The sequence below is a fragment of the Mytilus galloprovincialis genome, chromosome 8 (genome assembly GCF_965363235.1).
Source record: "Mytilus galloprovincialis chromosome 8, xbMytGall1.hap1.1, whole genome shotgun sequence".
NCBI lineage: Eukaryota > Metazoa > Mollusca > Bivalvia > Mytilida > Mytilidae > Mytilus > Mytilus galloprovincialis.
The window spans coordinates 70,118,035-70,190,123 of NC_134845.1; the positions used below are offsets into that span (position 1 = coordinate 70,118,035).

General features: G+C 32.4%; 2 protein-coding genes across 2 annotated transcripts; both read right to left on the minus strand.

Moving 5' to 3' along the window:
- Nucleotides 1-16,403: 16,403 nt before the first annotated feature.
- On the minus strand, nt 16,404-41,528 carry LOC143043503 (angiopoietin-1-like). The gene is made up of 7 exons (XM_076215787.1): nt 41,083-41,528; nt 38,820-38,954; nt 36,881-36,985; nt 29,766-29,887; nt 23,396-23,492; nt 22,429-22,590; nt 16,404-18,044 (listed from the first exon to the last, which is right to left on the minus strand). Exons 1-7 carry the CDS (start codon nt 41,396-41,398, stop codon nt 17,809-17,811), a joined length of 1,173 nt encoding a protein of 390 aa, XP_076071902.1. The 5' UTR covers nt 41,399-41,528; the 3' UTR covers nt 16,404-17,808.
- Nucleotides 41,529-44,586: 3,058 nt separating this feature from the next.
- Nucleotides 44,587-60,829, minus strand: LOC143042470 (microfibril-associated glycoprotein 4-like). The gene is made up of 7 exons (XM_076214772.1): nt 60,605-60,829; nt 59,757-59,824; nt 52,332-52,463; nt 50,662-50,783; nt 47,010-47,106; nt 45,703-45,864; nt 44,587-45,037 (listed from the first exon to the last, which is right to left on the minus strand). Exons 1-7 carry the CDS (start codon nt 60,805-60,807, stop codon nt 44,799-44,801), a joined length of 1,023 nt encoding a protein of 340 aa, XP_076070887.1. The 5' UTR covers nt 60,808-60,829; the 3' UTR covers nt 44,587-44,798.
- Between the last annotated feature and the right edge of the window lie 11,260 nt (nt 60,830-72,089).

Sequence of the window (72,089 nt, forward strand, 5' to 3'; positions counted from 1 at the left end):
CAATGTTTAACACCACAGAATAACTTTCTGTACATTTATAACATTATTTAGGACATTTTTTATATAAAAGCATATTGTCAGGATGGGAAAAGCTAAAAATAGCACAAACTCAAGTTTTAGGCTCTAAATTTGCAATATGTGACATTTTGCCCCCAAAAAGATTGAAATGTGGCTACTATTATCTCAAATGATCAGTTAAGACAAAAAAAAAAACAATTGTTTTCTGATTTTGATGTTTCACCGCATTTTTGCTTAAAGGTGTCATACCACCAATTTCTGCATGCCAATTTTCAACATACATTCAAAATCATATAAGAAAGCAGAGAGCTTCCGAAAGGAGGTACCACTAAAAATAACCCCTGGTTTTTCTGGAAATCTTAAATTAGTATACTATGGAGCGAATTAATCCTCAATATTTAATGCAAACTCATAGACAGGTAAATTTTGGCTCAAAATGGTCTTAATATATTTCTCTTTCAACAAATCTTTCATTTCTGCAAATTTGTTGGTTAGTTTAGGTGAACAATGACATCAAATGCACTATTTTTTGTCCGAGTAGGCCTACTTTCACATACGTTCTAAATTTGAGGGAGAAATTGGTGGTATGACACCTAAAGAGACAAAAAAGTTGATTATAAATCTTTTATTTTGCTTTATTCTTAATCCTTAGTCAATTTGCAGTTAAAAACAGCCTATCTGAGCATTATGCGACTTATATTAAAAATTTCACAGCTCAATTTAAACTGACTGTAATGTATGACTTTGATAGAAAATACTTGAAAATTTCATTTTGGGCTACAGGAACATAAACTTTCAATATCAAGATCATTGTTCGCTGATTTTTTCTTGTTTGTTCTACTTCTTTAAAGACTTTCAACAATTTTTGCAATGAATTTAGTAAAAAATCCAAGGTATTGAAGTGTCAAGGAATATTGACCCCCCTTTTTTTCATCTGGTGTCAGTAAAGTACTACAAATTGATCAAAAGTGCAGTCATGGTCATTTAACTGTGTTTATTTACATCAGTTAATAAAATTTAAGATATAAAAATTTCATTTAGAATAATAAATGGTGCTTTTGTGAGTTTCTGCAGTGCTTACATTAGGCTATGCTATCTGCCAAGTACATAGTATGACGCAATGCTATAAGGGCTAAAAATCAAATAATTTCATTAAATCTGCATGACAAAATTTTGTTGGGGGAAGTAAACAACTTATGTTTCAATGTTTAACACCACAGAATAACTTTCTGTACATTTATAACATTATTTAGGACATTTTTTATATAAAAGCATATTGTCAGGATGGGAAAAGCTAAAAATAGCACAAACTCAAGTTTTAGGCTCTAAATTTGCAATATTTGACATTTTGCCCCCAAAAAGATTGAAATGTGGCTACTATTATCTCAAATGATCAGTTAAGACAAAAAAAAAAACAATTGTTTTCTGATTTTGATGTTTCACCGCATTTTTGCTTAAAGGTGTCATACCACCAATTTCTGCATGCCAATTTTCAACATACATTCAAAATCATATAAGAAAGCAGAGAGCTTCCGAAAGGAGGTACCACTAAAAATAACCCCTGGTTTTTCTGGAAATCTTAAATTAGTATACTATGGAGCGAATTAATCCTCAATTTTTAATGCAAACTCATAGACAGGTAAATTTTGGCTCAAAATGGTCTTAATATATTTCTCTTTCAACAAATCTTTCATTTCTGCAAATTTGTTGGTTAGTTTAGGTGAACAATGACATCAAATGCACTATTTTTTGTCCGAGTAGGCCTACTTTCACATACGTTCTAAATTTGAGGGAGAAATTGGTGGTATGACACCTAAAGAGACAAAAAAGTTGATTAGAAATCTTTTATTTTGCTTTATTCTTAATCCTTAGTCAATTTGTAGTTAAAAACAGCCTATCTGAGCATTATGCGACTTATATTAAAAATTTCACAGCTCAATTTAAACTGACTGTAATGTATGACTTTGATAGAAAATACTTGAAAATTTCATTTTGGGCTACAGGAACATAAACTTTCAATATCAAGATCATTGTTCGCTGATTTTTTCTTGTTTGTTCTACTTCTTTAAAGACTTTCAACAATTTTTGCAATGAATTTAGTAAAAAATCCAAGGTATTGAAGTGTCAAGGAATATTGACCCCCCTTTTTTTCATCTGGTGTCAGTAAAGTACTACAAATTGATCAAAAGTGCAGTCATGGTCATTTAACTGTGTTTATTTACATCAGTTAATAAAATTTAAGATATAAAAATTTCATTTAGAATAATAAATGGTGCTTTTGTGAGTTTCTGCAGTGCTTACATTAGGCTATGCTATCTGCCAAGTACATAGTATGACGCAATGCTATAAGGGCTAAAAATCAAATAATTTCATTAAATCTGCATGACAAAATTTTGTTGGGGGAAGTAAACAACTTATGTTTCAATGTTTAACACCACAGAATAACTTTCTGTACATTTATAACATTATTTAGGACATTTTTTATATAAAAGCATATTGTCAGGATGGGAAAAGCTAAAAATAGCACAAACTCAAGTTTTAGGCTCTAAATTTGCAATATGTGACATTTTGCCCCCAAAAAGATTGAAATGTGGCTACTATTATCTCAAATGATCAGTTAAGACAAAAAAAAAACAATTGTTTTCTGATTTTGATGTTTCACCGCATTTTTGCTTAAAGGTGTCATACCACCAATTTCTGCATGCCAATTTTCAACATACATTCAAAATCATATAAGAAAGCAGAGAGCTTCCGAAAGGAGGTACCACTAAAAATAACCCCTGGTTTTTCTGGAAATCTTAAATTAGTATACTATGGAGCGAATTAATCCTCAATTTTTAATGCAAACTCATAGACAGGTAAATTTTGGCTCAAAATGGTCTTAATATATTTCTCTTTCAACAAATCTTTCATTTCTGCAAATTTGTTGGTTAGTTTAGGTGAACAATGACATCAAATGCACTATTTTTTGTCCGAGTAGGCCTACTTTCACATACGTTCTAAATTTGAGGGAGAAATTGGTGGTATGACACCTAAAGAGACAAAAAAGTTGATTAGAAATCTTTTATTTTGCTTTATTCTTAATCCTTAGTCAATTTGTAGTTAAAAACAGCCTATCTGAGCATTATGCGACTTATATTAAAAATTTCACAGCTCAATTTAAACTGACTGTAATGTATGACTTTGATAGAAAATACTTGAAAATTTCATTTTGGGCTACAGGAACATAAACTTTCAATATCAAGATCATTGTTCGCTGATTTTTTCTTGTTTGTTCTACTTCTTTAAAGACTTTCAACAATTTTTGCAATGAATTTAGTAAAAAATCCAAGGTATTGAAGTGTCAAGGAATATTGACCCCCTTTTTTTCATCTGGTGTCAGTAAAGTACTACAAATTGATCAAAAGTGCAGTCATGGTCATTTAACTGTGTTTATTTACATCAGTTAATAAAATTTAAGATATAAAAATTTCATTTAGAATAATAAATGGTGCTTTTGTGAGTTTCTGCAGTGCTTACATTAGGCTATGCTATCTGCCAAGTACATAGTATGACGCAATGCTATAAGGGCTAAAAATCAAATAATTTCATTAAATCTGCATGACAAAATTTTGTTGGGGGAAGTAAACAACTTATGTTTCAATGTTTAACACCACAGAATAACTTTCTGTACATTTATAACATTATTTAGGACATTTTTTATATAAAAGCATATTGTCAGGATGGGAAAAGCTAAAAATAGCACAAACTCAAGTTTTAGGCTCTAAATTTGCAATATGTGACATTTTGCCCCCAAAAAGATTGAAATGTGGCTACTATTATCTCAAATGATCAGTTAAGACAAAAAAAAAACAATTGTTTTCTGATTTTGATGTTTCACCGCATTTTTGCTTAAAGGTGTCATACCACCAATTTCTGCATGCCAATTTTCAACATACATTCAAAATCATATAAGAAAGCAGAGAGCTTCCGAAAGGAGGTACCACTAAAAATAACCCCTGGTTTTTCTGGAAATCTTAAATTAGTATACTATGGAGCGAATTAATCCTCAATATTTAATGCAAACTCATAGACAGGTAAATTTTGGCTCAAAATGGTCTTAATATATTTCTCTTTCAACAAATCTTTCATTTCTGCAAATTTGTTGGTTAGTTTAGGTGAACAATGACATCAAATGCACTATTTTTTGTCCGAGTAGGCCTACTTTCACATACGTTCTAAATTTGAGGGAGAAATTGGTGGTATGACACCTAAAGAGACAAAAAAGTTGATTAGAAATCTTTTATTTTGCTTTATTCTTAATCCTTAGTCAATTTGCAGTTAAAAACAGCCTATCTGAGCATTATGCGACTTATATTAAAAATTTCACAGCTCAATTTAAACTGACTGTAATGTATGACTTTGATAGAAAATACTTGAAAATTTCATTTTGGGCTACAGGAACATAAACTTTCAATATCAAGATCATTGTTCGCTGATTTTTTCTTGTTTGTTCTACTTCTTTAAAGACTTTCAACAATTTTTGCAATGAATTTAGTAAAAAATCCAAGGTATTGAAGTGTCAAGGAATATTGACCCCCCTTTTTTTCATCTGGTGTCAGTAAAGTACTACAAATTGATCAAAAGTGCAGTCATGGTCATTTAACTGTGTTTATTTACATCAGTTAGTAAAATTTAAGATATAAAAATTTCATTTAGAATAATAAATGGTGCTTTTGTGAGTTTCTGCAGTGCTTACATTAGGCTATGCTATCTGCCAAGTACATAGTATGACGCAATGCTATAAGGGCTAAAAATCAAATAATTTCATTAAATCTGCATGACAAAATTTTGTTGGGGGAAGTAAACAACTTATGTTTCAATGTTTAACACCACAGAATAACTTTCTGTACATTTATAACATTATTTAGGACATTTTTTATATAAAAGCATATTGTCAGGATGGGAAAAGCTAAAAATAGCACAAACTCAAGTTTTAGGCTCTAAATTTGCAATATGTGACATTTTGCCCCCAAAAAGATTGAAATGTGGCTACTATTATCTCAAATGATCAGTTAAGACAAAAAAAAAAACAATTGTTTTCTGATTTTGATGTTTCACCGCATTTTTGCTTAAAGGTGTCATACCACCAATTTCTGCATGCCAATTTTCAACATACATTCAAAATCATATAAGAAAGCAGAGAGCTTCCGAAAGGAGGTACCACTAAAAATAACCCCTGGTTTTTCTGGAAATCTTAAATTAGTATACTATGGAGCGAATTAATCCTCAATTTTTAATGCAAACTCATAGACAGGTAAATTTTGGCTCAAAATGGTCTTAATATATTTCTCTTTCAACAAATCTTTCATTTCTGCAAATTTGTTGGTTAGTTTAGGTGAACAATGACATCAAATGCACTATTTTTTGTCCGAGTAGGCCTACTTTCACATACGTTCTAAATTTGAGGGAGAAATTGGTGGTATGACACCTAAAGAGACAAAAAAGTTGATTAGAAATCTTTTATTTTGCTTTATTCTTAATCCTTAGTCAATTTGTAGTTAAAAACAGCCTATCTGAGCATTATGCGACTTATATTAAAAATTTCACAGCTCAATTTAAACTGACTGTAATGTATGACTTTGATAGAAAATACTTGAAAATTTCATTTTGGGCTACAGGAACATAAACTTTCAATATCAAGATCATTGTTCGCTGATTTTTTCTTGTTTGTTCTACTTCTTTAAAGACTTTCAACAATTTTTGCAATGAATTTAGTAAAAAATCCAAGGTATTGAAGTGTCAAGGAATATTGACCCCCCTTTTTTTCATCTGGTGTCAGTAAAGTACTACAAATTGATCAAAAGTGCAGCCATGGTCATTTAACTGTGTTTATTTACATCAGTTAATAAAATTTAAGATATAAAAATTTCATTTAGAATAATAAATGGTGCTTTTGTGAGTTTCTGCAGTGCTTACATTAGGCTATGCTATCTGCCAAGTACATAGTATGACGCAATGCTATAAGGGCTAAAAATCAAATAATTTCATTAAATCTGCATGACAAAATTTTGTTGGGGGAAGTAAACAACTTATGTTTCAATGTTTAACACCACAGAATAACTTTCTGTACATTTATAACATTATTTAGGACATTTTTTATATAAAAGCATATTGTCAGGATGGGAAAAGCTAAAAATAGCACAAACTCAAGTTTTAGGCTCTAAATTTGCAATATGTGACATTTTGCCCCCAAAAAGATTGAAATGTGGCTACTATTATCTCAAATGATCAGTTAAGACAAAAAAAAAACAATTGTTTTCTGATTTTGATGTTTCACCGCATTTTTGCTTAAAGGTGTCATACCACCAATTTCTGCATGCCAATTTTCAACATACATTCAAAATCATATAAGAAAGCAGAGAGCTTCCGAAAGGAGGTACCACTAAAAATAACCCCTGGTTTTTCTGGAAATCTTAAATTAGTATACTATGGAGCGAATTAATCCTCAATTTTTAATGCAAACTCATAGACAGGTAAATTTTGGCTCAAAATGGTCTTAATATATTTCTCTTTCAACAAATCTTTCATTTCTGCAAATTTGTTGGTTAGTTTAGGTGAACAATGACATCAAATGCACTATTTTTTGTCCGAGTAGGCCTACTTTCACATACGTTCTAAATTTGAGGGAGAAATTGGTGGTATGACACCTAAAGAGACAAAAAAGTTGATTAGAAATCTTTTATTTTGCTTTATTCTTAATCCTTAGTCAATTTGTAGTTAAAAACAGCCTATCTGAGCATTATGCGACTTATATTAAAAATTTCACAGCTCAATTTAAACTGACTGTAATGTATGACTTTGATAGAAAATACTTGAAAATTTCATTTTGGGCTACAGGAACATAAACTTTCAATATCAAGATCATTGTTCGCTGATTTTTTCTTGTTTGTTCTACTTCTTTAAAGACTTTCAACAATTTTTGCAATGAATTTAGTAAAAAATCCAAGGTATTGAAGTGTCAAGGAATATTGACCCCCCTTTTTTTCATCTGGTGTCAGTAAAGTACTACAAATTGATCAAAAGTGCAGTCATGGTCATTTAACTGTGTTTATTTACATCAGTTAATAAAATTTAAGATATAAAAATTTCATTTAGAATAATAAATGGTGCTTTTGTGAGTTTCTGCAGTGCTTACATTAGGCTATGCTATCTGCCAAGTACATAGTATGACGCAATGCTATAAGGGCTAAAAATCAAATAATTTCATTAAATCTGCATGACAAAATTTTGTTGGGGGAAGTAAACAACTTATGTTTCAATGTTTAACACCACAGAATAACTTTCTGTACATTTATAACATTATTTAGGACATTTTTTATATAAAAGCATATTGTCAGGATGGGAAAAGCTAAAAATAGCACAAACTCAAGTTTTAGGCTCTAAATTTGCAATATGTGACATTTTGCCCCCAAAAAGATTGAAATGTGGCTACTATTATCTCAAATGATCAGTTAAGACAAAAAAAAAACAATTGTTTTCTGATTTTGATGTTTCACCGCATTTTTGCTTAAAGGTGTCATACCACCAATTTCTGCATGCCAATTTTCAACATACATTCAAAATCATATAAGAAAGCAGAGAGCTTCCGAAAGGAGGTACCACTAAAAATAACCCCTGGTTTTTCTGGAAATCTTAAATTAGTATACTATGGAGCGAATTAATCCTCAATTTTTAATGCAAACTCATAGACAGGTAAATTTTGGCTCAAAATGGTCTTAATATATTTCTCTTTCAACAAATCTTTCATTTCTGCAAATTTGTTGGTTAGTTTAGGTGAACAATGACATCAAATGCACTATTTTTTGTCCGAGTAGGCCTACTTTCACATACGTTCTAAATTTGAGGGAGAAATTGGTGGTATGACACCTAAAGAGACAAAAAAGTTGATTAGAAATCTTTTATTTTGCTTTATTCTTAATCCTTAGTCAATTTGTAGTTAAAAACAGCCTATCTGAGCATTATGCGACTTATATTAAAAATTTCACAGCTCAATTTAAACTGACTGTAATGTATGACTTTGATAGAAAATACTTGAAAATTTCATTTTGGGCTACAGGAACATAAACTTTCAATATCAAGATCATTGTTCGCTGATTTTTTCTTGTTTGTTCTACTTCTTTAAAGACTTTCAACAATTTTTGCAATGAATTTAGTAAAAAATCCAAGGTATTGAAGTGTCAAGGAATATTGACCCCCCTTTTTTTCATCTGGTGTCAGTAAAGTACTACAAATTGATCAAAAGTGCAGTCATGGTCATTTAACTGTGTTTATTTACATCAGTTAATAAAATTTAAGATATAAAAATTTCATTTAGAATAATAAATGGTGCTTTTGTGAGTTTCTGCAGTGCTTACATTAGGCTATGCTATCTGCCAAGTACATAGTATGACGCAATGCTATAAGGGCTAAAAATCAAATAATTTCATTAAATCTGCATGACAAAATTTTGTTGGGGGAAGTAAACAACTTATGTTTCAATGTTTAACACCACAGAATAACTTTCTGTACATTTATAACATTATTTAGGACATTTTTTATATAAAAGCATATTGTCAGGATGGGAAAAGCTAAAAATAGCACAAACTCAAGTTTTAGGCTCTAAATTTGCAATATGTGACATTTTGCCCCCAAAAAGATTGAAATGTGGCTACTATTATCTCAAATGATCAGTTAAGACAAAAAAAAAACAATTGTTTTCTGATTTTGATGTTTCACCGCATTTTTGCTTAAAGGTGTCATACCACCAATTTCTGCATGCCAATTTTCAACATACATTCAAAATCATATAAGAAAGCAGAGAGCTTCCGAAAGGAGGTACCACTAAAAATAACCCCTGGTTTTTCTGGAAATCTTAAATTAGTATACTATGGAGCGAATTAATCCTCAATTTTTAATGCAAACTCATAGACAGGTAAATTTTGGCTCAAAATGGTCTTAATATATTTCTCTTTCAACAAATCTTTCATTTCTGCAAATTTGTTGGTTAGTTTAGGTGAACAATGACATCAAATGCACTATTTTTTGTCCGAGTAGGCCTACTTTCACATACGTTCTAAATTTGAGGGAGAAATTGGTGGTATGACACCAGTCAGGAGCCTGTAATTCCGTGGTTTTCGATTGATGCTGTGTTGCATATTAGATTTTTGTTCATTTTTTTGTACATAAATTATGCCGTTAGTTTAGCTGACAATCAATGCGGTATGGGATTTATTCATTGTTGAAGGCCGTTCGGTGACCTTTAGTTGTAAATTCTGTGTCATTTGGTCTTTGTTGAAGAGTTGTCTCACTGGCAATCACACCACATCTTCTTTCTGAAATTTATTTATATTCTCCTAGTCTAATTAAATTTCAATATCATTGGGAACGGGAACATATCAAAACTTCCTCTATTGATATCTTGAAAATTGTTGAAACATATGTATACAACGTTTTCCTAGGTTTCAGTGTAAACGTATCAAAGTAAAAACGAATTCAACAATATTTTCGGTAATGTATCTCTTGTCTATATTCAAGGAATAATGGTTGGTTTCACTTATGATTCTATGCTATCAACGTAAAATACCAAATGTAACCAAAGTTCAAAGAATATGATGTTATATCGTTTTCTAGTCCAGTCTATAATTGTCAAAGAATCATAAGAGCTTTTTATCACCATACGCTGATTTCGAGATATGATAAACCTAAATTGAGACGTTTCTTAAAATAAGATACATAAATAGACATATTGATTTTTCATTAACCTGCCTTATATATATGATAACTCTACTTGCACCTCCTGGTTTTAGTATAGAACCTCTTATTTTCGTAACAAAAGAAGTTTAATTTTTAATTATACGCCAATTACATCAATACCGAAAATCTCTTTTCTTTTAACATTAGACTGTTAACCACACAAAATCATCTCCTTCATTTTCCTTTGCCCGTTTACGTGACGTATTTGATATAACGTTGTTCGTGTGTCCGGTTGGCTGTCCATCTGTCTTTAACATGTATGACAATAATTCAAAAAATGTTTAACCAATTTGCATTTAACATTGGTGAACTGTTAATATTAATTGGCGTAAGCTACTTTTCAATTTCGATCAATATAAAATTTTAGGTTTCGGAGTTATGGAATTTCATGATTCATAAAAAGTTTTTTTTTCAGTATTCAAACCATTACAAAAAAGTGCTTTCATCAGTTTTTATGATTGGTTTATATCAATTAAATTCTGATGACACTGATGAGTTATCGAACTTCATTCTTTGAGAAAGCGACGGGCGTATCATGCATCTATGGCGCAGCTCTGTATATAAATATTGATATGCTTACTGGAAATGTGATAAGATGTTCAAACTTAATATATTCTTTTCCAGAACAACATCTGTGTATGTCTTTTTGTTGATATATTTTATCGATATATTATAGAAACATTCATATGAGCGCAAATTACCCTACACCACTTTTAACTTTTACACGTGTCACGGTACTTTTCTATCTCAAATTTGTGTATTTGGTTTTGATGTTATATTTGTTATTCTCATCGTATTTTTTTTAATGCTTAATCCGTTTCTGAGTGTGTTGCATTTTTATGTTGTGTCGTTGTTCTCCTCTTATATTTAATGCGTTTCCCTCAGTTTTAGTTTGTTACCCCGATTTTGTTTTTTGTCCATGGATTTACGAGGTTTGAACAGCGGTATACTACTGTTGTCTTTATTTACACAATACTTGGCTCTGTATTTTTATATGCTGCGAGACAAAACAACGAACTTCTATTGACCATGAGCAACTTGACGGGTGCCTTTAGTGGAGCAGGATCTGCTAACCCTTCCAGAGCACTAGAGATCATTTCCAGTTTTAGGTGAGTAATTTGTTACTTAGTCTTTAGTGTTCTATGTATTGTTTTTTTTTTTTACATGTTTGTCTTTTTGTCGTCTTTTGTATGTTTTGCCATCGTAGTTGTAGTTTTTCTTGACTTTGTGGGTTTATAATTCCTCCTTTGTGTTTTCCTCCTCTTTTAATGATTCAACTAGGTAAAAGACCGTCGTAAATCAAAGTAGATAAATAAAATGTGACTTATTGTGTGCTTTGTAAAATGATGACTTTACAAATTATATTGCAGAAATGACAGCTTAGGAATTTACTTTAAATATATCTAACAGTAATTCCACAGCCATTATTGACTATCTGTGGATTTAAGTGTTTTACTGGAAGACCCTCTACTAAAACTTACCGCAAGCTACTTTGGTTTAAAGCTGTTCCTTTTTAAAATCTTAAATCAAATGGGATATCACAGCCTAATTTTTACGATGAAGTGCAACAAATACAAATAGAATGTGTAAAATGGAAAACGATCTGTACTATCAATTTATCATTGTAGTTAGATCGTTGAAGTTTGTCTTGATCAGTTCTAACATTGCGTGTTTAAATATTTTAATGCATAACGTGACATACATTTTTTACATTTATAAGTACTGATCGTTCAACATTATGTCGATGCTTATAGTTGTATTATGAATTGCACATGGCCATGCTTTTTCGGGCTGCTTCTGCTGCATCACTAGCCCGTAATACTGAGGTTGCCCACATGGACCAGGTGTGCTCGACTCCGATTTTAGCATGATTAGAATTGTTTTTCTTGCTGATGGTCTGCGGCACTCCGGCTAAAAAAAACCTGATCGCCATGAGAGAGCCAATAGTATTCAAAGTGTTAGTAAACATTAATCAGTCTAAGACTGCTGTTGAATTTGCTTGGATCTAGTCATCTCCCTAGCAATTTTACAGTTTATTAGTGTGGTGTGTTGTTATAATAATAGTATAAGTTAGCGGGAGAGTTAAGCGCCCAGAAACATGATAAATCCCGCTACATCCTGTATGTGGCTGTACCGATTGCTTGCGAGAAATTTATAATTTAGTATAGATGTCGAAGGTTGTTATATATATGAGTGTTGTCGTAAATTTGGTATTCCTGTTTTTTTCTAAATAAAAATCATATCATCGGTAGTTTTCCCTTTTGCATCTTTTTTACATTTTGTCATACCGTGGCATCTTATGTCTTACTGTATGGCATGTGCTGTATGCATATTTAAAAGCCGAAATACGAGAGTTGTCTCATTAACAAATATACCATACCTTTTTATTTTATGTATTGAATCGTTTTTGTGTGGTAGGTTGTATGATAAATTGCAATGGAAGGTAACGCACAAACATTTCTTCCAGATAAAAAGTGGAGCAAGCTTAAGTTGGAGCTAAATGGACATCCAATGTAATATGTACAATAAGTTAACACATGCTCGTCCTAGTCTAACTTAGGACGTTGAATATAACGCCTCTTCAAGAAAAGAATCAAGCCTCGCAACAAACAAAATTGTTAACGTCTTGTGACAACAATATCATCTTTTCTCAGTGGCAGTAAATCCTGACACCTTTTAGACAGTTCTAGCTAGAAGAGTTCTAACCTAGAACTGATTTATACAGTTCTATCTAGAACTGATCCTGACAGTTCTACCCTAGAACAGTTTTAGACAGTTCTATGGCTAGAAAAGTTCTTCGATTAGAACTGATTTGGTCAGTTCTGCGACTAGAGTTGATTTAGTCATTTCTATCCATAGAAAAGTTTAAAGTACTCTTTGTCTAAAATATAACTAAGTCAAAAGAAATTAATATATATATATATATTAAAAATTTCTGATCACAGCACTGTTTATAGGTGATATATATAATTATAAAATTTGGCGTAATAAGGTTACATTTTTAGTAGAACAGGCAAAGAAAAAATATTTCCAAAATGCTATTTCAAATTGTAAAGATAGTAAAACTATTTGGAAGTATGTCAAAAGTCTAAATCCTAAAAAAGCACATAATAATATCACGCATTTAGAATATAAAAATAGTGTAATTCAAAATGATGTTGATATAGCAAATACATTTAATGTGCATTTCACAAATATTGCTGAAGGTATAGTTGATAACAAATTATGTAATAATGATGATGGTGCCAGTTTTAATGCACTCAATAAATTTGTAAAATCAAAGTAACAAACGGGTAGTGAAAAATTCATTATACCAGAAATGAGTATTTTAGATGTAAACATGTATTTAAAAAAACTTGACAAGTCTAAAGCAACTGGTTTAGATGATGTCGGACCAAATATTTTGAGTATGTGCAGCGATGTCATTGCACCAGCCTTGACATATATATTTAATCTAAGCATCAAAAGTAGTAAATTTCCAAGTATTTTTAAAACTGCAAGAGTTTGCCCAATTTTTAAAAGTGGCAATGCCTGTAATCCTGATAATTATAGACCAATAGCAGTTTTGCCTTGTCTCTCAAAAATTATAGAACGACATATAATAGCTAATAGTTTGTATATATTTTTAAATAGTAATGACCTTAATACTACACAGTCAGGTTTCAGACCTAAACATTCGTGTACTACTGCTCTTACTAAATTAGTAGATGAATGGTTAGCAAATATAGATAATGGAGAGATAAACGGAGTTATATTTTTAGATTTAAAGAAAGCTTTTGATCTGGTTAATCATATAATTTTATTGAAAAAAACTTGAATACTATAATGTTTCAAATTGTATACTAGACTGGTTTAAGTCATAATTGTTTGAACGAAGCCAACAAGTTTGAGGTCAATAACGTCATGTCTAATACTAAATGCATAAAAACTGGGGTACCACAAGGTTCTATCCTGGGCCCTCTGTTATTTATTTTATATATCAATGATTTACCACTTAATATAGAACACTCATTAATAGATTTATATGCAAATGATTCTACATTACATTGTAAAGGTAATAATTTACTTCAGTTAACTTCTAACCTTCAAAATGATATGCATGTAATTGAAAACTGGTGTTCGCAAAATTGTATGAAATTAAATGCCAAAAAGTGTAAATCAATGAGTATTGGTTCAAAACAAAGGCTTTGTTCAACTGGAAACAGTTTAGATATCAATATTTCAAATGGACAAATAGAAAATGTAGATTGTGAAAAACTTCTTGGTTTATATATTGACAAAAACCTAAATTGGAATCAGCAGATAGATAAAATGTCATGTACTATATCAAACAGAATCAATTTATTACAAAAGATAAGAAAATATTTACCTATGCATATATGGAAAGCCAACGGGGTCAAAATTCTTACTTCGATCGTAACTTGTCAATTTGTAACTTGTAACTGTGTGATTTGTCAATTTGTATATTGCTGTTTTGTAACTTGTCGATTCGTAAATTGTCAATTTGTATATTGCTGATTTGTAACTTGTCGATTCGTTAAATGTCAATTTAAATATAAATAATTTATGTTTTGTAACTTGTCGATTCGTAACTTGTCGATTCGTTAAATGTCGATTTGTATATTGTCAACTTGTATAGTGATGTTTTGTAACTTGCCGATTTGTAAATTGTCAATTTGTATATTGATGTTTTGTATTGTAACTTGTCGATTCGTTAAATGTCAATGTATGAAATGTCAATGTGTGAAATGTCATCGTTGTATTATGCTAACGATCATTATGACGACAGATTGCGCTCGGTTTCTTCTTCTGTGTATAATCAACATATTTTTAAACTTTATTTGTTTGTTCTGGGAGCGAATCTTGGTTCATTTAAAATATAGGACAACAGAGTTGGTGTATGTGGGTTCGATTCCCACCCTAAGCAATCATTTATTTCAGCTGGTGCAAAACGGGCAGTTTAGCTTAGTGGTCCCACACTGACTTTGTTGTTTCTATCAAAAAATTCAGGCGTCCAACTTTCTTTTCTTTCCTTTTTTCTTTTATTCGCTCATATTTTACTTTTTCATTTTTTATTTTGCCCCATTAAAAAAAGGCAAGCAAGCCGCGCGGCCAGGTCTTGACAATTTTTTTCTCTTGAATACCTTATACAACAAAACCATGGTATAAGTGTTAAAATTATACCATGGATAGCTATGGTATAATTTTCGGTTATTGAGATTTATACTTGGGTTGCACTCCCATAGGTTACATTGTACAGCTATAGGTTAATCCAAAAATAACCAATCCCTGGTTTTCTGGAAATTTTAAATTAGTACTAGAACACACCGGTGATATCGCGGGTTCGTGACTGAATTAAAATATATAACTATGCATAAGCCTTATTTTAGTATTGGTATTGTCATCTGATAAAGTCATGCCGATTATAAGATGTACAGTTTTCTTTGCTTTCAAAATCTGTTTGAACCCGTCGACCTGGAACTTATCAATCATTGGTAATATTAATTACTTGGAAAACAAAAGGGCCTAGAATGGAGTATTTTTTAATCAACAGCATTGTCCTATATGAGTGATGAATTAAGTTGAATTCTTTGATTCGCCGTTTTAACGTCATGCCGGCTAACAAATTGAAAACTGTACCTATACGCCTTATTTTAAGTCCAGATTTTAAGCATTCGTATTGTCGTCTTAGACAGTCATACTGATTAAAATACTACAATAGAGAACAATGTGACAATGACTGAATTTAGTAGTGTCAACCCTGTGATCATCATGACTCGTGTAAATAGCAAAATCCTAAATACACCGTTAGATGGTGCGCCTGTCAGATACGGAACGTACAGATAAGGTAACAGGTAACAGGTGAATATACTATTGATATCGGTATCGGATTTGACCCGGAACTTGTTAATTATTGGCAATATTAATTATGTGGAAAACAAAAGGGTCTGGAGTGGTGTAATTTTTAATCAACAGCATTGCCCTATATTAGCTATATATAAAGTTGAATTCTTTGAATTGTCGTTTTTACCCCACGACGGCTGACAAATTGGACCTCGTTATTTAAGTATTATAGATACCGTGGAGCGCAATAATCTTCAATGATTTTTAATTCTAACTCGTAGACAAGTACATTTTGGCTCAAAATGGTTTAAATATATTTCTTTTTCACCAAAAGTTTTATTTTTGAAAATTTGTTTTTAAGTTTAAGTAAACAAGGACATCGAAAGCACTATTTTGTGTCAGAGTAGGCCTACGTTGGAGGGAGTAATTGGTAGTGTGGCACCACAGATCAAATTAACGCAGACTTTCGTATTTTCATATCACACTCTGTGTAGTAATGATACGAGAAATTTCTATTAAGTCAAGAAATAGATAGTAAGACACAAATTAACCATGCATAAGAGAAATAAACTTTGAAAACGTGACAGGTGTATCATGCGACATGGCGCAGCTGTTCATTTAAAAAATGGAGTAAGAAACCGCAGTACTGACTAGCAAAGAAGAATCAGAAAAATGCTATGTAATAAAACACATTCTACTAATGGAGGCCTGACCCCCGACCCAACACAAAAAAAACATGAATGAAAAATAAAAAAAAAACAGACACAATTAATCCGCTCGATTTTAATTCCAATTGACAAAAACATTTGAAGATTTTATACATAATAAACAATGAAATGAATAGCTCACCAGAAATACAAATATCTGTATGTACATCTCAATCCAAATTGTTTATGCGTACATTATATTGTTGACATCACGAATATGTACTGTACATGAAAGTTATAAAATATGACAAACAGCAAAATATATACAAATGAACGAATATTTATAACATGTTGTAAGTATTAGAACACAATTATCAAACTGGCGAATGCATTGGTGCATGCCTGGAAAAGTACTTACATGTAATTTGAAACTTTGTTTATAATTTTTAATCGTGAATACACTGACAAAGAGCATTTTAAACTTTAGGCAATTTGTATAATCACTCGAAAAAAATTGGACACACTCGAAAAACCCCGGACTGCTCTCGAAAAAAACCGAACATAAATAAATGAATTTAGTCAAGAATTTTTGTAAAGTGTCTGTATTTCTAAGGATATATAGATTCCATGAATGCATTTTCTTCAAAATTATCAGTGTAATGTGTATAAAAATGGGTTTATTCTGTATTTTGGAATTAAAGCATTTTAAGACTTATTTTAACTTTTTTTTAACGAAAAATAATGTCGGGTTAGTAATATCTTTCTACATGTATATCAAATCCTATCATACATAATATTACTTTGTATATTAAACACAAGCGTCTATATTACGTCTTGTTAGAGATGAAGTCAGTTTGTTCACATTTCTATCATATTCACTCGAAAAAAGTGGTCACACTCGAAAAAGCCCGATCAAATCACTCAAAAAACCACGATCCTAGCCGGAAACTATACCTACCGTGAAATCGACTGACGACAAAGATTGTTGATATTTCAAAGCTCTCGAAAAAAAACTGTTTAAAAATGATATTTTTTTAATTTGGCAAAAAGGATCGATAGATGTAAAACATATGAAATAAACACAATTAAGTATAGGATTAGATGCCTTTTGAAAGGAATTTATTGGTGTTCAAACTCGACCAATTCACTCACAAACAAATAATAAGTCCGAAATTGCAATATTGCACTAGTGCAATAAATCTTCAAATTCATGACATCATCAACGTAAAAATCTTAGTACAAACCAATTTTTACTTCCAAATATTATATTGCTATACAATAAAAGGGTGATTGCATGAATATTGGGGAATATTGTCCCTCGCAGAACATATATTTGCACTCGCAAGCTCGTGCAATATAAAATTCTACTCGGGACAATATTCCCCAATATTCATGCAATAACCCTATAATACAGATATTACATGCATTATATCAGAGATTTATTTCTGCAATGTACATGGTGCTGAAAAAAAAATATTGATAAATTTTACAGTTATCTGTAGTAGAACATTGCATCTTTATCATTTCACTCCCTTGTTATCATTGCCGTGGATTTGTCCAATTTCAAACCCATATTTACACCCCAATCTATTTTATTACTATCCCCGTTATTTAGACTGGCATAGTAACAGGAATTGTACCACCATCCACCTTTATATCTCCTTGCACAATGGCCACTGGAATGATCATTGTCCTTGTCATAAGCTGAGAATTTTTGTCCATTTGCAATTTTTGAAGATGAATCTCCGTTCAGGGAATCGCCTGTAAGATACAGATGTTATCGCTGTGTTATTTATAAATTTTAAAGGACACATTGTTATAATTCTTGAGAAAACGATTTTATCCGTAAAAGATGTTATACTGTCAACATTCATCATAAGATGAATTCTCTTTTTTAAATTGAATTAAAATGCAAGATTCGTAGAATTATCTGAATTTTTCAACTGTATAAAAATAAGGAGATGTTGTGTAATTGCAAATGGGAAAAACTAATTCAGGAGTCTGTAGTTCATTGTTTGTTGTTTGTTTATCTCTGTCATATATGATTTTTTTTATTGTAAATTGTATTGTTATGAGATATGCTGTGGGTTTTCTTTTATTCTTTTTGTCCTGGATTTCAATAGACATCCACTTCATTTTAACGACATGTACCATTTTCTTTAATGAATGCTGTACCAAGTCAGAAATATAACAGTTGTTTTCCAGTCGTTAGAGGAGTTTTAGCTTTTAATATTGATTCAGGCATTCGATAAGGGTGTTCGGTTTTGAATTTACGTTGGAGTTAGTATTTTTGTTATTTTACGATTTTAAGTCGGTGCCTGTGTGAGTTTTTGTTCGATACCACTGCTTATGGACGTTTTATCTAAAATAGCATCATCAATTAAGTAATCATATTCCTTTTTTGATGATATGTTATATCATTGATATGCTTTGTAACTGTCCATTAAATGTTGAAAATATCAATGAACATAGGTCTTATTTCTCCAATATTTGAACCACTGTTTGGGTTTCTTTTAATCCTTTTCAAATTCCGTATTTATATATATCATATTGTTATTATTATAGCACCATTGTTGAGTGAAATAGAGACTAGATGATCGACGGGCTTGTACAAATGAAAAATGATAAACATGGTATTATAACAACTGGTTGGATGAAACTATTTGTACATGTTTCGTCCTAGAGTATAGGGCGTGACCAGCCAAGTTGTCTCGATTTTAGTGTTGATATAGTATTTATATGTTTATTTTCTGTAAATTTGCTGTTAACATTTTTGAATAAGTTAAAACACTATGGTTTTTACCCCCAAGATGAAGAAGATTATCATAGTCCTATTTGGTAAAACTTTGCTGAGTTAGAGGTTTTTATTGCTTTTCAAAATCATATTTCTATTTAGCCTTCCAACTGCTTGATTCGAACCTAGTATTATTGAGTACCAAATTGTAAGTCTTTTATCCTTGATGGGTATGTATAACAACTAGGCCGATGCCATTGCTACTAGACGTTTCCTTCTTCAAGAGTTACAAGGTCATCATTGATAAATTCATTTTCATCTAAACAATCAATTTTAATAAAATTTTAGTTTTCTGTTTATTTTATAAAATTAAACCACTGTGGTTTACTCAGTAATGTGCATACAATTCGCTTGCAATCAATTAATATATGTTCAGTCGATGTGCAGCACTTGATCACTCGACTAACCGAAAGATTGGTCGGTTAATCTATATCGGGTATCCGGCTTTATGGGCGGTTGGTCTGTTAATCGGGTTGGATATACATCTGCTAAGAGTAAAACAGACAATTCAATGTTAAAGTCTATTAAATATACCGATTTTTTGCATATTGTAAGAACCAAATCTGAATAAGAAAACTGTATGCATCATAGAACGTTTTCCACTTGTGAAAACATTTCATAGTCTTTCCAGTTTTCAGTGAAACTAAACGGCGTCGCACAAAGATGTGGTATTTATGCTTTTATGCGTAGCAAAATTTTGGATAAAAGGCGAAAATAATATGTTTAGATATCACTCAACGGACACAAAATAGTACTTTGATTCTACAAAAATAAATTGACATTAGAAAATATTTCATAATTGTAATATAACGTGAGTAATACCACATTTTAGTGGTAATTAGGGGAATAAAGTCTGTTAATGGGTTGGACATTTTAAATTGTTTCAGTTAAGAGTTACTTAGCCACGACAATAGTTTGCAACCTTTCCATTAAAAAAGTAAAAAAATGAGATATACTTGAGTAGAAATCAAAGTACTGAAGTACTGAGCATCGGATGACCGCTAGTTCATGTGGATGGTCACAAGCACTTGTCTCAGAAAAAAATCACATCTTAAAGTGAGGTAAATGTACAAATATAAAAAAAATCTGAGAAAAGTTCGTGTGTTGATGATGAATGATTGACAGGGAATTCAACATCACCGTAATACATGTAACTATTATATTGAAGTGATACGAATCAGTATACTCTATTTTGTTGTTATTTTATATTATATCAAAATCTGTATATTACAGTTACATATTTATATTAGTTTCATCCGATTGTATATCATTCTATTCTGCTATATTAATAATAGTGCAGCCTGTAAGTACATGGTGAACACTCTTCTGTAATAATTCGGTTTTTGTTAATAGATTGGATATGAGTAGGCATTCATATTTTCCCGCAAAACGTTTAAGCTCCCATGCAGAGTTATCTGTCCTTGAGACAGAGCAAGGACCGATAACTTTACATGGGAGATTGAAAACGTTCATGCAATTTTCTTCCGCATGCGTTACCAAAATTTGTCTGTACGTGTGCATATAAATTAATGATTGTTTTGCTTATATATATTTTTTGTGTCTGTTCAAAGTCTGCATAATTTATAAATCTATCATGTGTTTCAATGCAGCTGACGCGTTTTCCGATATGCATTTTTTTCTACCTTGTCATCATTTTCATTTTCTGCCTAATTATAGCCCCAGTCCCACTAGACAACGATCGCACCACGCTCACCGCGATCTAAAAAAAAATTCAAATCGTGATGAGCTTGCAGTATGAGCGGCATGGAATTTTCGTTTCAATCACGTTGCTACTGCGTCCTAATTATGCTTCTACAAAGATCCCAATACGATTATACCACGTTTTCACCACGCTTATTCTGCGACCTCATTACGAATATCACGATCTTTCTACACTCATCACGTCCTCATTACGTTCTATCCGATTGCAACACGATCTTACCATGGTTTTACTGCGATTAAAACACGCTCTTGCCACGACCATACTACTATCATACCACGTTCAAACCGCGATCTTACTACGCTCTCAGCCATTAACGTCAACATAAGTTCCATATGAAAACTGTATCATTCCTTCTATATCTCATTGACACGTAGTCTTATTAGTTTCTCGAAAACAACGCAGTCACGCATCCAAAATCTTAGAGTAAGGTTAAAGGTAGAGGCAGAGGGAGTTGATCTGATTACGACCTTACTGCGCTCTCACAACGCTTCTACTACGACCTGATTTAGCCATGAACGCACCACGGTTGTTTTGAACATGTTCAAAGTTGGTCACGATCATTACAATCATTACGATCTCACCACGACCGTACTATGTTATTGAGCCTACCCATTTCTTCCGATAACACCCTATATATAGCGATTAAATCATACTTTTATTGCAATTCATAAATCTTAACAGACCAATAAACAGACCGGGTTTGATACATACGACCCATTAACAGACCAGGTTTTTGTTATCTTACACTTACACATCACGTTCTCATGGCATAACTATTACTTACAAATCTACAAAATACTGATATTAGTAAGGTCGTGATAAGATCGCAAAAGTCGCTATACCAGCATAGCGACAGCATAGCGACAGCTCAGCGACAGCGTAGAGAAAGCGCGATTCTAGTCGAGGAGACTGCGGTACGATCTTACAGCGACTTTACTACGACCTTGCTACAACCATCTCGTTCTTACAGCGACCTAAAAACGCTTCAACTACATTGCTGAATAATTTATTGATCAGATTTTCAGAGGATTTCAAGATCAGAATGGCTGTTTAAGACTTAATTTAACTTACTACTGTTTGATATAAGTTGCCAGAAGACTGAGATTATTTGATTTATCGTCCTTCCCTATGCCTATACCACCCTGCTCTGCCGCTCCGTTTTTCTCGCATCAAAACGAGACCAGTCACAATGCGAGAGGAGACGTTATCAAACATGCTATCGTCAAGCGTAAAACTGTCTTAGGAAGAGGGAAAAGACTTAGTAATAGAACGATAAACAGATAATCGGGTTTTCTTCGTATAGATATCGTTAGATATCATCCGCTCGACACAATGTGAAACTTTTTAGCACGTTCGCTGCTCTCAAAAAAAATCACATTGAGGCTCGCGGCTGATATTTCACAATATGAATGTGTAGAAAACTCGATAATCTATACTTATTCTTCTGCAAATTATGTTAATTCAGGAATTGAAGGAAATAAAGTACACCAATGCAAAAAAAATGTCCTTGTCCTAGTTTATTAAGAACTTTGTTGAACGAACCGTGCCACGATCGGGTTCTACGATCGGGTTCTAAGTCATAACCTCTGTGCTAATATTTCATTAACTCAAACCAAATTATTACATACCAGCAGTACCGCTATATCCTGACACGTTTAGCATATAGTTACTGTGCTCATCTCCTACTCGGAAATTAGAGTAATCTGCATATTTTTTTATTCCATCTTTCTCAAGAATAAAACGTGCCCTATGCCGTCCAGATGTCGATATTGCATGTATATAATCGTTGCCTGTGAATTTAAGAGACAACAAATTTTAAAAATTATGTACGGAATGTTAAAAAAAAGGAGAGGTAATTTATAGAAATGTTAACAAATATTCAAACACTCTTAGGGATGTGAATAAAAAAAATAAGATTTAATCTCTTAAACTGTGTAGCGGAAATTAAAAAAAATCATATTGGCCATTTTGAAGATTTATTTTTACCATCAATCAATAGTGTCAGAAATGCACCAAATGTTCACAAACATAAATTAAAATAGTAGCTTAAGATTGACGCACCTTTTCAGTGATGTTCAAGGCATGGTCAAATATTTTAGTATTATATCTGATACAGACATTTATGAGCTAATAAAATAAAATACCCCCCCCCCCCCCAACAAAAATAAAGAAGATAACTCGGACAAAGATTCAGAGCTATCCATTAGGGAGATGCATTTTTTAACTTAAAATTATTTGGAATTTTATAACGCCAAGGAAAAGTGCTGGCTGCTCGGCTTGTGATTTCCCCAGGGACTTAAAGTCCTGTAGCAGAGGTATCCAATGACTTATTGTCTCAAGGCATTATGAATAAAGCTTTAATCTTACTATTGATTCCCTCCTTTGCTAATTATTTAAGGGTTATTTGCGTAATGTTTTGTGTTTCGAGTTCATAATATTTCATGTATGCAAACGAATAAAATCAGGTGAATTGTCAAACTTATGACTTTCATGTTATTCAATGACTTTTGAATTCGACTTTCTTATTGTTTAATACTAATTGAAAACCAATGTGGTATGACCAATTGTTTTTAAAAATAGGTTTTACATTTTTACCTATCCAATGTGTTCCACTACTGACCCCAAATCCTTCTCTGTACTCCGACCAATATCTATCAAAATCAAAAGAAAGGTCAGAACGTCGTTGGAATACCTGAAAAGGAAATGTAGATAAAAGCATTTCAGGACAAAATTACTGATACAAAAAAAAAACAACAGATGATATGACTGCCAATGAAACAACTATCCACAAGAGCAAAACATGTGTATTTGCAACTATATGGAAAATCTCATATCGTAATGTTAGCTTTAAAGATTCTAAAATGTAAAACTATTTCAAACAAACTTATAACGGACCGATTTATGTAAAAACAATACACGGAAAGCAAATATGAAACAACGACCAACGATAACCATTGAGTTGCATATGCCTGACATGGAATAGGCACAGGCAGAATAAGGCAGGATTCAAATGTTAAGGACCATTTCATCCTATATTATCCTGGGACAGTTGAGTGACAAATCAACTTTGAACAAAAATTAAAAGTCATATAAATTCACTCATCAGATTAACATTCTAAATTGAAAAAAATATAGAATGTTATTTTAAGAATGACTGTAATATTTTCTCTGTCTATGAAAAAAAAACATCAAAATTGTGGTGCACACTGAACGCGGGTTATCTAAAGTGTGCACCACTTTTTTTATGTTATTTCGGATAGACAGAAAAAAAATATTAGTCATTTCTTATAATTTAATTCTTTATTCCATTTCAAACCGGAGTAAATCATGAAAAAACGTTGATGACGTAACGGTCACATGACAAAATTATGCCTATGAGCTGATAAACAAAACGACGTCAGCCAATCAGAAGACGCGTAACATCTAAAATTAAACTATATAATTTTAAAAATGATTAACGTAAACAGTTTATACATATTCAGTTTACTATATGTTCTATCACAAAATAATTCAAATTTGGTGACTATATATGTCGAACGCATCTATGTATAAAACTAGAGATATAAGATACAACATATATAGTTAAGTCTACCTCATAACTCGACTTACATCTAGAAATTGACAATGAGGGTCGGTTGAAAATCAAAACCTTAAGACAAAAGAGATGATTTAATCTTCACAATTTGAACATTCCATTTCTACGAAGCAACATTCCATTTCTACGAAGCAACATTCCAGCAGCGCCTGCATACGGAATATATCTCTCCAAATTGATACAATATTCCAGGGTTTGTATATCCTATCATGATTTCTTGATAGAGGGTTGCTGCTCACATGTAGCTATCATATCAAGAGTTCCAAATATTTAATTTGAAATCAATCCTCACTACATTTTTAGCAACACGACGGTACAACATGTCGATCAGGATCTGCTTAATGTTCTGGGACCCCTGAGATCACCCCCTAGTCTTAAATAGTTTTCTTTGTTGTGTCTTTTTTTCTTATATTTGTCTGTTTGTCTTTTGCTTTTTTAGCCAAGGCGTTTTCGGTTTATTTCCAATCTAAGAGTTCGAATGTCCCTCTGGTATATTTTGAACCTCTTCTATATCAATTAGAATACACAGACATACGTTCATTTATTGATAGAATATCATTGAAGAATAAGTAAAATACACACAGCATCCCGGAATGAAAGGCACGAAAAAATCTAAAAATTAACCAAAATCAACATTTCAAAGGTCTTATATTTTCTATTTGTAGACTTTTATTCGTCAATGAATTCTTTTCGTTGCTGGGTTACTATCATATTGACGTATAATCATATCAGTTATTTGTACACTGATTTTTCAACCTTTAATGAGAGGCTCATTTGTAAAAAGTATCTTGTCCAAAAAATGAGAAATAGATAATACAGACACAAATAAATATTGAGAACCAACACGGCCGACACTCGGCTAACCGAGAGATTTGTCGGTTAATCTATATTGAGTATGCGGCTATATCGGCGGTTGGTCTGTTAATCGGGTTGGCTAAAGTCTGTTAATCAGGTGTTATCGAGAAAATCATTGAAAGTTCAGCATGTTTCATTGTATAACTTTCTAAATACATTTTCATCATAAAAAGTATTCATGTCTAACAAAACAATTCAATGTACTGAATGCAGTGGTGTAATTATTATTTGTCTAGCTTCGTTGCACGATCTATAAAATGAAAAGGCGGGTTACTCATCAATAAATTTATACACATTTTACACACATAAAATGTACACAAAATGACACATTGGTTAAATTAACTTGCATTCAATATTTTGAACATCGAAAAAAGAAAGGCATTATGTTTATTAACCATATCATTGTGTGAAAAATCTACACGAAAATCTGTATTTTGGTGACATAAATCAATCTTTATTTAAAACCTGGTCTGTTAATGGGTCGGATGTATAAAACCCGGTCTGTTATTTGGTCTGTTAAGAGTTATGAATGGCATTTTATTGCTATATGGGGTGTTATCGGATCAATTGAGTAGGCTCAAGACGAGCGGCTAAAATATACGAAAACAACACATGAGCAATGAAACATAACATATACGGAAACAAGTTCAAACAACACATGAAATTGAAAATTGATAAAAATGGTTTCAAAAAGTGTAATATTAAAGTAATATTAATTTCATCCAAGAATGATCGCAAATATCATGTTGATTCTGTTTAATTGTCATGAATGACACAAATTTGTCATCTACATTGGTAACAGTATATAAATCAGAGATAAACGTCGTAATGTAACTTAGCATCAGTAAGTAAAATATATTGGGATGACAAAACATGAAAAATAAAGAAAGAATAATAAGTAAGATAAATAAAATGTAGAAAAAAATGACATAACAATTTAAAGAATACAGAAATAAACAATACCCCCAAACCGGAGCCTCATGGTATACACGAGAATCTGGATGGAAACCGAATATAGAATAATATATAAGGACAATAGATAGTGATACATTGCTAAAACTGAAAGAAAAATAATACTTGTTTAAGAATACAACAGTCTCACATGAAACACCGATGGCTGTTGAAACAGTAACGGATTGCGATGTACTTACATTGGTGACACATTCTAGAAGTTTACATGCGGACAACTATAGTGGCGGGTTAATGACATTTTGCGTTTTAGCGCTAAAGCGTTTTCGCCTTACATATTCTATATGGCGAAAACGCGAAATTGCGAAGTCGAAAACGCGAAACTGCGAAACCGATTTCTCGTTTTCGACTTCGCGGTTTCGCCTTTTCGCGATTTCGCGTTTTCGCCCTATAGAATATGAAAGGCGAAATCGCGAAAACGCGAAATGGACTTCACCGACCACCATAGACAGCTGTAGTTCGCCTCTGCACTTATGTAGAAAGGAACTAAACGGAATAAAATGAATTGAAACTTTAAATAACCAAATGTAGCTGTATTCGCTCCTTTCCGTTTACTTCTTTAGAGTGATTTAATTCGTAAACAACATATGATTAAGTAATAGAAGAAAAGAACCAATTGGATGATGCTAACGAATTAGGGTTTAACGTCCAGTGACAAATATCATGTTCATATGTGAACGAGAACACGTTATGTGTACCCTGTGTTGTATTAGAAAGACACTTTCAGTCGGAATTGAGAACGTGCTACTTCGAACAGACACAAAAATTAAGGCTGATTGAAAACGTCAATAAAAAATTCATGTATATTCCAGAGGCCAATCTATATCACGCTATATTGAAGTGACACGCACTTCAATAAAATGCAAAGAAAGTCAAAATAAAAATGCTCTTTCTAGGATACTGTGGCACCGTATTGTGATTTTTGTTTACTCAGGAACATCTCATTCTTAAATTTTTCAAGGGGAAAATATAAAGGTAGCAAAATTATTGTCGTGGCTAAATAACTCTTAAGCTCCAGTCCCACTAGACTACGATCGCACCACGCTCACCGCGATCTAAAACAAATTTAGATCGTGGTGAGGTCGCGGTACGAGCGGCATGAAAATGTTAATTTTCGTTGCTTTCACGATGCTACTACGTCCTAATCACGCTTCTACAACGATCCCGCTACGATTAAACCACGTTCTCACCACGCTTATTCTGCGACCTCACTACGCTTATAAAGATCTTTCTACGCTCTTCACGTTCTCACTACGACCATACCACGAGTTATCCGATTGCAACACGATCTTACTGCGATTATAGCACGTTCTTACCACGATTATACTACGTTCATACCGCGAACTTACTACGTTCTCAGCAATACCGTCAATATCGTGTTTCATATCAATATAGTTCCATGCCTTCTATTTCTGATTAAAACGGAGATTGCTCGGAAACAATACAGTCATGCCAACAAAATTTACTAGAACACGTGGGCGTGGTGGTAGGGGTTGATGTAGGGGCAGAGGGAGCAAAGTATGAACGCCATACTAAACTCCAAATAGTACACAAGAAACTAAAATTAAAAATAGTACAAGACTAACAAAGGCCAGAGGCTCCTGACTTGGGACAGGCGCAAAAATAGTGGGGTAAAACATGTTTGTGAGATCTCAACCCTCCCCTATACTTCTAGCCAATGAAGAAAAGTAATCGCAGAACAATACGCACATTAAAATTCAGTTCAAGAGAAGTCCGAGTCTGATGTCAGAAGATGTGACTAAAGAAAATAAACAAAATGACAATAATACATAAATAACAACAGACTACTAGCAGTTAACTGACATGCCAGCTCCAGACCAATCAAACCTAAATTACAACCTATTGCTGGTCCATAAAGCTCAAATGACGATATGTTAGTGAACGATAGCAGAGATGACACAGATGTGTCAATGTATATATAGGAAGATGTGGTATGAGTGCCAATGAGACAACTCTCCATCAACGTAAAAATCTATAAAAGTAAACCATTATAGGCCAATGTACGGCCTTCAATACGGAGCCTTGGCTCACACCGAACAGCACGCTATAAAGGGCCCAAAAAATACTAATGTTAAACCATTTAAACGGGAAAAACCAACGGTCTATTCTATATAAAAACGAGAAGCATGGTTGGGTCGTTAGAGCAAATGGATAAATACATTCAAACAAACAAAATCTAGGGAGTTTTTTTTATATATTTTATGTGAAAATGACAATAAAAATGATGGTCGTAGTGTGAACGTAGTAAGGTCGTGGGAAGAACGTGATGAGGACTGCAAGGGCGTGCTAGAATCGTACTATGGTCGTGAACAGCGTGGTAAAGTCGTAGTGGAAGCGTAGTTGGGTCGCGGTGAGAACGTGATGGTCGTAGTAAGGTCGTAATAACGTCGCTGTGAGATCGTAGCGCAATCTCTCCAAATAGAATCACGCTCTCGCTACGATTGTACAGCGACCTTTGCGATCTTACTACGATCTTAGTGCGCTCTCACTACGCTTATACTACGACCTAATTTCGCCACGACCGCACCACGATTGTTTTGAACATGTTCAAAGTTAGCCACGCTCTTCACGATCTTGAAGACCTCACCACGACCGTGGTACCACGATCATCAAAATTTCCATTTTTTTCACAGATCGTAGTGCGATCGTGGCCTAGTGGGACTAGGGTATTAACTGACACAATTTCAATTGTCCAACCCATTAACAGACTTTATTCCCATAATTTTCACTAAAACGTGGTATTACTCACGTTATTTTACAATTATGAAATATTTATTAATGTCAATTTATTTTTTAGAACCACAGTACTATTTTTTGTCCTTTAAATGATTTCTAAATTTGTTTGTTTCGCCTTTTATTAAACAAATTGCTATGCGTAAAGGCATAAATACTACATACTTGCGCGACGCCTTTTAGTTTTACTGAAAACTGCGCAGACTAAGAAATGTTTTTTTCAAGTGCAAAATGTTCTATGCTAGATATCATTTTGTCAGACACTTTTCTTTTTTTTATTTGGTTCTTATAACATGCCAAAAATCTGTATATTTAATAGAGTTTAACATTAAATTAAGCGTTTTACTCTTAACAGACGTATAACCAACCCGATTAACAGACCAATCACCCATATAGCCGCATACTCAATATAGATTAACCGACCAATCTCTCAGTTAGCCGAGTGTCGGCCGTGACCAAGAGAATGAAATATCTATGTTCTGGAAGTTTCCACCAGCGACATCCGACAGTTTCTAACTTATTGCCGAAAGAGGAATTATCTATATACTTTTCCGATAATTTATTTCAATACACACGATTTATTCATGATAATATTATTGTTTCTATGTGCTGTGAGTATACTAGATGTTATTTAAAATTGGATAAATGTGCTTCTCCAACCAAATTCGAATACAAAAACAAAACGATACAAAGTTCAAAACTAGTTAATGTAAAAAGTTGCTGCAAAATAATTTATAACGAATTATCTGACGTAAAGGTTTAGAAATAATAAATTTTAACACAAAAACTTACCGTCCATCTTCTATTATCCTGCAATACACAGTAAGCATACTTTGGGCGTTTTGCACCAGACGGGTAGATTAAGAAGACACCATCTTTTGAAAAGTTGATATCAGCACATTCGTGGGGTATCGCTGGAAAAAAATACATATATATATGTATAGTCTAAAAATGCACTTTGTCGATGAACACATCATATTGTAATGTTATCCATACTTTTTGCTTTCCTATTTTGTGTACAGCGTGGAAATTGTATATAACTTTTTAATCTATATATATGGAAAACAGTATTGCAACAACAAATTCAAATTCAAATTAAAAAAACTGTTTTAAGTTTTTGTGATATAATTTGTTGAAATAGAACTCAGTGTATATAAAGTGCGAATCCAGCTAGTTCATTTTCACTGTCATATGCGGGTATGTCTATTGTAGAATAAAGGATCATGGGAAAACTGTATTTGTTTACGTTTTGAAAATACCAAATTAATTGATTTGAAGGAAAGTGTTTACATATTTTCATTGTGATATGTCTTTATTATGTACAAACATAGTATTAAAGTTCAAATAAGTGTTATAAAAGCAACATAATATAGCATATCGATTTTTGAAAGCGATCCATTTTAACTATAGATGCGATGAATTATCACTGTTGGTGCAGTCATTTCTGATGTGGAATTTTGGAAGATGCGAGGAATTTTTATTGTAGAATTATGTGACAAATGCACTTGAAACAAATGAAACAACTTAGTTGATGACTTTAGAATTTATGATAAATGTATTTTCAAATTGAAATACAAACTCCTCATTCATTCTTTATCAAATATATAGCTTTTCAAACTTGTAACAAAAACGCTTCTCAAAATGTCATATTGTATTCTTCAAACTACGTTTTTCCTTGATTTAAAAATAAAAATTAAAAGATATTTCTGTATTTTTTTTAAGTCAAAGATTGATATTGCGGAGTTTAAGTGCAGTCTGTGTAAAATAGAGACGAGTACATTTGAGGACGTTATCTTCCACGCAATAAATACACTTGCGAACAGAGAAATATGCATCTTGAAACGCAATGGTGACAGAAAAGCTTATAAAAGATTAACTTTCCCCAGTTGTACCCTCAACTGCTTCAATTTCAATATTCTGAAAAAAGACAGTTTTGGTAGAACAAATGTTCTTGACTCGATTGTTGCTTGCATGATTTTAACTGTATAAGGTGAAACGGTATGTGACATAAATTATCCACAGTCATTAAAACATGAAATGTAAGGTGTGGGCGAATTTTTTTGTTTGCATTGGTACGTGAAGTAGAGCACCCTTGATATAAAAAAAAATATCCGTAATGAACAGCTCGATACCAGAGGAGGATTTAGGGGGACAGGGGGTTGCCCCCTTTTTTGGGAAAACATTTGGTTACTTTTATATGGAATCACTGGAGCGGACCCCCTATTAGGTTATCATTGGACCCCTACTTATAAAAATTTCTAGATCCGCGAGTGGATACTACCACAGAGGTCAAACAATGCACATTTGGGTAATTGTACACAGTATGCATGCTACAATTCATGTTTGATGATCTTAGACCCTTTGGACCTCTATGTGGGCTATTTCGGTAACTTGGTAAAAATCCCCAAACTGGATACAAGGTTAGATTCAGCATGTCAAAGAACCCCAAATATCCATAAGGTCTTTTGTCTATAAAAATGCATGCATGGGATACATTTGTTATTGAAGGCATAACTGTAACAATAGGATGAAGATAAAAAAAAATATCTTATTCTGGGGTCTCATTGGGGGGGGGGGGGGGTCTGATCCCTGATCCCGCTTACTGCTTTATCAGATTCCCGTATCCCACTTATACTATGCAGTTCTCATTTTTTAAAATTTTCCGTGTCCCGCTATACTTTATTTCTCGTTTTCACTACACAATCATTTGACTATCACGTGTCACGCTTACAAAAAAATCGGCAATTCCGCGTCACGCTTATACCCCAACGCGACCCACTATTCTACTCTTTTCTGACTCATATTAAGCCCATTATAAATATATTAAAAAAGTGTGTTTTTAATCCCTTTTTATCCCGTCTCGTTTCGGGTTGAGCCACAGATAGATAAGATGTCATATGTGACAATGAGACAACTCTCAAAACGAGTCACAATTTATAAAAGTATACCTTTATACGTCAAAATAGGGTCTTCAACATGGAGTCTTGGCTCACACCGAACAGCAAGTTATAAAGGGCCCCAGTGTAAAACCTTTTAAACGGGAAAACCAACGATTCAATCTTTATCAAGATGTACGTAATTAGTGGTGAAGTGTCATGGAAATGGATAAAAAAAACAAGGGTATGGAAATGGATAAACAAAAACAAGGATAAAGATCCCTTTACGATTCATACGAAATTTTAAAAATGGAATACATTTGAAATGAATGTTATTTCTATTGAATTTATTTACTAGAGTGTTTTAAAACCAAACTTTCCTCCGTAAGTTAAATTTTATCAAATCCGTCTCTTACTTTATCTATTGCTTAAGCAAGTCGGCTAAATTAAGGCTTTACAGCTAATTTCCTAATGCATGTAAAGCAAAACTTTGGTTGACTTGATTGATTAGTTTGTATAATTGTTTATACAAACTTTGTAAATAAGATTGACATCTTTAAACAATATGTATCGGCATAGTTTAACCTGTATTTATATAATTATTATATTTGAATTAAATTGGGTGTACAAAAAAAAAAAAAAAAGCAAGCACGCTAACTAAAGTCTTGCTTTACATGCTTAAAAAAATATGCCGTAATAGATAAAAAAATAAATATATCATACAGTGAAAATGCGCCGCATATACAATACTAATGAATCGCTTTACAGTGAAAATGAAAGAATAGTATCATTATTCGACAGTAAACATGACTAGCATAAAGAAAGCATCATAGTGGAATTCAGTTCAATATGAAGAAACTGAATGACAAAACCTATTCTACGTTATACAACTTTAATAATTGTGTTGAAATGAATATTTTTTCTGCAACAACATCTTACCTGTTAGTTATAAAACACCTGCACGATCTGTTCGTGAAATGTCCTAAATATTCACCTATTTTGGTATATATTTCACAGCTATTTGGATTTAGGCGCGAAAAAAACCCCGTTCGCATCTCTTACTTTGTTTTATTAGTATTATGTGTTTCTTAACATATACTTTTTAACTCATTTTCTTCATTTTCTTCAAAAATAAAAAAAAAAGTCGTCTGTTTATTTATCATTCTACATCAAAAATTTCTGGCATATACAGTGAAAATGATATTTTAGGATCCGCACTTTACATACACTGGAACTAGTTAATCATTATTTAAATATCACCTGAGTTTAATCAATAAATATCGACTCGATAAGTTCTTATCTGCACATGCAGCTACTGTACTCGTAATTAATAAAACAGATGTTGTTTTCAACACTTTAAATAAGCAAGTTTATAAAGTTATATAATTATGTGATTGAAACCTTGTAATTGGTCATCCATAACTCATAACTGCAGCAATATGGCAGATCAGTGGCGTAGCTAGGCTATTTTTAAGTGTACGCCCCAACAACGGCGAAGGGTTTGGAAAACCTTTCGGACCCAGGTTATAACACCTTCTAGCAGTGGGTTTCGAAAAAGGGGCATTTCTTTTATAAAAAACTGATCAATAGCAAGTTGAACACACAACAGTCTCCGGGACAAGTTTGCAATTCCGCTGAGTGCAAAAGTTGTCACCTTAATTTTTACCTTATAGAATACTTTTTTTTTTTATCTTTTATATTTAATGTATTCATTGTGTTGATTTGAAATCTAATGGCCATTGGTGTTAGAGCAAATATCCAAACCGGTTACTTTAAAATATGTTTAAAGGAACCGTGGGATAAGGCCAATTGTTGTGCAAATGTCGTTAATGGATATGAAATGATTAATTTGCAAAGATGTTTAGATGCATTATGAAAATTTGTAAAGGGTTCCGTGAAATCGTGGTTCTCGCTAGATTGCCGCTTCCCGCGAAAATTGAATCTTTTTATCAGTCTATAATAGGATTTTAAATAATCAAACATTTTCTTTAGATTTTTTTTTCTTGATCTGGTATATTAACTTCTACCCTAGTCTCATGACAACATATGAAGGTTTTTTAAAATCATTATGTAAAAAATAATAATCACAGAGAGTCTGTTAACTGCTAAAAGATAAGTCCGTATGTCAATTGAAAAATGAAAAAAAATATACTTTCAAAATTTTGCTTCAGACATTAATCACAAAAAAACTTCTGCAAAAGTTTCATAAAATTCAATGAAGGGTTAACAAAGTTATTGAAGTGTAACAAACTTCAACCACAAACTTTATATGCAAACAGAAATTCCTTTTATCAGTAGAATATGGGAAAATTAAAAATATAAATTCATCATTTCAAGGTCTGGATAATCTTTTGAGAATAAAAAGCTTCTGTCCAACTTTCGTAAAATTTCATTAAGGTTTGACAAAATCATTTATATTAAAAAAAAAACAAAAAAACTTTTACACCATATTGAACCTAAATGTTGTCGCCTCAAATGAAATATATGTTCTCTGACTTACATTTCTTGTTTTCGCGTCATAAATGTAGGCTCGACTGAAATTCAAAGCATATATCGAATCCCAGCTGATTATGAAATGCTTTAAACGAAAGGAAAGTAAGAAATGTTCCCAGAAGATTCAGACATCGACAGACAGAAAAATGAACAAATATATGATATATGGTACCATATAAACTCACCAGGCCTGACGTGCGTTTCGTCTACAAAAGACTCATCAGTGACGCTCGAATACAAAAAAGTTAAAAAGGCCAAATAAAGTACGAAGTTGAAGAGCATTGAGGACCAAAATTCCTAAAAGTCTGCCAAATCCAGCTAAGGTAATCTATGCCTGAGGTAGAAAAGCCTTAGTATTTCAAAAATTCTAAATTTTGTAAACAGTTGTTTATAAATGTAACCATATCAATGATAATTCATGTGAGCACAAAAAGTGCTGACAACTGGGCTGGTGATACCCTCGGGGAAATAAATCTCCACCAGCAGTGGCATCGACCCAGTGGTAGTAAAAAAACTCATCATAGAAACCAGGACTAAATTTTGTATGTACACCAGACGCGCGTTTCGTCAAAAAAGTCTCATCAGTGACGCTCAAATCCAAAAAAGTTAAAAAGGTTAAATCGCAATTACAAGGAATTGAGGAAATTTAAAAGACTGATGTGCTTTAAACCAGATCTCTTTAATTTATTGAGATTAAATAATTTTTTACCAAAATTCAAGTGTACGACCTGGCGTTTTGACGTAAACGCAGCTACGCGCCTGCAGATAATCAGCATGAGAGAAGCAGGTATGTCGCTGTGACAATTGCACGTATTTTTGGTCATCACCATTCCACTATAAGTCGTTTTGAGAATAAAAATCAGACAACAGACGATGTTAAAGACCTTCCAAGATCAAGAAGACCCCCTATAACATCTGCTTGATAAAATCAAGCATAATGAAGGTTGATCATAAGGAAACCCATTGTAAACAATACCATCCTTAAAAGAGAGTGATGGCCATACAGGAGTCTTTAAACAAGAACTGTTCGAGATCGGCGCATCGGTATTGGTTATCGTGCGATAAGACCCTTTCGGGGACATTTGCCTATAAACAGACACACAGTTGCCCGTATCCAATGTAGTGCAGAGCTCGCCAAAATTGGAAATTAGCATCGTGAAGGAAGATCCATTGTTCCAATGGAATTCGGTTTATCTTTCTTGGCCCGATCGTAGCCCGGATTTGAACCATATCGAGCATATATGGGACACTTTGGGAGTAAAGTGCACGAAAGGACACCCCAGTTCAAACACGCCATGAAATAAACAATACACTTCGTCAGGAATGGTTGTTGCTACCTTAGCAACAAATTAGTCGATTTATGGCAGGAATCAGAAGACGTTAAGAGGCGGTTATCCGTTTGAATGGAGGCTGCGCACAAAGTACTAATTCTTTGGCGTATAACGATCAACCATGATGTAAACAATCATCTAAAGATTAATTTTGAAATGTCTGACATTGTAAAGTTCGACTACAGTAAAAGTTGTAAAATGCATTTTTTATGTATAAAAAACACTTTATTTTCGATAAAACATTTTTTTTTTCATACATTTTTTGTTCGTTATAATGCCAATGTCAACATTAACTACTTTTAAATATTATTTTACAAATATTTTATCATATTCCATCCAAAATAAGAGACTGATTTTTCAAGTTTAAAAAAATCAAGGTGTTGCAATACTGTTATCCATGTGTATATGTATATTTGTTTTGCATGCATACGTATAAAAATTGGGGTTTTAACCAACGCAATCATAAGTTTGAACGTTGTTTTCAATTAGACTTCTTTATATATGCTTAAGAATGTAGCTTTGACACAGTTATGAGTGTTGTAAATAGATCAACAATTGATTTGATATTATTTATCGTTATTTTTCAATACATCCCTTAACGAATAAGCTTCACCAGGCGCATACACCCAATCATGTAAAAATGGGATGATGTGAAGTAATTTTTGCGAAATATTTTTAATGCAAGTTGTGCGATAAATGATTTGCCAACAAACACTGAATTCACAAATATTTACTTGCCACTGTCACTCCACTGGGTCTTACTCGACTTATGAGTCATATATGTCCCCCATGCGACTGTCGTACAAGTTCAGTCCACTATTTTCTACATTTGAAGATGCCTGTACCAAGTCAGTAATATGACAATTGTTGTCCATTCGTTTTTTATGTGTTTTTTATGTGTTTTGTCATTTGATTTTGCCATGTGATTAGGGACTTTCCGATTTGATTTTCCTCTGAGTTCAGTATTTTTGTGATTTTACTTTTTGGTATCTGCTGCCTCTCTTTTTTCATTTAGATTACTATATATCTTTTGAAATCTACTACTTAATTCCAATTTCTTTTCATGCAGATGATTCATTGTTTCTGTACTAAATCATACCTGGTAAAGTCATGTATATGTTAAGTGTGATAACAAAAAACCATCATGTTAGTGAAACGTTTTACCATATAAGTGACAACTTTCCAACAAAGTTTGCTCTGTGTTTACCTTTTTCCTGTTTGTTTGTTCCTGCTGGCAATTGTTTTTGTTGAGCTTTACATTCTGGAATTTTGTCGGTATTCGCTTTGACGACGGCAGTCAAGTTATCAAAGCCTGTGGTGATAAAAAAATACAATTAAAATATTAACCCTTTATATAGAAATACTTAGAAATATTCACGTGTTTACACTATAAAATCTGCTCCATGTCGAACCCGGAATAATTAATACGACTTAAGTACCCCAGTTCACACTTAAAAAATTAAACAAGTTTTGATTTTCCCTTGAAACAAAAATAAATGTTAAGCGCCAAAATTGTAACCCACATCTGCCCACTTTAAATATTTACATTTTTATTTCATCACAGATGCATTTTTGATTTCGAAGTCTGATTTTTTTTTTACCTAACTCCTGACCACTTTGGGAGAGTTCCACATCAACCCCTTTCTGTCTTTTCAAATAATCTCATTTTGCACCATTTGGCCCTCAATAAAGCGACGGATATCTCATAAGTTTCATTATATGTCATTATGCTGGTCTTTCTCATAGCTAATTACACTTATGGTCCAATAAATACGATAGTCTGTGACGACACAGGTAAAGATATGACTGCTCTCGATACATAAAGTCATGAAATCATTTTTTCCACTGCATGTTGATTTTGATAGTGAAATGAACATCTGATTGGTTGTAACTATTCAATTTGACGTCGAACAAAACTTCATATTCCCTTCTGAGTATCATATTCCCCTCTGAACGCCGGGATTGCCTTGAGCGACGTTACCCACAGTTAATGTTTTAAAACTTTAAGATCACTTTTTCTTTAAAGATAGTAAAGTACATTCGTTTTTTTTTCAAACTATTTCAGATCTAACTTTTAATCGGTTCTTATTATCATTGTGTTTATTGTGTTAAGTTATACAAAAATCAAACGGATACGAAAACAATTATGTAAACTAATACCTTATGTTCAGAAGTTAAAAAAAGTTTAGGCAGCGGAATAAAACATTCATTTCCCTTAGCCTCGGGAGATATGAAGATTTCTTCACCCTCGAAAAATCATATTTCCCTCGTGCACAGCCCTTGTGAAATATGATTATTCTTGGGTGAATAAATCTTCATATCTCACTCAGACACGGCAAATACATGTATAATGTTACACTGAAGACATATTTATCAAACGTCATATATCAGCAAAGCAACAACCTCACATGTACTTCACTATGCGTTCACATATAGAAGGCGAGGTAATTAAGCCGGGTTCGTCCACCTTAAATTAAGGGTAATTTTAATCTGAGTTCGCCTTAGGGTGAGGCGTTCATAATACCTAAATTTCATTTAGATTAACTAATTCGGGTCGAACCCTATTATTATTCTAGACGACATAGATACCTTCTTTGTACAATTTATTTAAGAAAACACTTTTCAAAACCAGGTCCTTCTTTTAACATGATCATATTTGTTTATGCATAAAACACAAATTTTGAGCTGCAAAAAGTGACTAAATAAGTATTTTCATAAAACCATGATCAGGGTCAATCTAATTATTTGTTATTTCGCCTTGATATTTAACGTAATTCTCACCTTACCAATGCAAGGAAGGCAAGAAAACATACTAAGGGCGAAAATAGTAATATGTGTATTCAAATTCTACAATTGCATACACATAACAAATTAGAAAACAAACATTCACTTTTTTGTCTTTATAGTTAGTGTTTTGTCACTGTCCTGGATATAAGAGACTATCAATTCTAGACATTTTTTTGTCACGGTAGTTTATACACAGTGAAATAAACTTAACACTATTGTTTCTTTTTAAATTATATATTTTTTATTAGTTACTTTGCGTTTTGAAAATATTTCACCTATCCGTTTGGTTAAATATTCCTTTCTAGATCAGGAATATTTGGAATAATAAATTAGTTACCAATATTTCTTCTATCGTTTACCTTTTTGTACAACAGATACATCTACCATTGGTTTTTGGTGACTTTGAGTAGTTACGACGAGTTGTTTGAATTCTTGCACAACTTGTAGAATTGTGTCAGTATATTCGGTTACGACTGCAGTCAAGTTATCATATCCTACAGCAAAGAAACATATCAAAATGTTGATAAAAATAGTTCATGGAATTACTTATAATTAAAAAGACTTCAACTACAAATGTTCAATTACAATAATCAGAGAGTTAGTAATTAAACCCTCAAATTATCAATCGGCCAAATAATTTCAGTCGCAAACAGGGTAATTTCTTCTCTTTAATTTGTTCCCATACTTCGCTGTTACTTTTTGTGTATCTTGGCGACTCCACAGAAATGTGTCTAGAGACCTAGACAACTCGAAACAATCCTAAGGGGAAAACGGCAATGTTTGTAAGGGATGACGATGTACTACTATGCCTTATAAGTTTAGTAATCACTAGATATTGGTTATGTACTTAGTCATATGGACACAAAAATTTCAAAAAAATATGATTGATATACCAGAAATCAAAATACTCATATCAAATAATATGTTATATAGATATCGTTTGTCATCTCTGTATCTTCTTTTTGTATCTCCTCCGGTTTCTAAAGCTATATGTGTACCAAATCATCTTTATCGTTCAATTACCCCTTATTGTATATGTCATATAACTTGCTATAATATTAGCCTCAGCTACCACTATGAAATCATTACCTCTGAGTATAACAGTACAGTAAATATGCGTTCTGAATTATTTTGATGATTAAGTTAAACTATTCCAATTGATGTGTCTTTCTATGTTGTGATGTTACGAGGGTATCACCAGCCCAGTAGTCAACACACTATTGAATAACAATAATATGGTCATTTTTATAAATTTCCTGTTTACAAAACTTTGATTTTTTCGAAGGACTTAGGATTTCCTTATCCCGGGCATAGACTTCCTTATCCGTATTTGGCACAACGTTTTGGAATTTTGGATCCTCATGCTCTTAACTTTGTACTTGTTTGGCTTTATAAATATTTTGGTATGAGCGTCTTATGTAGACAAAACGCGCGTCTGGCTTTCTAAATTAAAATCCTGGTACCTTTGATAACTTTTACACAATTGTTTCAGATACGGGTGAATGTGTTGTACCATTGAAACGTTTAAAGCTGCTGCAATTGTTTCCTCTGGCTTCAGTCAGGAATTTGATGCTCAGTAGTTGTTTCTCGTTTCTGGTTTTGTATATGATATTAGACCGTTGGTTTTCCCGTTTGAATTGTTTTACACTAGTATTTTTTTTGGTCCCGGTATTGATTGCTGTTATGTGTGAGCCAAGGCTCCGTGTTGAAGACCGCACCTTGACTTTAAATGGTTCACTTTTATAAATTGTGACTTGGATGGAAAGTTGTATCATTGGCACTCATATCACATCTTTCTATATCTATATTGTATAACAAGTTTTGGCATTATCTTCAGTATTCAGTTTTTTTAATTTAAAAAAAATATGTTAACTCGAAAGATTTTTTCTAATTTCTCATCTGAATTGAATGAAGCTGTCATATCCGTATATCAGTTATCTTTCAGGAAGCATTTTTTCTGCTTTTTTTCTGCTATATTCACATTTCTTGATCATTGTGAGAAAAATATTTCTCCTCACTAGTGAAATATCTGACATCGGCAAAGGATTGTTTGAATTAAGGCGTCAAATTTTCTTGTTTTTTTCTGAATTACTTATTGTGAAGTCGTGAAAAAAGGCGACCCTTCCTAATGACGTCACATATAAAGAAACACAGTGTTCTGCACATCTTTGAAAAGGAATGATAAAAATCATCAGAGAAACAGATTATATCAGTATAACTCGTGCATTACGACAGTTCGAAATGTGAATATAGCAGAAAAAAAGCAGAAAAAATGCTTCCTGAAAGATAACTGATATACGGATATGACAGCTTCATTCAATTCAGATGAGAAATTAGAAAAAATCTTTCGAGTTAACATATTTTTTTACATTAAAAAAACTGAATACTGAAGATAATGCCAAAACTTGTTATACAATATAGATATAGAAAGATGTGATATGAGTGCCAATGATACAACTTTCCATCCAAGTCACAATTTATAAAAGTGAACCATTTAAAGTCAAGGTGCGGTCTTCAACACGGAGCCTTGGCTCACACATATACTAACTATTAAAAATACTTAGCAATATGTTAGTTTATACAGATATATTTTTATCTAAAAGTAAATTAAAACAAAATTACCCTTTTCCTTTAAAACGTTTTCAACTACAATCCTTAATTCGTTATTCCTGCTGACACTTGAATTGTTTTCAATATCAGAAACGTATTCATTGAGTTTTTCTTCCAGAATTCCAATTTGTGCTTTCACTGCTGCTAAGACACGTGCCTCTATACGTCTGTTTGCTTTAGACATATCAAGGGTGGCAAATAATGGAGCATTTTGAGTGTCAAGTAACGGCACATCAACGTCATCGTCATTAACTGCAGTGGTCAGTTGTAATAACAAACAAAGAATAAGTCCATATTTCAAGATTTTAAGAAGCGATAAATAATCCATGTTTGAATTGATCACTTAGACTGTTCGCTGAGATTGTAACTGTATATCTCATTATTAAATAGTATGTTGGAGATTGTCAAGAGGTTTAGTTTTAATGGCTTTAATTAAACGCAAGACTCTTATAGGGAATGACTTAAAAGGGAATTCAAGTACATGTAATGATACCTGTTCTTACCATACCTACATTTTAACGAACATAGGAAAAAAGTAATCAGTTGTTATAAAAACAATAGACATTCTTAAAATAAGCTCATGTAATAAAACCATTTTTGCTGAGCCCAGTTGCTTTTTTTTTATTCTGCAATTTCATGCTTTAGTTAATTAACGTGACAGTTAGTTTATGTCAAAAATATGATTTCTATGTTGTGTCTGGTCTATTATTGTCTGTTGGTCTTTTCCTTAGTCATGGCGTTGTCAGTTTTTTTTTCGACTATATAAGTTTGATTGTCCCCTGGTATCTTTCGTTTGTCTTTTAAATGAAGTTGCTATATTTGCTCTTTCTTTTTTTCCTATACGAGTTGCCTATGAAGTTTTGTTTGTTTTTTTGTATGAGAATGCGATAGTATTTTTTTAAGTCTTCTTGCTTTAGAACACAACTGTCTTTAAAACCCTATTGGTTATTATGATATCAATGCATCTTAGGTAGCAGTATGACATAAGTATGTGATTTGAGAATAAAAACAACTATGCATATACGTACAATCTCCAACAATTTTCTTGTTATTATAAAAAGCAAAACAAATACGGAATATCAAAATTTGTTTTTTGGTATATATTATTTCTCCTTGATTCGGTGCTAGAAAAATGTGGACTGCGACAGACATAAAAATATCATTGGAAATGTAAGATGCAATTTCCCAATATAGTTTGGTTCGTTTGATTTCTTTGGATCTTGATGAACAGTCTTTTGATACATTTTCTTTGATAGCATTCGATATTGCAAAGGACATTTGTAGAAAATGGGTTGCTCTTCCTGAGGGTATCGTGTCAATTTGTCATAACATGAATACTTCATTTAGCCCTAGTCTATTTTTAGGTTTGTAAGTGCAATTTTTTTATTTTTTAAATAAAACGATGTGTGGAGGTTTTTGACTAGCGTAGCGGATGCTGAAATAATAAAAATACAAGGTGATTGTTTTATCCCGTTTAGAACATCTGATTATAATTCCATGGACCAATATAGTGTAAAAAATATGGCCATTACAAGTTAAGCGATAAACGGTAAAACAATATTTCACACAATGATCCGTGCTATATTCGAACATTTAGTTCTACCTGGATATACAAATACAAAAGAAGTATGGTTTAACAATAAGACAATTGGGAGTTGGAAGGATGATATATGAATATTTCAATTTCAATTTCACGTCACCTGAAACAGTTTTCACCGAAGTTCTACCGGTAGGAAATGCCTTGAAAAGATGTGATTTGGTAAACATTCGGTATTCGATCTCATTAGGAGCATACCCAACCGCTTTAATATATGGATATGCTGATGTAGATGCTGCTATGTTATTTATTACTGCGTTAAATGACTCAGTACAATTTGGTTAATCGAAAAACAATCTAAATTTAAGAACTCATTGACAGGTGAGTTATAATGATAAACCATTCGGGTCAGTTCTTAAGTTACAAGTAAAACAACGTACAATGTCGTAAATTTAAAAGGACTGCCAAGTACCATTCGTTGCAAGGAGAAGTGTTTTTCTTACACGGATTCGTGTTTTTGTCAAGGAGTAATTATTCATAACAATGTTCATGCCGTATCAGTCGCCAAAGCTGATGACATATCATGAATATTATTTATTGAAAATATTGTGTAACTATATTAGGATCTTCTTGTTTTAGTTTGTATGTGAAATTTAACTAGCTATCATTTTTTCGACGCTTTATTTGATGTGAAAGCTTTCATGACTTACTTTTTGAATTTTTCATAAAACATGCTTGAATTGTTTACACTCGAATGAACTGTAATCGTAGTAATAAATCAAATAGCTCACTCACATTTGTCGTGCTGTGATACTCAGTGACATATAGAATCACGAAAAACTGAGAAGAAATGATGTATGTCTGCACTGCACTCATGGATTTTATCAACTATTTTTTCGAATACTCTTTAAATGCCCATTTTAATATGTATGTATATATCGTAAAGTAAATGACATTGTTCAAGTTCAAGGAAGATTTCCAAATGGTGGAAGTATGAAATCATTTGCAAAGGAAAATTCAAAATGGAATGATCCCTATCAAAACAGATCAAACGATTAGCCAGTACATAAAAAGCTTCAATTCGACACCTGGTCATATTCTTGACGTAGTCAGGTATTTTCTTACGTAGACAATGGTGAAATAAACATCGGTTTATAGCTAGAACAACCTCTCACTTATATGACAGTCGCATTAGATTTCATTATAAGGACAACACTATATGAACGAAACAAACAGACATAGTAAGTAAATTTCAAGAGTAGGGATACAACAGTCAGCATTGTGTTATAATCTTAATCACTATAAAAACAAACCAATATGTCAACACAAAAAAAAAACCATGACATATAGATAAAGCACATATACAAAAATGACAAAAACAACAAAAGCAACAAAAGCAAAATAACACAAAGTTTGAATGCACTAGTCTAAGTGTCAAGCAACGAAAAAAAGGATATTAAAACAATGGAATAAACAGTAATGGTAATGGTTTACGAAGACAAAAAAAGAAAACTATAACGCGCAGTTAACATCATAACCTATCCGATTATCTAGAATCTAGACTTCAAGAACGTCATGTATTATTTGTGAAGTCAATACAAAATATTAACATGGTCCTGGTATCTCCCGATGATTTTTTTTAGTGAGAGACGAGACGTTTTTTGTCGTAAACTTGGTTCAAACACTGGTTACGTTTATTTATATCGCAACAATGTGTGAGAGATCGTATTGTACTATAGTTAGGAATTGACGTTAATATGATCGAACAAATGTGGATTAGTTATATTAGCTAACAACAAAACCGAGAAATACATTATTCGGATTTGTTGACTAGACCTGTACACTATTTAGACTTTAACTTTACCAAGGACGGCGCACGAAGTCTGCTATAGAAAAGACAACATGAAATAAACAAATAAGATTGTTTTTATCTTGAAACATATGAGAACTTTTCAGGTAGTTTTAGACAAACAAATATAGATTGAAATAAGCGCCGTGTTTTATTGCAATAAGACAACATTTCACCACAAAACAGTACAAGGATATTAACCAACAAAGGTTTACTTCTTTCAAATCTAAACACAAAGCTGTACATTTTTCATACGTTCGTAAAGTAAAGATAATTATTGTTTATGTGTTTCCCGAATGTTTTGAACCTATTCTTACAGAATGTAACATTTTACCGCCATGTTCATACTTTGGTTATCATAACAATGGATGTATCCAAGTGAAACCCCATATGAAAATACCAACTTATTTTATAACTGTCCATGTAATTCAGACTGGCATAGTCACATGAATTGTACCACCATCCACCTTCATTCATGATTGCACAATTAGACCTCTTATTATTATCATTGTCCCGGTCATATGTTGAAAATTTCTGTCCATTTGCTCTCCCTTGGGAATCCACACTGTCAATGGAATCGCCTTTAAAAGACACAAACTATCAAAATACGAAATTAATAAAATATTTTAACTATAAACCGTTCAAACACACAGTTACCAGTTTTTTCCTGATGTCTTATCAAGGTAAGTGTTTCTCTTTTCGCTATACGAGGTGTATAAAACTAAATATCAATACAGTGATTGATTATTGAGGTGAGCTGTTGCAGAATATGTAATCCGAGCATGAGCAATATTTTATAAGTCGAGTATAATACTGAACGGGGGTTCTATCATGAGTTTTATTATGATACATCTTTATAATACAACAATTGGCTCGATGTAATTGCAGGTATGACCATTTAGTAGTCAGTAATGTTGTGTTGACCTAGCTTTTCGGTTCGACTTTCATATTCTGTAAAATTAACCTTCTAACTATTCAAGCGCCACTGTTAAGTTTTGTACAAACGAAACATGCGACTGGCTTTAAAAGTTTCAAGCCTGAAACTTTTGATGAGTTATTATCTGAGAGATCCTTCACATCTTGTAATGCTGTTGATTTTTAAAAATCAATTAAATTTAGCATTGAAATAATATTTCCAGATTATAAAAGCAGTTAAGATTTTAATCTTAATATCATATAAGAAGAATTATTCTGAAATCCAATTGCTTTACCATTGAAGATTTCAATATCTATTTTGATAACATACCAGCAGTTCCGCTATAGCCAGATACTTTTAACTTGTATTTACTCTTTTCGTCTTTGATTCGGAAATTTGAGTATTCTGCATATTTTTTGGTTCCATCCTTACCCAAGATGAATTTCACTCTGTGTCGTCCATTTGTCGATATCGAGTGAATAAACTCATTTCCTGTAAATACAAAGTTCACGAAAATTTAAAGTTAGTCTAAAATTGAAAAGAAATTATACAACTTCGTTATAAAATCCGGTAAGCTACCTGTGTTCTCAAACCTTTGTTATAGTTATCTTTCTTGTAATACTTTTCAAAACAGTTAATCTAATATCATATGGAAAGTCCTTAATTTGTTCTATAACAAATTGGTTTTATTTTAACTAATGCCTCCTTTTGTTTTATCTTTTGGCACTATTTTGCTTGTTTACATCTCAAGCGAGTGTCAACTTTCAATATCCCACATTTATCAAGTGTTGACAAATAACGATGAGAAAATCAGACAACAATCATGATAATAACCAGAAGCAAGCAATCATATGTATATTTCAGTAAATAAGCACATTTCATATAAAAATTTGTATACATTTTATGCTTTGGGTGATGATAAAAAATAAAATAACAAAAATACCGAGCTAATATGAAAATTTAAAACTGAAAATCAATAATCAAATGAGAAATCTAAAGCTTAAACACAAAACGAATGCATTACAATAGTCATGTTACTGACTTGGTAAAGACATTTTCTCATGTTCAAAATGGTGGATTAAACATTGTTTATTAACTAGCTGAACCTCTAAAAAACGTAATAGTTAAAAATGTCAAAAAAGGGACAAAGCAGTCAACATTGTATTATCATCTTAATCACTATGACAGCAAACTATTATTATATATAAAATTGAGAATTGAAATGGGGGATGTGTCAAACAGACAAAAAGACACCGACCATATAGCAGACCACAGTCGAAGGCAACCAATGGATCTTTAATGCACCGATTAACTCCCGCAACCGGAGGAGTCCTTCAGCTGGCCCCTAAACAAATATGTTCACTAGTTCAGTAATAATGGACGTCATTCAATATCTATACAAAGAAAAACAAAAAGGCATATAGACAAAGCACATTAGTAAAAGCGAAAGAAAAGAATACACAAATTTACCATAAAAAGATAACACAATGACAGGATGTATAAGTTCCGAGCAATGTCAAATGGATATTACTAAAAAAAAAGACTAAACACTGAACGTAATCATTTCAAAAGACAAAAAAAGAATACTATAACGAAATATAAACATAAATCTATACATTATTTGGTAAATGTGTTACCTAACCAATGTTCTCCGGAAGCAGTCCCGAATCCTTCTTTGTATTCGTTCCATGATCTATAGAAATCAACTGAGAAGTCAAAACGTTGTTGGATTACCTAAAATATATATATAATAGTGATATGGTTGCTATTGACAATCTCTTCTGATATTGAAAATATGAGAAAATGTGATTATTTAAAAAAAAAAAAGCTGCACAGAAATACATACAATTATCGACATTTACTCGTATCACATGCAAAAGTTTATGTTTTGGTACTTGTTTAATCAACCAGTACATGTTTTTAATAAAAGTAACACGATCATATGCCCAGATATGTATACGCCTGTGTATATGTTGCATTCATACTTCATACACCTCAAAAACAAGCATTATCAGAAATGATGTGCTAGTACGCAATCTCTGCATTATTTACCGAGTGTTTGCCCTTCGTAAGTAGTGATTATTGGGATTTCTGTATGTTGATCTTATAGAATATCAGCAGCGAGCCACTTTCTGGTTATTTTAATTACTGAAAGCAGCGAACTCTGTGTCCGCGGCTGATTCCTTAAGATAGTTTTAACACGAATCCGATAATCTGTTTGTCGTAACATTTCTGATTTATTCCTCCGTTAACCAATTTAAAACTAGGTTTCCCTAACGAAATTACGCTTGATAAATCCCGCCATTCTATTTCACGTTACTGATAAACAATCCTTCCACATTGTGTCATCACTGCTACATGTAACATCTCCTCATGTCTAAAAACCACGATACGAGAATTACATAGCTGTTTTAGTTGTTCTTTATGTCACGAATCACTAAGAATCAAAATCTTCTCACCTCACTGCATGTTTGAGACGGTCCCTAGTACCAGTTTTACAGAACTTCTTCACAAAACGCCACAACAATGAATTGAAGAAAAATCATGATATCCATTTTGTTGATAATCTGATCTTTGTTGAAGGTCTCATAAATACGTTAACAATTCAATTTTCTAAAGTTGCCCAAAAACAACATTGAACAAAAATTTACACCGAAAATTAAGGATTAACTAAAATGAACATATCTTGGGTCTTACTTTGTTCTTATTTTCTTCTCTTTTTTTGTCTAAGTAATATGCCAAATTTGATTTTCTTAAGCTTATTTAAAGGCCACCCTTTTGATGCCTGCACATTTTGTTCTATTGTTTTATGTCAGTTGAAATAGATAGCCAATCTTCTATATTTACTTTGACTTATACACAAAAATGCAGTCAACTTTAGCGCTTGATAGTTCATTGATAACATTCTGGCGTATCACAAACTAACAACTGGTAACGTCTCATTTCATTGGCCGAAAGATTCAAATAAAACAACGTTTGTAGTTTGCACGTGAATTGACACAGGTGACTGACTATGAAATGTATTATGTTACTACGAACGTAAAAACAAGGATTTGACAATGTTTAGTTTACAAATCTTTGGTCAAAAGAATTAAATAAATAGTTTTTGAATTTCAAATTGTTGTGTCGAAATATTTTACTGCAGCAACATAATTATCGTGTACATAATGTACCGCATTATGAAACATGTAAGGATAAAATAAAATACATGTGCCGCTTTTATTCATGATTAAGTAACCACTTTTAATTTCTTTCAATGTCGTAGTTACTTATAATAAGGATCTCATAATGCTGATCTATTACAATAATTTCAAAAAGTTATAATGGGTAACATATTCCTATTTTAATGTTTTCATGCTATAAAACGAAGATACAGGAAGTTACACAGTAGCTAAGTGTTTGGTCATTAGGAATTTACGTATCATAAACGGAGCAAATTGTCCCCGAAATATAGAAACAAAACAACAATAATCTTATCATTTGTGCACGTGAATGAAGACGTAGTATGCAATGTACTATCATGATCACCACGAAATTCAAATGAATTCAGTGAAGGCATTTTGGTGGAAAAAGGATTCACTGAAATGTTACATAGGCGAAATTTTTTTCTTTTGTATGTGAGGAACTAAAAAAAAATCTTATCGTAGTTTATAAGGAACAATATAAATGTACTGTTTTCGATTTAAATTGGCTAAAAACATCTCCTTTAATTTAATACCGTAAGAAAGTGATATGCATAATATTGTTTAACTAACCGCCAAAGTGACGTGTATGCATGCGTATTTAAAATGAAATACAAAATCATACATGTAAGATAAACTGATAAACGAAATATTAAGAAATTATTAAATAAGTATGACTGAATTCATGTACTAAAAGGGGTCCACCTTTTTATCAATACATTTAATGAATAAGCACGCTTTTAAAAACTGATTGTTTTCTTTGTTACTATATAGATATTTACAAATATATAATCTACGTTCGAATTTTAACCGAGAATAGCAAAACAGTTAACTTATAAAATTCATTAAGTATATCGCTGGAGTTTATAAAGTACATATCTTTCCACTGTGCCATGGTTTGCCATCTCTATTTTTCTCTAAACAAAATAGGGTTGGTTACATGGTCTGAATTTACTTAGAATTTCGGGATTTTTTCTCAAAATTAAGTAAACTGAATTACAAAAAAAAATCACACTATTCTTAGTCGAATACCTAAAACTTGCGAAAGATATAAAAAGGCAGGATGAGCAACTTGGCAAAAAGGCCGAATAACGATTTATGGGGAAAAAAAACAAAAAAACGGACAAACTAATAAAAACTAAAAAGGCAGGACCAAATAGAATAAAAATAAAAAGACAGGATAGAGAATACAACTTGAAAAGAAAAAAGAACTAACTGTCTCATCAAAGTCCACCCTCCCATCAAAATAAAATGGTAGATCTCTTTATCCAGAAATTACTGAGAGGAGAAAGTTGAATTAAATATTTTCGATGTGAAACCTGAAGATTTTAAAGTTTAAAATTTTACTAGTGCACAAAATTATAAATTCAATGAATTTTACATGCACATAGTTGTATCATTGAATAGCTAGAATTGCTATGGGATAATCAAGAACACAATAATGTACGTGAATACGACGATGGAGGTTATAACAACCTTGACCGGCTACGTGTATACTGATCAGTCCATTCAACTTATAGTACGTGGGTTCTATTTTCGCAGGTGTGAGGGCGAAGTTTTGAATTAGCCAATGAAAACGATCGTTTACGAGTTAATCTAATAAGTTTGTTTGACTGATTACGTCGCGCTACCTTTCCTAAGCTTGGCCGCATAAAAGTGTATTTACCCCATTTTCAAATACTACTATATTGTTATGTTATTGATTTCCTCCCTGATGGAATAAGCAACCAAACAGTATTTGTTAGCCATATTGTTGAATGTTGAATGTAAGATTTATCATAAAACAGGCATATACCAGTAGAATTCATATCAGAAACTAGATATCACTTCCTAATTTTACGATGATACTGTTTATAAAGCCAGTGAGTTTAGATATGAGCAATGATCCTCTTAATAGACTTAATGTAAATATATACGTATTTGAAACTGTGGTAAGATATTTGAATGTTGTTTTAATTGACACTAACATCGATTTATTCTATATCTGAAAACTTACCCAAGTACGAATGATGTACATTTATGAAATTTAATGAATGCATATCCGAATCATTAACGAGTTATCAAGGTTTGAATTCAAAGCTTGGTTATTTTTAATATAAAAACTAACCGTCCATTTTCTGTTGTCTTGCCACACACAATACGCACGTTTAGGTTGATTTTCACCTCTTGGGTAAATTACGTAAACACCGTCTTTTAAAAAGTCAACATCAGCGCATTCCCGGGGTTTTACTGAAAAAAAAAGTGTTATGAATGTTCATAAAAATAAGAAAATTGTGTACATTTGTCTGAAATTGACTATATTTTTCTTTATTATCTTTCACAGTGTACTGAAATATTATGTTAGGTTTGAAGCAAAGATCATTTCCTACATATTAAAGACTAATATTCGCAGTACCGTTATTGTTTCTAAACAATGACTGTACGTTATTCGATGTTTATATTATGCAAACACACACGGATAGTAGAATAATAATTATGCTATACACTGACCGCATTATTTCAACAATACAACCTTTAAAAAGTACTCGAGTTGAATTGCAATAGATACATAAACATAAACACATTATGCGTAACAGAGAGAATAGTAGCTTTCAAGTTATTTTAATTGGTCTGTGTATCGTTTTAATGTAAAGCTGAAGCATTTAGATGAGTCTTACATGTATTTCATTGTCCCTTCTTTTCATGAATCATTCAACTTAGGACATGAAAGCAGTGTGTTTGCTCGTTAGTTACAAACTTTCCTTGGTGAATCAAAAAAACTAAAAGAAATAATCTTGTAATTTTATTTTTGTTTTTATTTTGTCTAGAGTGAGTATTCAACAAAATGAATTCAAATAACAGTTACATAATACATTGAAATAGGATAAAAAATAATTATCTGCATGATCAGAACAAATTGAAATTTTCTCAAGCAATACTCGAGGTAAATTTAACATAGTAAAGGATCACCAATCAACCAAATTTTCACGAAACAAACTAATTAAGACAAACAAATAGAGTCAGAATGTTTCCCATATCGACTTTAGTCAACATAATCTTGACTTGAAAAAATATAACAAATACATGTCGTTCAATTTTTAAGGTTATATGTTTTTGTAATGTTGGTGTCTTTTATAGCTTCTTATGGCGCATTGTTTTTGCTGATTGCAAAAAGCAGTACGTTGACCTTAAGTTGCTCACATCTACTTCGTGTTGTCGCGTGTCGCTGGCTACATGTATCTAATTGACAGTAATATATACTAATACAGTATCATATAAAAAAAACCATCTAGAAACACATTCAAAAGAGATTTAAAAGAGGGACGAAAGATACCAGAGGGGCAGTCAAACTCATCAATCAAAAATAAAATGACAACGCCATGGCTAAAAATGAAAACGATAAACAGACAAATAATAGTACACATTACACAACATAGAAAACAAAAGAATAAGCAACACGAACCCGGCCGGCCCAGTAAAAACTAGGGGTGATCTCAGGTGCTCAGGAAGGGTAAGCAGAACCTGCTCCACATGTGGCACCCGTCGTAATATTCTACATAATAAACTTTGATTCAAAAATTTAGATAGAAACATTTTAAGTATGCAATGGTCATGTGTATCTTAATGTTTCATCCTTTTTGTATTTAGCACTATTAAACATAATTGACGTTTTACGTATTTTCGTTATTTTGTTTATCCTTATTAGACAGAATAGCTCAAAGACATTTACGCTTTAAGTACAAATTTTAATTTATATTGCTATCATTTTAAAACAAAATTACTTAATAATATCTTTACCTTTTTTCTCAACAGTCGTATAAATGATTTTTATACGACTGTTAAATCTTGCTGACATCTGCTTTTGATCATCTTGAATTCTCAAAATTGCATCAGTATTCTTTTTCACGGCGTCAGTGTAGTTGTAATATCCTTCAAAAATCGTATAGATATCAAATGAAACTTGCGCATGGTATATATTCTTTCAAAATAATAACGATAATTTTAACCAATAATTTTCTACATACGAATTATCAAAAATAGCTGATTTTATTATATTATTCAATTTATTAAAATGCAATTTATTCCCAAACTTGAATGTTCTAATCAAATTTAAACGAGTAAAATCTTAACATACATGTATACATGCACTCAAGAACATCTGTATCGTTTTAAAAGACCCAATAAATTCAAAAGTATCATTTACCAACACCTTAAGAAGCACAACCATCCTTTTAAATATTTAGCAGTTCAACCTTTAGAAGTAGTAAATAAGCATCCTGGTGAATCGCATTCAAAGTTTGTACGATCACGGAAAATGATTGAATTAAATTGGATTAAAAAATTTCAGACAGTTTACCCTCTCGGTCTAAATGATAATATCATGGGAATTGGTAATATATCTAGAACCAATTCCGTTAACATTTTGGATATAGTTTCTAAAACTGTTCGTAAAAAACGTTCTCACGGTCGTAGAACAAATCGCAATCATAGAAAATTTCGGGCCAATCATACCAATATTTCGGACCTAACATATTGTTATTCTAAATTATTTCCCAAAATTGATCGCCCTGAAGATCATAAAAAACATTTTATTAAAATTAAGTATGTCAATAAAGGCTTTGATTTTGTAAATATTGCCGGTATATTTAACGACCATTCTGTTAAAGAACAAATTCCTGGATATTTTGACAATACTGAGCTACCTCTTATTTGTTATATTTACAAGAAACTTACCCGGAAATTTGTGTTTAATTATAGTCAATTGTGTAAAGATATTAATATCAGTGAAAATACACCTACGTCATGTAATTGCAGTAATTCCGAATATATTTATGGACCCATTTCCCATGTTTTAACAGGAGATCTTAACATCGTTCAAGACCGAGAGTTAAAATCATTCCTCAGTAAAGGACCTAAATATCGTCCCCCGTCAATTATTAATTGGAATGAGTGTCGTAATATCATCCACGACTCACTCCATACTTACTGTATGAAATGGATAAAACGGGAAAAAGCTGACAAAAAATCTTTGGACTCTTTTTTTAATTCAGTAATGAAGATAGTTGATATACGTATTTAACATTTTAAAGAACATTTTACTATAAACAATAACCACAATAAACCTATTTCTCGTATCAAACATAAACTAAAAGAACTAGCCAAGGAATTTGTTTTTGTCCCGGCCGATAAAGCTGCTAATAATATTATTATTGTTTGACGTAAATTTTACATTGAGGTTCTGAAAAAGGAAATCACCAATTCACCAACATTCCAACTGACTCCATTTTCAGAAAACGAAATCTGTAACAAACATAAACTTTTAGCCACCGCTTTACAAGCAGAGCCAAATACAATGAAAGTCCCAACTATGTATTGGCTTCCGAAGCTACACAAAACCCCTTACAAATATAGATTTATTTCGTCTTCAAGCCATTGTTCAACTACTAAATTGTCTATTCTTCTTACCAGCACACTTGGCACAATTAAAAACCTGATAATAAATTGTTCAAATAAGGCCTTCGAAAATAGTGGAATAAATTACTTTTAGAGTGTCACGAACTCGTTGGAAGTACTTGATAAATTGCATGCTTATATTGGTGATTTTGAATCTTTTCAAAGTTTTGATTTTTCTACCCTGTATACCACATTGCCCCACATTCTCATTAAGAAAAAATTCACACACCTAATTAAATGGGCATTCAAAAAATCAGAATGTGAATATATATGTTCAAACTCTTTTAGGTCATTTTTTAGTAGCAATAAACAAAAAAACTATGTTAATTGGACATGCTTTGATACTATATATGCCCTTGAATTTTTACTAGATAATATTTTTGTTCGCTTTGGGGATTCCGTATATCGTCAGATTATCGGAATTCCAATGGGGACTAACTGTGCACCACTTACTGCGGACCTGTTTTTGTATTGTTATGAGTTACAATTTATGACAAAAATAAGCAAAGACCCATCGAAACAACATCTGATAAACAAATTTAATAATACTTTCAGATATTTGGATGATATTTTGGCTCTCAATAATGACGACTTCAGTATGTCATTGTATGTATATTAATGAAATTTATCCTGTTGAACTTACTTTAAATAAAGCTAATACTAACAATGACCACTGCCCTTTTCTCGATCTTGATATCTATATCACTAATGGAAAGCTGAATACTAAAATTTATGATAAAAGGGATGATTTTTCATTTCCTATCGTTAATTATCCGTTTTTAGATGGTGACGTTCCCTTGTCACCATCTTACGGTGTTTATATATCTCAACTTGTACGATTCGCTTGTGTATGTAACAATGTTTTAGATTTTAACGAGAGAAACTTATGTATTACTGAAAAATTATTACACCAGGGTTTTCGATATCACAAACTAGTCAAAACATTTACTAAATTTTATCATCGGTATAAAGACATCATTCGTAAATATAGCTCAACATGCAGATTTCTAATACGTTCAGGTATTTTACATCCAATTTTTTATGGAAATATTCTTTATAAAGCACAAAGGTGTCAGTATTCACCTCAGAAACTTCCAAACCTTTGAATAGACTTATTAAGAAGGGATATAATTACGATATTGTTGTCAAGTCATTAAAGATTGCATATTTTGGCGTTAATATTGAGTCACTGATAAGTTCTTTGCATCGGAACTAAACACATTTATTCTAAAAACAGTTGTTGGCATGACACGGGTTATGTTCCTCTCATATATGTTATGATGGTATGATACTAAACCCCTAACGGGAAGGATTGTGCCTGATGTTCATATGATGAAATCATAATCTTTCAGTCAGTTTAATTGAAGTCTGGAGCTGGAATGTCAGTTAACTGCTAGTAGTCTGTTGTTATTTATGTATTATTGTCATTTTGTTTATTTTCTTTGGTTACATCTTCTGACATCAGACTCGGACTTCTCTTGAACTGAATTTTTATGTGCGTATTGTTATGCGTTTACTTTTCTTCATTGGTTAGAGGTATAGTGGGAGGGTTGAGATCTCACAAACATGTTTAACCCCGCCGCATTTTTGCGCCTGTACCAAGTCAGGAGCCTCTGGCCTTTGTTAGTCTTGTATTATTTTGATATTAGTTTCTTGTGTACAATTTGGAAATTAGTATGGCGTTCATTATCACTGGACTAGTATATATTTGTTTAGGGGCCAGCTGAAGGACGCCTCCGGGTGCGGAATTTCTCGCTACATTGAAGACCTGTTGGTGACCCTCTGCTGTTGTTTTTTATTTGGTCGGGTTGTTGTCTCTTTGACACATTCCCCATTTCCATTCTCAATTTTATGAAACAGTCCACGCAAAATGTACAAAAACGAAAAAAATATATGAAATTCTAAATGGTGTTCATAATTTTTGGTTGCAGTCTTTTCATTTACTATAAAACACCGTTACGTTTTCTCATACGATTAGTCAGTGAATAAACTCATCATAGATAGATACCGGGAATCAAATTTTATATTTACTCCAGATGCGCGTTTCGTCTACGTACTATTATAACATTTCAGTGCTGCAATGTTTCCTTAGTTTAAAGATTAACTCTCTATTATCTCAAATGTTTATTTATATGTTCATATATAGTGTCAGGGCCTTCACTTGCCTCTTGATTATGTTCTCACAAAGCAGTCATCAAGAAAATATATTTAGAGCGGCGACGCGTATAATCCCGACTGAGAACAGTTGATCTGTATAAGGTTAAATAAATTAACTCAACTTTTACAAGGATAAGTCGACATAATTTTACCATTTCCTTTCATTTAACTTATGAGTGCTCTTTCGTAATGCATAGGTAGAGATGATGAAAAATGTTGATTATAGTGTGTAACGTGGTTTTAAATTTGTTCACATTAGCATTGTTTAAAACAAATATGATTTCATAATTGCCTAATACAGAAGTTCAGATATTTTTACATTTTAACTGACAAACTCGGGTCAGAACTAACTAATTTATTAATGTTTCTTAAAATCAAATCATCTTTTTGAAATAATTCAACGCTCTATTAACAAGTTGTCCTATAAAGTTTCTTAAAAAACTCCATTTATTCTTTTTCGCATGGAGTGAATCATATGACATATAGATTGCTAAAATATCACGTCTTTTAAATGAAGTTTGATAGATGTTATTTCCCCAATTTTTAATATGTGAACAGTGTATCCTTAAATTTAATGCCGTTCAATAAAAAGAATATTTAAGTTTTTGTGTTTTAAATTGGTTTCTTGAATACACTTTTATTAAATGTTTTTTGAAAATAACTCATACAGCAGTAGAACAATCTGAAATAAGAGCCTTTACTTCAAGACGGTAGCTCTCAAAACATAACAATATTTCCATTCAGTTTCATTTTTTTTATCGCTTTCCTATGTCTTTACATACCAGAAAAGTTGTCTGATCTCTAATTAAACCGTTATTCCATATGATTATCACAACGGATGATTCAAAATGAATATGGCATTAGTTATCCATTGTGTATGTTGTGTATGAACCTTGATTTTGCCATTTGATTAGGAAATTTCCGTTCAGAATTTTCCTGACATAGTTCAGGTATTTTTTTGCTTGTTATTTTACTTTTTACCATATGAACGCGTCTGTTTTCGCTTCGTTTAGAATAATATTGTGTTTCGCTAATGTTTTGTTTATATTATTAGAACATCGATAACCTACTGATGCTTAATTATATCTCCTAGACATATTATTTTTGAATCACCTAAAAGAATGGAATGCCTTTTATATCTTTTTTTTTGTTCCATTTGTCTCCCTTTGTGCAAAAGAGAAACGCACACTTTGTATATATAAGCTTATAAATATGATCACTAAAATAAAACAGTTTATCCCAATATGCAAAGAAACGTCCGTTCTATATAAATATTTGCAAATGTCAGACCATTTTTATAAGGAGTTTAACGAACCAATTAATCTTTACCAGTGTGTTCTTAAGTTATGTTGCATCACCACTACACTGATGTTGATTGATGTCTTTAGAATTTAGATGTTCAATACATTTCATATGATTAACTTTACAGGATTGACTATTGAATGGCATTTAAAAAAAAGATATGTTAATATTTAGAATTTTTCCTGAATGCTAGTCGAGTGGGATGACTATGAACATGATTAAAAATGATAACAGAGGGGCGAAAGATAATAAAGGGACAGTCAAACTCATAGATAAAAAAACAAACTGACAACGCCGCCATGGCTAAATAAAAATAGACAAAGACAAACAGACAAATAATAGTACAAAAGACACAACATAGAAAACTAAAGACTTAGCAAAACGACCCCACCAAAAACTGGGGGTGATTTAGGTGCTCTGGGAGGGTAAGGAGATCCACATGTGATAACAGTTTCCAACATTCCACAAATGAACCATGGATAGATAAATTGATAGTAAATGTACAACGCCACCTTAATCAGTATAAGCTAAACAGTGACAAGTCCCGTTATTGTTTGATGAAATAAGCCAGTGTGTTTTGATAGTGCAACCGCTCTTCGACAGGAAAACTGACACTCATCCTCAATCAAAATTGAAGTCGAATGCACCTAGATAAATTACTTACACCACTGGACGATCTAACGAATTATTGTAAGGTTATCGAATATGCAAAGAAATTTGAACGTTTATATTTGTATTTAAAAGTTTTCATTGCTTTTAACAGTTATCAAAAGTTAACTTAAACTTCGATACGTACTGTGTTTACCCTTATTAAACTTTTTATTCGAGCGTCATAGGTAAATCTTTTGAAGACCGAAAGAGCGTCTGCCTCACATTTTTTTATTCTTGTATCTGTGATGAGTTTATTGCGAATTGATGACGTTCAGTATTTATATACCTGATATTGTGTAACTATACACCCCAAACAATCAAACAAACGATTAATCTTCGTGTATGTATTGGGAAGTCGTACACCGCAGTCGGAGAAAGTTGCATTAATTTCCTACAATCGCAAAGGCCTAGGTCTAGAATTTGATATACCGTAAACAGGTTTGGGATCATTAATGATTTTGGTACTTTAAATCATGTAAAAATTAGGTGAAATTTATGTGATAAAAAATATTTTAAATTTTAATTTTCATAATATTCGCTGTTAAGGTGCATACATTCATTCAAATTGCAACACTTTTTATTTATATTTCCTTTGCGAACATTTATCTAATGATAACTGAATAAAGGTAAGTGGCCATAAAATTGTTACACATGACATTTTGCTGTTGCTGTTTTTGTAAATATTTTCGCCACGACAGTAAATATCCTAAAAACCGAAGTTAAATTTTGATATCACTGTAAATTAATGCCCGTTTTGGGTATTATACCCTTTAACTGGGATAATACCCTTTTTTGGGGATCTCCTCTTCTTGTTAAATCAAAGTTATTAATTATATTTAATAATTATATTTCTAAAGCTTGTTCAATTCGTATCAATCGAGTTCTATTACTTGAAAAAGCCTCTCCATAAGGTAATTGTCTAAATTCCCAAGATTAATATACTTGATCAATAGATATTTTAACTACCCAATATAAAATCATTAATTATGCTCCAATGTTGATTTAAAACTTTGCTTCGATTCATATCCTTGATTTCAATATAGGGTATGCATTTACAGTGACAATATTTATCATATCAGAGTTTTGGGGCTTGTAAATAAGTATACATCTATGACATGACATTTCTTATTAATAATCATGACCCTGAAGTCCTTTTACTAGTAGTTGATTATTTTGGGTTTTATTTGCTCTTCAACTTTTGTTTTTGTATTTTCAATTATTTTGGCCACAAACATCTCTGACAAGACACTTATTCTCTCTATGCGCATCTGTAAATATTGTACTGCTCAGGATGTTCGCTCACTTATTTTTTGAATTTTTGCCAGATATTCAGAATCCTCTGGTGCTATCCATGAAGTGACATCACAAAAAAATCCCCATTAATTCCTACTTTTTTCATAATTTTACTACACATAGGTTAAAAGGCCATATTAATAAGTCTTGTAAAATCCTTGTTATTTTTACAATTTTAAAAGGAAGAACGAACCGATGTTAAAAGTATAAAAAATTTAGAGAGAATATCCAATGGCTCCTTTCTCGAATTCATGCACATGCAAGAAGATCTGGGTCAAACATAGATCAGACTACAAAAATCCAGATGAAAATAAATTTTGAAAGATGTACTTGTAAAATATGTTTTATACTACAAATATTATTTACCTTTCTTTAATAAAACTTCTTCAACAATTGTTCTTATTTCGTCATTAATGTTTACACCAACTTTATCCTTAATAGTTATCCCATAAGGACGCGGTGTGTCAGTGTAAGATCACCCCGATGGCCGGAGGCCAGAGGGTGATCTAACACTGACACACCAAGTCCGACTGGGATAACTATTTTACATCCCAGCTGTTTTAGATTAGACGAAAAACCATTTAAAATTCATATAATCTAGTTTAGAACGCCCCACAACCATAACAATATACTTTATATATTACTATATGATGTATACCCATTTTGAACCCCAAACACGATGAGTAGATATCAAACAATGTCAACTCGCCCCACTTGCCAATCGGCCCACACTATATCGCCACTTTTTAAAAATATCGTCCCACTCTTGTTTACCGACTTGTCTCACTTTGAAAAAGTGTAAAATCAAATTGAATTATCAGTCTGAAAACTCACTAATTAACGAAAATGGTTAAAACCCCACTGAATAAAGGTTTGACAACTCGCCCCACTTATAAAAAGATCTTGCTTTCTTTAAGTATGTCAAATTACTATTATTTCGTATCAAGTCGTCCTGGTGTATTGGTATGTGTCGTGGCTTGATATGCTAAAGGTCTTGAGTTCGAATCCCAGCACTGGATTTTTTCTACGTGAATTTTAATAGATAGTCGTATAATTAATTATTAATTATAAGTTTTATAGTGGATTTTACATTCCCGCCAAAATGTTACAGAACAAAGGAAAGCATGCATAACAAAGAAACTCAAACTGGGGTGATCTGGTAGGGGTGATCCGGCTCAGATCACCCCTGTTAGAACAAAGGAGCTGGGATGTAATTGAAATGATCTTTGATAGCATCCATTTTTGTGTGAGTGTCTTCACCAACATATAGCTTATCACTTTCATTTGCTTTTGATAAATCAAAAACCGCAACCAATGGATCAGTTTGATTATCGAGTAATGAAGCATTAACTGCTTTGTCTGTAATAGCAGCGGTCAAGTGTAATAACAAACAAAGTAAAGATCCACATTTCATCATAAATTTTAAAAACAAAACATAATCCATGATTAAATTAAAACCACCTTGTAAATACTTTCAGAATTTGAAAATGTACTTTTAATTTATAATCTTACTATCAAATTACTCCAAGAGGTTTGTTTATCATGCAATGTATTTCGGCACAATGTTCTCAAATTGAAAGAGTGAAGAAGAGATTTAAGTGTGTTTGATGGTTTGTCATATTACTTAACCTACATATATTGAAGTACATACATCAGATAAGCACTTGGAAATATAAATAATCTTACCATGTCATTCCTTTATCCAACAATTAGTTATGCAACTCCCGCTAAAATCTAAACATGAATGTTCATACTAGTAATGATTGACCAACCGCCCCGATCCCTTATTCTAAATTTGTTGCTGAAGGTGTTATAAAACGGTTGTAATCATCCGTCAAATGATTACATGCGTTAGTCTGTAAATAAACTCTTCATATTCGCCAATCTTAAAACGTTGTACGCCAGACACGGCTCACTTCTACAAATTAAATGAATCATTGAATCAAAAAGTAAAAAAAAAAGTACGAACTTGAAGTGAATTGAAAAGTTTTGCATATACACTAACGGAAATACATTTCAGATTCGCAAAATCATTTGTATTTCGAAAACCTAAAATTACGCATACAGATAACTCATAACAACAACCATATCAGTTAAAACCAACAAATTCTGACTGTTAAGCTTATGAAACCTTTGGGGAAATTTTGGTATGAAATCATAAGCGCCACATATTTTTGGTGTTTAGTTTCATAACATTAGTTGATTGAGACAATGATGATATTTGAATATAAGCATAACGGAAGAATGGCAAATTTCAACCAGTTTAAATGTTAATTTGGTATTTTTCGCCTCTCTTATTATATAATGGACTTAATTTTATAAATTTCCTGTTTACAAACTTTTAATTTTTCGAAAATCTAAGGATTTTCTTATCCCAAACATAGATTACCTTATTTGGCACAACTTTTGGAATTTTGGGTCCTCGTTGCTCTTCAACTTTTAACTTGTTTGGCTTTATAACCATTTTGGTATGAGCGGCACTGATGAGTCTTATGAACACGAAACACGCGTCTGGCATATTAAATTATAATCCTGGTGCCTTTGATAACTATTTATATATGACTTATACACAAGAGTGAGCAACTACATAAAAAAAAATGAAGTGTTAAAAAAAGAAATAAAAAGAAAAAAGAAACAAAAAAGCAAAAAAAAAAACCAAATGAGTTGTAAATCAAATTAATGATTCATATCACGAGTGGACAGTTTTCCAATTTTTACTTTCCAATTTTTAGCTCACCTGGCCCAAAGGGCCAAGTGAGCTTTTCTCATCACTTGGCGTCCGGCGTCCGTCGTCCGTCGTCGTCGTCGTCGTCGTCGTCCGTCGTTAGCTTTTACAAAAATCTTCTCCTCTGAAACTACTGGGCCAATTTTTACCAAACTTAGCCACAATCATCATTGGGGTATCTAGTTTAAAAATTGTGTCCGGTGACCCGGCCAACCAACCAAGATGGCCGCCATGGCTAAAAATAGAACATAGGGGTAAAATGCAGTTTTTGGCTTATCACTCAAAAACCAAAGCATTTAGAGCAAATCTGACATGTAGTAAAATTGTTTATCAGGTCAAGATCTATCTGCCCTGAAATTTTGAGATGAAACGGACAACACGTTGATAGGTTGCTGCCCCTGAATTGGTAATTTTAAGGAAATTTTGCTGTTTTGGTTATTATCTTGAATATTATTATAGATAGAGATAAACTGTAAACAGCAAAAATGTTCAGCTAAGTAAGATCTACAAATAAGTCAAGATGACCAAAATGGTCTGTTGACCCCTTTAGGAGTTATTGCCCTTTATACTCAATTTTTAACCATTTTTCGTAAATCTTAATTATCTTTTACAAAAATCTTCTCCTCTGAAACTACTGGACCAAATTTAACCAAACTTAGCCACAATCATCATTGGGGTATCTAGTTTAAAAATTGTGTCCGGTGACCCGGCCAACCAACCAAGATGGCCGCCATGGCTAAAAATAGAACATAGGGGTAAAATGCAGTTTTTGGCTTATCACTCAAAAACCAAAGCATTTAGAGCAAATCTGACATGTGGTCAAATTTTTTATCAGGTCAAGATCTATCTGCAACAACAAAAGAAAGAGAGTTTTTAACGACCTCAGCTGGCTATACAACCCTTGCACAATCAACTGAATTTTGCAGAAATCATTAATAGGATAGATTGCCCTTATATGATAATTTTTTATTACCTTTTTGGTTTTTTTGGCAAAGGGGGGGGGGGGGGGGTTGCGCAACAACAAAACAACTTCACAACTTTCTCATTACTTTGCATTTCTTGTTAGATAAATTTTACAAAATTTCTCCCCTGAAACAACTGTCGAATTTAAACAAACTTGGTTTAAATCACCACTAGGATATACAGGGACCACTGTGTATGGTGACCCTGCCTGCCCACATGGCTGAAATAAAACATAGGTTTCAAATGCACTTTTTAGTATTATATCTCTGAAAATAAACGACAGTACAACAGTTGCATTTATCATGCAACAATTGTAAATAAAAATATCAGGTGAGCGACACAGGGTCCTTGGACCCTCTCGTTTTATGAATTGAACATTGTTATTCTAAGTACTAAGTGTTGCGTTTTGCAAACGTATCATTTGCCGACTGTTATGGAATGTCGTTTCAAATATGACGACAAATACATGTTAAATAAAATTATCAAAACAGCAATCTTTTCATCTTTTCCTCTGATGCAAAATCTCCGATTTATACTTGCAGAATAACTCGACACATGGCGAATCTAAAACAGGAAAAATCCCTTCTCTTCCAGATAACGTGTGATCACCCCGATTTAATTTGATTCTTGTCGCTAAATCTTACTCTTCTATAATGTGTTATAGACAATTTTCCTTTATTCTTTTTGTCGTTTTTCGTTTCTTCCCATGTCGTGTTCATCTGGTTTTTGCCTGAAGAGTATAAAAAAACAGTACAAAAAAAACCGCTTTTTTGATATATAATTAGAGGATCCTACAAGTTTTTATATTATAATTATCATCTAAATTAAAGAAGTATCAAAATCTGATAAGGAAGACAAGTCAAGTCATTGGTATTCATAATTCTTTCTATGTCTGATTTCTTTTGACATTTGTGTGTAAAGATTTCTTATGAAGTTGAATTATGTATATTATAGTATTTCATAGAATTGATCGGAACATTTTTTCATCAAATTACCAAAGCAACTACAAAATATATTTCTTTATAATGCACTATAGATATATAAAATAAGGAAATGTGACATGACTTCCAATGAGATAACTAAAAAGACCACATAACAAGGATTTAACACCAATAGTGCATCGTAGATTGGCATAATATATTGGTTTAATTTTTGCTATCATTTTTTTCAAGTGCGTTAATAATTTTGCTTTCCTTATGAGCACAAACCTGTCTCTTTATAGTATTTCAACATATGTGGGTTTTTTTTCTTTACTGATAACTGTTACAAAGTGAAATGGCAACCACATGCTATAATACACATAGTCAAGAGGATGTATTATATGTATATACATAAATAGATCTAGTTAACATCGGTGTTTGACACAATAGCGGCTAAAGGTAAACGGAAATATTCACCACTCGACGTTCTAATCGGGGCTAAAGATGTTCTTTTCCCTCTAGATCTTTTCAAAAACAATAAGGCATTAAACTGTAAAATTCTTTCAAAGCTGAATACCATATTTAATGAAGTCGAACATACTTTCTATGAACCGTGCCTGGCATGCAATGTATCTACCCAAACAGGTTGCATCCGCGAAATTAATTTCAAGAGTAAACCATGTATAATCACAAAAATACCAGACTTCGAGGAAAATTGAAAACGGAAAGTACCTAATCAATGGCAAAATCAAAAGCCCAAACACATCATAAGAATAAATAAGAACTTTGATACTCCTGACTTGGTACAGACATGTTCTTATGTAGAAAATGGTGGATTGAACCTGTTTGTTTAGCTAGCTAAACCTCTCACTTGTATGACAGTCGCACCAAATTCCATTATATTGACAACGTTGCGTGAACACAACAAACTGACATAATAGATAAAAATGTCAAAAATACTGCGGTCAAATTGTGTAATATACAGAATTTTACCATAGTACAGTAACTCAATGACGGAGTGTCTAAGTACACAGCCACGTCATATATGTAGCAAAGAAACATAACAAGGCATATATACAAATCACAAAGCAAAAATAACAAGTTTTACAATAGCACAATAACAGGATGTATAAGTACAGAGCCACGCTTTATGTATCGAAGTAAAACCAAAAGGCATATAGACAAAGCACATTAGCCAATATGAAAGACACGAATGATGGGATGTAGAAGTACTATAAGTATCTTAAACACAATAACAACAAACAAATAAATATTTAACAATAAAGCACAAAAAGGCATATATATATAATTTATATACCTCATTCATTGCTTTCTTGATTTTGATTTTTTTTATTATGCATGCCAAATCCACCCATCAACGATCGAACGACCATAAGCACTGGGACCGAATAGCCCGATTAACATTGACTCTAACGTAGACGTTTACATTTTCTTCTTGTCGCCTGTCTATATGCTTATTGTGTGTTTCTTCTTAAAAAAGAAAAAGCCACGACATTATGTATAAAATAAGCACAAAAGGAGCATATAGACCGAGCAAATATAAAAGCCAAGAATACAACAATTATAATAGAACAATAACACAAAAGCGGGATGTACAGAGCCATTTTATATGTATCAAAGAAACACAAAAAAAAGTTACACGGACAATGCAAATGTGAAAGATAATGCAAACAACACAATGACGGGATGAATAAGCACAGAGCCACGTCAAATTAATATCACCATAACAGACGAAACATCAATGTTAATAAAGACAAATAAAAGAACACTATAACACGTATTAAGATGATAAACAACATCAGTACGTTAAATCTTTACGTCAAGACCATCGTGTGATATTTGTGAAGTTAATACGGAATATTTATCAACAACGTCTTGATACCTTTCGATGAACTTTGTTTTAGAAAAAAAGACTAGACGTTCTTTAACATACATATGGTTTATCAACTTTCTGATTATACACTGGTGACGGTTTACAAAGTCTAACTGATCTTTCCGATGAGGATTTTAAATTCAAAACCAATTAATTACCTATTATTATTTCGTGAAATATTGGTCGGTTGGTAATGTTATAACTTGTCTCTTGGTTTCATAAGCTATATTTTTGGTATTATCATAATAAAGACGACGATGAGTATATCCCGTCTTTAGTCTTCATTTTACCCATGCCGACAACTTGTAGTGGATTGATTAAATTGTTGTTTTAAGATAGAAGTCGAGCTCACCTTCCATATGCATGTACAGGTTCAGATTGACGCTCTGAGTTTTAACTAGGTGGTGATGGCTGTCAATGAACTACTAGGACCGCTAAGGCCCTGGACAAATAGTGCGTATGTTTTTAGCAGACTTCAACAGAACCTTCTTAAAGCTATAAGAAACAGCATGCTGCACGTTCAAAAGTTGTTCTTTTATATCTATATATTGATGAAATCCGATCTATCAAGAACCAACAGTTCCAACAGTTCAAGGAGTGACTTGTAAATGCCGTCATATTCAGAAATCAACGCCACTTTGTTTATTTGAATATTATACTAAAGAAATCGAATACGGATCACGGAAGTTATATTGAAATGATAGGGCATTTTGAAAAATGTCTGTTTTAACTTTTATTTAAGTGATAGACAGAAAATAAATATACACAACAATATACACCATTTAAACGAAACATAATGACTGTCGTTGTAAAAATCAAGGTTCCTGATTTTTACAACAAATGTACTAAAGTCTTCATATTGTTTACAACTCTGTGTGTAAATGCATGGAGAGCTTTTGAAAGCCCAATGATATCAAATGCAAAAGATTTTACACACATGTGTAGAAAAAAAAGCCCAAAAATAATCTAAAGCTATCTAGGCTCAATTTTGCTTGAGCAGGTTTTGAATGTTATGAGCATTATATATATTTTAGAGTTTGTTGTTGTCTAGTTCTTTATATTTTCCTTTGGGAATATCTTTATCTTTGAAAATATAATTTATATGCAAACTTATTAAAAATTATTATTTTATTTGTAAGTTTCATTGTCATTTGATTAAGCCTTCATATACAAGGTCATGCTTTCCTCAGACTGGTTATCATGGTTATGGCGTTGTGACGCTAAATCAAAAACACTCTCAGTTTGTCAAATCAAATATTAGGTGCATTCATATTCATATTTTAATCTGATAGCAAAAGTTCATATACACGGTAAATTTTTTACACAGAGTATGCCTGGAGAAATAATTCACATTTTTATTTTTTTTACAGTCATAGAAAAGTTCAGAAATCCCAGACATAAACTGTGTTTATACTGTCATTTGTTAAAAGGCTTTTCTCTACCAATCTGGGTTAAAAAAATGTTTTTTTTTTATCAGCAGCTACCAATTTCATCTGATATAAATTGAAACTATTCTGGTATCTAAGTTAAACTTGAAGGAAGGCAACAGATTTCTGTTCAGAAAGCACAATTATGGGTACCAAAAAAGAAATGGGAGTGTAGTTTTAGTTTGTGTCTTTGAAATCCTTAACAATAAGTGAAAATATAGAATGGTTTGTGGGTAATCCAAGCCTGAATTGTCTATAAAGTCCTTGAAAATTGAGAATTGATGCCACATGTTTTTGTCAAATGAAAAGGTACAATGTACGATTTTTCTCGTCTGATGAAAGTCCTGAAAGTAAGACATAGGTGTTGTTTTTCCAGGAGATGTGGAGCTCGAGGTGTCAACAACTGTTTGTATATGTTTTCTGCTTTTAAACTAAGTTTGGTTGGAACTACTCTCGATATATCAATGATTACATATCAGTTTGATGACTATTTCAAGGTACTGCCCCCTAGGTCATAGACAATTGACCAGACCTGCCAACTATACAGATTGATGGGGAATTAAACACATCCATACTCATTCATACAACAGAGTAGTAGATTAAAAACACTCTAATATGCCAAGATAAGAGGAGCAATTGGTCCTCTTGTACTTGAAACCCCCAATTGAGATTTTGAAAGGTATGAGTGACTAGCAATTTTCAATGTTGAGATTTCTGCTGTAGTTAGTTTGATAGGAACAACTTATGATAGCCACTGCTAGTATCTATCAAGTTTGATAACTATCAGTACATCTCAGTGCGTTCATCGTTTTGAAGCACTACCCTTTAAGTCATGGTTCAAAAACTTTGAATTAATTAGCAATGTTGCTGCCTATTGTCTCTTTCCGACTTTTCATGTATACCTCTGTGTCAACAGTTTATTCTATCATCATTTTAAATAGTCATGATAGTTGTTGCTAGGACAGAAGTTGTATCTTATATGTAGTTTTAGAAGAATTGCTTATTTTTAGTGAAATATTATATAGTATTGACAAATCAACACACACTCAATATTCCATGACTCTAAAGATTAACAGTTATAAAATAATTAGGATGATAACTAGACAGTAAGTTATCATCCAGTGGCAAATTAAATGCTTATTCAGGATAAAAACATGTCAATAAGTTAGAATTAATCCTGTTTTTGTCAAGCCTGCAACTTTTGTCACAGAAAGCTTGACATAGGAATAGTGATCTGGTGGCGGCGGCAGCGTTAGTTAACTTCTTAAAAGCTTGATATTTTAGAAGGTGGACGACCTGGATGTTTCATACTTTGTATATGGATGCCTCATGTTATGAAGTTTCCGTCAGTCAAATGTCCAATGTCCTTGGTATCATTTTCATGGTTAAGCATGTTAAGTGACTACTTGAAAAAAAGTTAAGATTTTTTGTAATTTTAAATTCTCTCTTATTATAAGTGATAGGATAGCTATATTTGGTAGATGCGTACCTTGCAAGGTCCTCATGCCAGTCCGACAGTTTTCACTTGACCTCGACCTCGTTTCATGAATCAGTGAACAGGGTTACGTTTTGGTGGTCAAGTCCATATCTCAGATACTACATGTATAAGCAATAGGTCTAGTATATTCCGTATTTTGAAGGACTGAAAGGTGTACATGTCCAACTGGCAGGTGTCATCTGACCTTGATCTTGACCTTATTTTCATGGTTCAGTGGTTATATTTAAGGTTTTGTGTTTCAGTCAGTTTTTCTAATACTGTATGCATTAGGTCTTCTATATTTGGTGTATGTAATGATTGTAAGTTGTACATGTGAAGCTGGCAGGGTACACCTTACCTTGACCTCATTTTCATGGTTCAGTGGTCAAAGTTAAGTTTTTGAGTTTTGGTCTTTTTTTCTAATACTATATCCAATAGGGCAACTATATTTGGTGTATGGAAATATTTTATGATCTATATGTCAGTCGCTCATGTTTTATTTGATCTTGACCTCATTTTCACGGTTCCTTGCTCGGTGTTAATTTTTGGTGTTTTGGTCTGTTTTTCTTAAACTATAAGCAATAGGTCAACTATATTTGTTGTATGGAAGAATTGTTAGTTGTACAAGCCTGCCTGGCATGGTTCATCTGACCTTGCCATCATATTCATGGTTCATTGGTCAATGTTTAGTTTTCTTGGTTAATATTAAGTTTATGTGACAGTTGTAATAAAGCTTTATATTTAGGACTTTCAACATAATATCAATGATTAGTAAAGAAGGCAAGATATTTCAGCGTGTGCACCCTTGTTACTAGATTAGCATGCTGAACTGGATTATTAATATCATAGTTCACATTGTATAAACAGTCCAAAGAAAGACAACTCTACCCAGAAACATTTGTCTGACTACGAGCTGACTATCCTTAATGCCACGCGCTTAAGGGAGAAGAGGCAAATACCAATTTTAAAGTCTGGTTTGACCTGGCCATGTGTTAACATCAACTCTTCTGCAGTGAAATGACACTGCTGATTGCATGTATTTGGCCTTTTGAGATATATATAAAAGAACGGCCCATTTTCATTCAGAATGGGAATGTATCATAATTTGATGTTTGGTGGTTCGAGATTGACCATGATACCATGTGCTTGAGATTTAATGAAGAAGCTAAACAAATAAATTCAGAACAAAATTTCGTCTCTAAGCTAAATCTTTTTTTCAAATCTGTTATGCCAGTAATACTAACTTGTGACAGTCAATTGTTTACCTTAAACATGCGTCATGGATTTTTGTTGGAGAATTAAGTTATTACCTTACAACAAAAGCATTTTGTCCTCGTATCCAAATTTGTCTGCTGAACACTCAGTTAATACCCTACACTCAAAACGTTTCAGCTCATATCAAATATTTGCTACTGGACAATAAATGAACACCTCAAAATCAAAACGTTTCAGTTCATATCAAATGTTTTCTACTGGACAATAAGTGAACACCTTAAAATCAAAACGTTTTAGCTTATATTATCAAATATTATCTCCTTGATAGTTATTGTTAGTAGATACTTTACTACCAGTTATCAACTGTTTTGGTTCACATCAAATATTTTGCGCTTTACAAGTAAATATCAATCAATTAAAGCTTAATTATGATGTATGGTTAGGTTCACTTTAATTACTAGTATCTAAATTTTGCTTGAAACCATGTAAATATCGTGGAGGTGAAAATTGTACGAAGTGAAACAATGTGGATCAACTAAAGAGACTTATCCTGCTATGTTAGCAGCATCCGTTAAACAATTATCCGGTTATAATCCATTTCTTGCATGTATATCTGTTATCAGAAAACCTTTTAATGTTTGACCTCGCATGTATCTGACATTTGCTCTTACAACCATTAATTTAAAGAACTCGTCATTATATTTTCTGACAATTTGATAATTTCATTATTTTCCTTTTTTCTTTTGTGTGAAAGGGCTGAAAGAATAAGTTAGATTTATGGGAGTAACAACATTTGCCTTGCCAATTTACATTGTCGTCCGGAATCTGATAAAACGTCGATATCTCGCATCTATTCTTATGTTATAATAGTATTTATAAAAATTCAGGGATGACCTCCTCTTAGTTCTCTTCTTCAATGGTTATCTTGATATGATTTATCTACATGTTTTGTTGTTAATGGTTACAAGGAAGTAATTATTTACATAGGCGACAATGGTAGCCTTATTTGGTCCTGCCTTTTCACTATCAAAGATCCATTAAAAAAAATTTCGAATTCTGAATTATCAACACCTTTGGGTGTAATTGCAATGGTCAAACACATATGGTGCCGCAGCTTTTTTGATAGAAAAATGGCTTTTTTTAAGGGTACTCAACGGTTCCGGAATTTTCGAAATAGCATGAATGAAGAACACCCCTTGCTTAATTTGGCACAGAAAATCTTGCTAGTCTTAGAGAGTTTTCTCTAAATTTCTCGCTATTTCTACACCAATGGCCAACACTCATTTCTCACTATTTCAATTTAAATTTCTAATAACCAAGGCAGCAGAAAATAAATTTACTTCTACCTATTATCTTGGATGTAAAATCTAGGTGGCGCCAGCGATCTATATTTACTTCCTTTTAACCTAATGATGTGAGCTTGACATTATGTTTGGAGATAAGTCTCCTATTGAAAACTGTATGTTTCTCTCTATATATAGTTAGTGTTGTTTTCTTATTTTTATTTTTCTCTTAAATGCAAATGCTGCAATATGATACCATCTATTATTGTTATAACATTTTAAATGAGAAGTTATTCTAAGTTTTATTAAATTGTGTTTTAACCTTTTTTTTTTTACTTTTTTGCAATACAATATATTTAAACGAAACAAATTTAAACATGTTTATGAAATATATTTTATTATTGCTCAAAGATCATTTAGAACATACGACGCAAGGCAGTGGATATCCTTCGTGATAAGGAGGACAGGGTAAAGAACCACACCTCACAACAACTTCATGGAGAAAATTAGCTTTATTACTTTGACCATTGCCACCATGAATGTAATCCGGTTTCCGATCAATGCATATGTATGCCGACGCATGGTTGTTGTTTTTTGCATAACCGGCAGCTAGGTTTCCATAATATTCTCTCCTCCAACCAGGATAGCACTTATATCTACCAGGAATCATAATTGTTTTAGAACCTGCCTGGACTTCACAAACAGCACAAGGAACATCCTGGTATTCAGCTTTAGGCCCAAAGAAACCCGATTGAAATTCTGTACCGTATACAAAAGCTCCACTTCCTCCAGACG

Excerpts from the sequence above, each read along its gene's own strand:
- LOC143043503 (XM_076215787.1), bottom strand. The coding sequence starts at position 41,398 with ATGGATTATTTATCGCTTCTTAAAATCTTGAAATATGGACTTATTCTT. Across the intron at positions 29,888-36,880 it reads AACAAACAAACAGGAAAAAG|CGATACCCCACGAATGTGCT; the intron begins GTAAACACAGAG and ends ATTTTTTTCCAG. Across the intron at positions 22,591-23,395 it reads TAGTGGAACACATTGGATAG|GCAACGATTATATACATGCA; the intron begins GTAAAAATGTAA and ends TTAAATTCACAG.
- LOC143042470 (XM_076214772.1), bottom strand. The coding sequence starts at position 60,807 with ATGATGAAATGTGGATCTTTACTTTGTTTGTTATTACACTTGACCGCT. Across the intron at positions 59,825-60,604 it reads GCTATCAAAGATCATTTCAA|GGATAAAGTTGGTGTAAACA; the intron begins TTACATCCCAGC and ends GATAACTATTAA. Across the intron at positions 47,107-50,661 it reads AAGACAACAGAAAATGGACG|GTAATCCAACAACGTTTTGA; the intron begins GTTAGTTTTTAT and ends TATATATTTTAG.